Source organism: Nicotiana tabacum, chromosome 17 (assembly GCF_000715075.1).
Source record: "Nicotiana tabacum cultivar K326 chromosome 17, ASM71507v2, whole genome shotgun sequence".
In the NCBI taxonomy this organism is placed as follows: Eukaryota; Viridiplantae; Streptophyta; class Magnoliopsida; order Solanales; family Solanaceae; genus Nicotiana; species Nicotiana tabacum.
The window spans coordinates 120157527-120229615 of NC_134096.1; the positions used below are offsets into that span (position 1 = coordinate 120157527).

At 39.1% G+C, this 72089-nt stretch overlaps 2 protein-coding genes across 2 annotated transcripts; both read right to left on the bottom strand.

The window, feature by feature from the left end:
* Window positions 1-24156: 24156 nt before the first annotated feature.
* LOC142172077 (RPW8-like protein 2) lies at window positions 24157-24639 on the bottom strand. Its single transcript, XM_075235843.1, has one exon. It carries the CDS (start codon window positions 24637-24639, stop codon window positions 24157-24159), a length of 483 nt encoding a protein of 160 aa, XP_075091944.1.
* Window positions 24640-28428: 3789 nt separating this feature from the next.
* On the bottom strand, window positions 28429-29975 carry LOC107824997 (senescence-specific cysteine protease SAG39). The gene is made up of 2 exons (XM_016651825.2): window positions 29444-29975; window positions 28429-29190 (listed from the first exon to the last, which is right to left on the bottom strand). The coding sequence occupies exons 1-2, from the start codon at window positions 29880-29882 to the stop codon at window positions 28604-28606; spliced, it is 1026 nt and encodes a 341-aa protein (XP_016507311.1). The 5' UTR covers window positions 29883-29975; the 3' UTR covers window positions 28429-28603.
* Between the last annotated feature and the right edge of the window lie 42114 nt (window positions 29976-72089).

A 72089-nucleotide genomic window follows, 5' to 3' on the forward strand; every position in this document is an offset into this window, starting at 1 on the left:
CTGCCGACACCTCCGGGAAGAAGTGGCAACACTGTTAAAGAATGGTCACCTCAGAGAATTCTTGAGTGATCAAGCTAAAAACAACTATGGTCGGAACATGGGTGACATGGAAACCTTGAAAGCAGGAGAGGAACCTCCACGCCAAATGATCAACATGATCTTCGGAGGGAATGATATTAATGGAGTCACCTTTTCGGCAGCGAAGAAGATAAAAGTATCGATAACTCATAGTAAAAGGCTCCGGGAAGACGATATCACATTTACGGATGAAGATGCAGACGGATTACTGTTACCGCACAATGAGAGTACTGAAGAATTATCCCGGCAATGAAACTCCTCGCCAGATTCAGCCTCGCAAGCGTGACAACCCGGGGAGAAATTTTGCTGCTCACAAATGCTGAGGGAGTAATAAAGACAACTCTCTTCAAAGTGGTAGTGGAGACATGGGGTATAACATCATCTTAGGAAGACCGTGGTTGCACGAGATGAAAGTTGTGCCTTCAACATATCACCAATTGTTAAAATTTTCGACACCCGAGGGGATCAAACATATAAGGGGTGATCAACCGGCGGCAAGGGAGATGAATGTAATTTTGGTCTCCAGTAGCAAAGGAAAGTAACATGCGGCATAGCTATTACTGGAACCGGCACCTTCCCCCGAACTAGAGGAAGATAACTCGGGGACAGAAGAGTCGGAACAATACCAAGTACCGAGGTATTTTCAAGTACCAGAAGAGACGGTTGCGACAAAGTCCACGGCAGAAGAACTGGAGCATGTTGCGTTGTTTGAAGAATTCCTAGAAAGGAAATTCCATTTGGGAATAGGGATGCACCCTGAACATTGGTATGCTTTTATTGAATTCCTTAAAAATAACGCCGATTGTTTTGTATGGTCGCACGAGGATATAACAGGAATTCCGACGGAGATAGTCTTACACAAGATAAGCTTGGATCACAACATACCGCCGGTAAGGCACAAAAAGTGCCCTATTGCTAAAGCAAGGAATAAATTCGTCAAAGAAGAGGTAACCCGTTTACTTAAGATTGGTTCTATCCGAGAGGTAAGATATCCGGACTGGCTAGCAAATGTAGTAGTAATTTTTAAGAAAAATAATAAATTTTGCATGTGCATATATTATAAGGATATTAATAAGGCATGCCCGAAAGACTCATTCACATTGCCAAATATCGATCAAATGATTGATGCCACGGCCGGGCACGAGTTAATGAGTTTTCTCGATGCTTATTCTAGGTACACTCAAATCAAGATGAAACCAGAAGACCAGGAAAAGACTTTGTTTATAGCAAACTTTTGTACATATTGTTACAACGTAATGCCCTTCGGATGAAAAAACGTTGGAGCCACTTATCAACGGCTCATGAATAAGATGTTCAAAAAACAAATAGGAAAGACTATGGAAGTACATATAGACGATATGCTCGTTAAGTCTTTGAATGTAGGTGACTACCTGAAGCATCTGCAAGAAACATTTGACATCCTGAGGGGGCATAATATAAATCTTAACCCCGAGAAGTGTGCGTTCGGGGTCAGTTCGGGTAAATTCCTAGGATTCCTAGTCTCACAAAGGGGAATTAAGGTGAATTGCGATAAAATCAAGGCCATAGAAGACATCCCGGATCAATTTTGTAATGTAAAAGAAGCCTAGAAGCTCACTGATCTCGTCCAAGCCACACCTCTATATGAGGTTGTGAAACGGTCGGAGCAATAATAGTACCCAACAAGGAGTCAGGGTTGATTTTTCACAGGGAGCTATGAATGGGACTTAGGAGTATATATTCGAGTGAATGAGCTTGAATTATCTCGGATTACACTTCCACAAAAGTTGGTTTGTTTTTAAATCTATTTTAAACTAAGAATTAAAACTAGCAACTTATTTTTGTTTGTTTTTTAAATAGTAAAAAGGCCTAGGGCTATGACCTTTACCTAGGTGTTCACTTAATGGGTTGTAAGCCTTAAAGCTTATTTTCTTGGTCGGGGTATATTATAGCTATCAACACTCAAATACCCACTCAATACCTCTCGGTCAGAGAGTGATTTTGCCCAATTTGGCTTTCTCAAGTTCAAATGGGTATTGAACAAAACAGTTGATAATAAGGTCAAGTCGGGTTTTACTATATCTAGATTCAACCCTTTAATTGGGTTTATCAATCTCTCGAGTGACCCAATTCCTTTCTAGCCAAATTTTCCTAGACTAAGCATCTCTTTCTCAAGTAGAGGCCAAGTCAATTAGGCATGAAATAATGTTTGCAACCATTAAATCTTCAATTAAAAACAAGAACATGGCTAGATAATCAACACCCAATCATAAACAAGCAATAAATCAGACACCCATTAAGTTTACACACTAGGGTTAGGTCACAACCCTAGTAAAAATCTAACTACTCATGCTTAAATTAGAAGATAAAGAAGAAAAAATGATAATTAAACCCATATTAATTATTGAAAAGATAAAACTAATATTCAAAAAGCTCAAAATGGCTAAAATAACTAAAAGAAGCAAAGTAAACGGCTGCTGATGTCAAAAGGTACAAAAGTTAACCTAAAAAGGTGAAACTATTCTATTTATACAGTGCTAGAATTTTCGGACAAAATTGCCCTTCTCGGAGGTTCTTCGGCCGTACAATTCCATGTGTGGTCCGCACTCTGCTTCAGTCTTGACAGGATTTGAATCTGCGGCCGCACAATTCTGAACCGCGGCCGCATCTCTCATATGCTGCGGTCCGCACTTTTTTGGGTGCGGCCGCACAAGGCTCTTCTGCGGACCACACATTTTTGAGTGCGACCGCGTAGCTGACTTCTACGAACGCACAATAATTGTGCGGTCCGCACTTTCTTTGAGCTTGGAATGAGAACTCTCTGAACTTCTGATCTTGCTTAGCTTCTGCGGCCGCACATTTCATGTGCGGACCGCACTTTGCACTTGGACTCTGATAAACTTTCCTTCACAATTTGCATATGCGGTTTTTGTGCCTGATTTTGTCCTTGAGTTCAGATCACTCCTTCTTGAGTTGGATTTCATCTTAGTGGCTCATTTTCCAATTACTCATGCAATTAAGCATATTTCATCAGTTTTCGGTAATATAATTCAACGCTTTTGGATTAAAACAAAAGTAAAAAGGTTCTAATAAGTAGTCAAAATTCCCACTCATCAACTCCCCCAAACATAAGCTTTTGCTTGTCCTCAAGCAAATAAAGTAATTCCCACCTCCCCAAGTTAAGAGCTATTCCAGCCAATTAAAAATGCATCAATCACACCTCAATTAGGACCAATAATTACCCACACACTCATGAATTATTAACAAGGCAATGGATTGAGCTTTTAAGCATAAATAGTTCTAATGTGACACTTGAGCATCAAGAGTTGACTTAATTCATCAAGGAAGCTCGCTCTTTCATGTAGGTCATTATGGATCCCAATCTCCTCCTCTTCTACTATCCGTTTGCACCTCACTTAAGAATATAGCACTCAATTCAAAGTTTTGTGAAAGGTTCGCTCATCTCTCTCAAAAGAACGTCGCAAGTACGGCTTTAAGTACCATAGGCTTGACCCTCATGTAAATCATCACTAATATAAGCTCACTCGGCTTGAAATCTCGTAGGGCTTTTTGGGAATGTAATGAAGGCTTTTGGACTAAGGTTGGATATACTATGATAGAACGGGTTCATCTTTCTTAAGCACTCCATTTTCTCTTATCGGCTCATGCTTTGCCACTTTTTTAAGGCATTTTCTTTCCTGGGGGGGGGGGGTTTAGAGAGACTTACCATCACTCTTTCTTGGTCATTATATTCTATGTAATGAAGACTTTTGGACTAAGGTTGGATATACTATGATAGAACGGGTTCATCTTTCCTTAAGCGCTTCATTTTCTCTTATCATCAGCTCATGCTTTGCCACTTTTTTGAGGCATTTTCTTTCCCATGGGGGGGGGGGGTTATAGAGACTTAGCGTCACTCTTTCTTGGTCATGATATTCATTTCCTCCTTCTTTGTTTTCTCCATGCTTTGTATCATTACCATTCTTTGAAATCCCTTCAACTTTTCAACTTATCCACTTTCTTTTTGCATTTTTCTTTTTGTTCTTCTTTCTTTTTCTTGCCTTCCCTTTTCTTCACTTCTTTTTCTCTTTTTATGCCTTGATACCTTTTTCAAACTCCTTGTCTCTCCCCCAAACCTACTTGTTTAGCCAATTATTTTACAAGAGTATTAAGGAAAGCTTGGGTGCCAAGAGAGGGTCAAGACAGAACGGGCATAGGCTTGTAACATGGTGATCAAGTGAGAAAGGTTTTAGGCTAAAATGGGTTGACAATGAATTACAACATTGGTGGGTCATGGAAAATTTTCAAGTGGGTCAAGGAGAGCCTATAATCACTTCTCAAGCCAAGCAAAACTTAAAATTTCGCCTAGAAATACATTCGGGGCAAGTTCTAGACCATTTGCACGGGTACTTGGACTTGCAACAAAATCATCTCACCTCTCACGCAGCTGGATTGTTAAAAAGGATAGAGTTGAGGGCCCACAACGACCATATTCAAGATTGAAAATCATTATGGATAGCTAAACCACTCGATGATTGCCTATGCCAACGCAAGAGTCACAAGGTCACTAACTAGAGCTACTTCTTTCCAGAAAAAACTTATTTTTAACCATAAGCATGTAATTAAGTATGTTGGTACCAAGTGAAGCATGTTTGACTCTTTTATTCATTATTATTACTATTCTTACCTAAACACCAAAAACAGACTCAATCTCTTAAAGAAGGTTGTCACGCCATCCATCGTTAGGAAGAATCACCCGGTTCACACAAAAACTACCTTTGGAAAGAATCGTGGCATTAAGAAAACCAAAGGCTTATTGACTACTAAAAACATAAAAAAGAAGCTACAAAATTAACAAGAAGCTATTAGATTAAACAAAAAGCTATTGAATTAAACATTGACTAATAAGAAAACAAAATAAAGAAGCTACAAAGCATAAATGAATATACATAATGAGAGAGGAAAAGAGAAAATATATACATCAATAGAGAGAGAGAGAGAGAGAGAGAGAGAGAGAGAGAAGAATGTATACATAATGAAAAGAAAATAAAAGAAAAGAAAATGTTATCAGTTATTACAAACCAAATGTCAAATTATCCAAATATCAAATAGACTCCACCCCCCTGAATAAAAATAAGCATTGTTCCCAATGCTTAACAAAATAAGAATAAGGAAAGGTAAGAGTAAAGAGGACTCCCTGTGTGGCCTTAGACATCTCTGTGTCCATAGCAACGTCACCATCCTCAGCCTCCTCTAACTGCATCTCATCATCCTCCGCTCTGGGAGTAGCTGGGTTTGTGAACATCTGTCGCACCGCCTCAGCAGTGTCGACAGCAAGGTCTGGCTCCTCAGACTGGCCAGCTAATGCTGATGGTGCGGCTGGTTCTACTGTTGCTGTTGGATCTGTCCCCATCAGCAAAACAAATAGAAGGTCACCAGATGCTTCTATCTTGGTCACCTCTATCATCAGTCTGTTAACTGATTTCTTGGACGCTGGGATTTTTTCATTTTCTTTACCTGCTTCCCAAGCTCCTCAATCACTCCTCCATGTGCCACCAAGGTGTCCATAATGGTCTTCCGGTTCTCCAAAATCTTCTTCAATGTGTCCCCCACTATCGGAGGAAGCTGGGGTGCCGGGGGAGCTGTCTGTGCTGCAACACCATTGGATAAGTCAGACAGCTTTGCAGTAGCTATTTGCATCTAGTTGTTGAGGCTCGCCAGTATCTGGGAGACTCGCAACACAGAGAGTGGATGAGCAGGCATAGGCACCGGCCTTAGAGTAGAAGTGGAGGGAACTGATGTTGAAGGCCCTGAAGATGGAGGTGGAGGTATGGAATATGTACTGGTGGAAAACCATACTGCATCTGCAGCTTCCACCGAAGGCTCATCAGACTGGCCCACGGTAGTAGTCAGCTGACCCTTATTCTTCGGGTTCCTCGGGTCTTTCAGAGAATACCAAGTGAAGGGCTTCTTTGCCCGAACCTTTGTGTCAAAGCTCTTTGACTCCACTCCCGCATCCGTAAGGTACTCTGTGATAGTGTTGGGATACGGGTAGGAGTTGTCACTTTGCCTTCCAACCAGAGACATGTTGGCCGACATCATGGCACCCACATTGATTGGGTACCCAGCCATGATTGAAGCAACTAGTACTGCACGTGGGATTGGGAGATTGGTTTTATTTTGGCATGGGTCTAATCTGTTGCACACAAATGTCTGCCACCCTTTAGCCTCAAAATTGAGGGTGTTCCGATGAATAGGAACCCCTGATGTGATCCACGGTGGTGGTGGTCCCGGAGCTGCTAAGATCTCAGCTTTCTATGGGCGAGCTGCATCACCCAGTGTGAACTTCTTCAGATATTGCACCAGCTCTACATCTTCAAGCCTTAGGTATGTGTGCAGGGTGCTCTGGTCAAATTTCACCTTTAAGTTTCTCACTTTCATCACCTTGGTCCCCTTCTTTATATGCGCCACATTGGCGTAAAAGTCACTTTGAGTGAACCATGTCCATCATTTCCTCTCCCAGAATTATCTTGACACTACTGGGTTGTATCTATCTAAATCTTTCAATAAAAACTAACGCTTAAGAGTGAGCTATCTCTGTGGCCACCACTCTCGGAATCTGTTAAATGTAATCAGGCTAACGAACCTATCTTCCCAAACTTCTTTCATCTTCGACCTCTCAAGGCCGGCAACTCTGGTATCACCCCCTCGGCCATCATCCGGAATATCATCTTAATCAACTATTGTAGTTGATGCATTGGGGGCATGTGTAAATGAATGCTCTGAAGCCTAACTGTTCCCTTCCGACCCCTCAGAAGTACTCTCAGAAGAGGTAGGCTCATTTCTCAATTAGTATATGTCCTGAGGCAGTTGTGGTTGTGATTGCATAATAGGTTGTCTTTACACTGAGTCGCCCTCCGATGCTTCCCTAGACGGGGCATATGTACTTGATTCGGAGGGCTCCAGCTATCTACCTCGACATGTTGTTGCCTTCAACTGATCACTTTTTGGAGGGCTAGGGGTAATGTGATTTTGCCTCTACCTCTGGAAGGTTCACCCCTCCCTTTTGATGTATCACCACGACCACATGATATAACCATATTCTGCACAAAACGGCAATAAGAGTCAGTTCTAGTTCAAGTGCAGGTAAGCAGAAAATTTGCAGAACAAAACATGTTGCAGGGTGGGGAAGTACGGACCGCACATTTTTTAGCGCGGCCGCAGATGGACTTGTGCGGACCGCACAATGCACTTGGACTCTTATAAACTTTCCTTCACAATCTCCGGCCGCAGATGGAAATCTGCGGTCCGCACTTTGAGCTTTTGTGCTTGATTTTGTCCTTGAGTTCAGATCACTCATTCTTAAGTTAGATTTCATCTTAGTGGCTCATTTTCCAATTACTCCTGCAATTAAGCATATTTCATCAATTTTCGGGAATATAATTAAATGCTTTTGGATTAAAACGAAAGTAAAAAGGTGCTAATAAGTACTCAAAATCCCCACTCATCACTCACAGGGAGATTAGCAGCTTTGAGAAGGTTCATTTCCCGTTCAGCAAAAAAATGTCATCGCTTATTAGCATTACTCAAAAAGAAAAACAATTTAGAGTGGACACCGGAGTGTCAGCAAGCTTTGGAGGAGTTGAAGAAATATTTGTCAAGCCATCCGTTGCTCTCAAAACTGAAAGAAGGAGAAACATTGCTAGTCTAACTCGCGGTTTCAGAAGTTGCGGTAAGTGCAGTTTTAGTCCGAGAGGACGAAGGTACGCAATCTCCCATTTATTACGTTAGCAAAATTTTAACGGGGGCAGAAACTCGCTACGCACATCTGGAAAAGTTGGCCTTAGCTCTCGTAGTTGCCGCCCGGAAGCTGAGGCCCTACTTCCAATGCCAACCGATAGCTGTGGTGACTACTTTCCCTCTGAGAAATATCCTCCATAAACCCGAGCTCTCGGGTAGATTGGCCAAATAGGTCATTGAAATCAGTGAATTCGATATAGAGTATAAACCGAGGACTGCAATTAAGTGGCAAGTCTTGGCTGACTTCGTGGCCGATTTTAGTCCGGGACTATTGCCTCTGGCAGACAAGGAGGCAATAATGGTGTCAGAATCGACATCGGGAGTTTGGACCTTATTTACGGATGGAGCTTTAAATGTAAGAGGGTCCGGGCTCAGAATAGTCTTGATCACACCTTCGGGGGAAACCTTAAGGGTAGCCATAAGAACTATTCCTTTAACTAACAATGAAGTAGAGTACGAAGCTTTGATTGCAGGGCTCGAATTGGCCCAGAGACTTGACTCTGAAGTCATCGAAATCAATTGTGATTTGCAGTTGGTAGTGAATCAAGTCTACGGAATTTCTGACACCAAAGAAGAACATATGCAGCAATACGTGGTAAAAGTTCAGGCTTTATTGGCACGATTCCGAGAATGGTCAATTACTCATATCCCGAAGGAAGATAATGCGGAAGCAGATGCATTGGCAAATTTGGGCTCATCGACAGAAGTCTAAGGATCAAAATCAGGAACGGTAGCACAACTGATGAACTCAATCTTGGACACAGATGGTTACTATGAGGTGAATTCGACTAGTTTGGTCTGGAACTGGAGAAACAAAATAATCGATTATCTCAAGCATGGCAAGTTTACCGAAGACCCCAAAGCGTCAAGAGTGTTACGCACCAAAGATGCACGTTATAGCTTCAAAAAAGGCCAATTACACAGAAAATCCTTTCAAGGACCGTTAGCCCGGTGCTTAGGAGCGTCAGAAGCTAACTATGTCATGAGAGAAGTCCACGAAGGGATATGTGGCAACCACTCAGGTGAAGATTCTTTGGTGCTAAAATTAGTTCGGGCAGGATATTACTCGCCCCGTATGGAATGAGATGCCAAAGACTTCGTACGAAAATGTGATAAGTGCCAAGGCTACGCACCACTAGTACATCAACCGGCAGAACCCCTATATTCGGTTTTGTCCCTGTGGCTGTTCATGAAGTGGGGAATGGACATCGTCGGACCGTTACCACCGGCCCCTAGAAAGGTAAGGTTTCTTTTAATTTTGACTGACTATTTTTCTAAATGGGTGGAAGCAGGTCCTTATCAGAAGATCGAAGAACGCAAAGTGGTCGACTTCCTGTGGAAAAACATAATTTGCAGGTTTGGAATACCAAAAGAGGTTGCATGCAACAATGGGCTGCAGTTCATCGGCACAAAAGTTACAAAGTTCCTTGATGATTTGAAGATAAAGAGGATTACCTCTTCACCCTATCATCCGAGCGCAAATGGTCAAGCAGAGTCAACAAACAAAGTGATTATACAAAATCTAAAGAAAAGGTTGGAAGTCACAAAAGGCAACTGGCCTGAAGAATTACCTGGGGTTCTTTGGGCCTACCGAACAACGGCCAAGTCAAGCATGGGAGAAACCCTTTTTTCCCCTTGTGTACGGCGCAGAAGCTTTGATACCGGTGGAAGTAGGGGAACCAACCTTAAGGTATTTCCAGGCGAACGAAGAATCGAACAACGAGGCAATGCTAATCAGCTTGGATCTGCTCGAGAAATGCAGTGACTTGGCGTATGTCAGAATGGCGGCTCAAAAGCAGAGAATGGAGCGATATTATAATCAAAGAGATAACCTCCATTATTTAAAATTAAGAGACTTGGTCTTGAGGAAGGTAACTCAAAACACCCGGGAACTCAACGCGGGCAAGTTAGGCCTAACATGGGAAGGCCCTTACTGGGTTTCAGCTATCACTGGGAAAGGATCATACAAGTTGGAGAACCAGAACGAAGACAAGTTACCCAACAACTGGAACATGGCTCACCTAAAAAGATATTACTGCTGACGAACAACAGTCAACCGGAAAGTATGTGCTGCACTCATTTTCTCTTCGTTCAGTTTTTGTCCCAATTGGGTTTTTCTGGCAAGGTTTTTAATGAGGCAGGGACGGAAAGCATACTAAGAAGACAACAGTGATAAGACCTTTCATAAAAAGGAAAACAAACAAGTTTCCACTCGGGGACGATTAGATAATCTTTGCTTCGATAGCAAATTCCCACCAAGAAGTTAAGTTTGCTACCGAACGGAGGTTACCCGACCGTTCACGAGCAAAAATCTCTAGAGGATTGTAAGGTATTATTTCGCTCGATAGCATAGGTTCCTAAGGGGAAAGTCGATATGTTGTCGAGTAAAGGATTACCTAGTAATTCATTGATGGGATCTTCGAGGATACAAGACTTCCAGTGTTCCAATTCGCATTCGAACACTGGGGGGATGGTATGAGAATACGGAAACACCGAATGCCACGTCAATCGGGGAACAAAAATTCGGGAACAGAACATATCATCGGGACAGGGGACTGCGCAGCCAACCCTGTAGAAACAAGTTGTACAAGATAGCCACAAGTCATGGCAATTTGTTTTCTGCATAGCAAAATGCTTATGTACTTTTGAAAATAGAAGCAATTAAATGAAATGAAATCTTTTTATCTTGTTTCTTGTCTGAACGATGAGTTAATTTTGCCATTTGAAAGTTAAACAAGTACTTCAAATGTTAGTGCCGTAATGAATAGGAGACGTCCGTCTTCAAGAGCACCGTAAATATAAGAGGGCCCTCTCTTATAAAAACCCTCATGTTAAAGGGCTGGTTCCGGAAGAATCAAGCCATCGGGGAAAAATACACCCGAAGCCACATACGAAAAAGACACAAAAATAAAACTTGCGCAAATACTCATGAAAACCCTCACGAAAAAGGGATAATACTCGGAATCAAAATGCTTCGAAGAAAAAGCATCCGAGATTACACATAATAAAGCGCGAATAAAACAACATGCGCATAATACTTGAGCAAGTATGAAAGTTAAAGACTTGCATGAATATTCAAACGAAAGTAAGACTCAAACGATACTTGAGCAGAAAAAAATACTTTTACTTACAAGGATGCGTCAAAATGATAAAGGTAAAAAATAGAAAAAGAAAGAAAAATCTAAACTGCAGCGTCTCCGAAATCAGGAGGAAGAGAAGTATCCGCATCCCGGGGAGTAGTAGATGATTCCACTGATGGCTCAGTGTTTTCCCAGTTTAGTCTTCGGCATCATCGCCTTCCGATCCCTCTTCAATTTCCGAAAACTTGAAACCGGAATCAGAAGAACCTGGAGCATCAAACTGCGCCGGGAGTCCATTTTTTACAGCCAACTCAAGCTCTCGATCCTTAGTAATTTCGGCATCAATATCAATAATACCAGTCTTGGCCTCTTCCAAGGTTTTTATCCTCATGCTATACATGAAATAAGTTTTTTCAACAATGAGGGAAGCCGCTCGGCGCTTGAGTTCTTCTTTGAGTTGAGTAACTTCGGCGAAAACATTTTCCCGGCGACCTAGCAGATTTGAAACTGACGTCGAGCTCACGGACAGTTGAACTAAAGAGCCTATTATGCTTTATAATTTTCCTATATTTCTCTTCTAGCTGGGCATGTTTCGCCACCACAGCATCAAGCTCTTCACTTTTGGAGTTTAAGGCTGCCTCCAAGTTAATCACCCTTTCAGTGGAGGCAGCCTCACGATTATTTGCAGCAATAACGACATTCTAGACTTCTGCCCATTTAGCCTTGGCTTCATCAAATCTAACCCTTAGTGGCCCAATTTCTTAGCTAATAGTTATCACTTCTTGCTCGCTTTGCTGCAAACATGCCTCCAAAAAAGGGCCTCGGTAGCCTTGGTTTCCAGTTCCGAGAGGCAAAGAACAGTCTGGTCCCGTTCTGCCAAAAGCTGATTCCGTTCAGAAGTAAGTTCTTCCTTCTCACGAATCAGCCTTTGAAGGTCCTCAGAAGTAAGAAAATTGGCCTACAAAACAAGAAGAGGTAAAACTTAGAGTACATTTGTTCAAAAGTAGAAGAAATAACAGAAGAAGAAAGGAACGTACCGCTGCGGCGTTATGCATAGCATTGTTCAACAAACACTCTCTCGAGAGTGTATGAATCTTCTCCCAGTATTTTTCTGAAGATAAAGGCTTCAGATAGTTAGCAAGCTCCACCGGCCTCGAAAGCAAGTTGCACCCGGTAGAGATCGAAATGGTAATACTCCTCCTCCTTTGTGAATCTTCAGAAGGGGCAACATAATTTTGCCCCAAATTCCCATGAACTGGGGACTACCTTCTTTATGGTCAGGTGCGGCCGATGGAGATGATACTGCTGGTGGAAGAGTGGATGAAGATGGAAGTGATGTAGCAGTTGTTGGTATTGGAGAAGGTGGTGATGAAGCTGATGGGGTAGAAGAATGAGAAACAGTTGCGTCAAAAACAATACTGGATGTTGGGTGCTCGGCAACCGAAGACGGCAAGGACCCGGTACTCTACCTCGCAGTACCGGGCACAAAATTGGGGCCCGAGAATGAGAGTTGGCATTATCTACCAAATCAAATTCTCCCCAAAGTGCCGAGACATCATCCTCGGTTGGTATGACTATCTCTACAGGTTGAGCATCCTGTTGAGATGATAAGGATCGTTGCCTCCTATGAAGAGAAGCTCCATCATCACTAGCTTATTCATCATCATCAATCATCACAGTTTCTATGACCGGCCCGAAAAAATGACCAGTCACCATCGCCACTAGAGATGACTCGGGGGCATCAACATTTGCCCTCTTATTCTTTTCCTCGGCCGCAGAGGAACGTCTTCTACTTGGTTGCTTGTTCTCTAGCCGGGGACTCCGTGAAGAAATGTTTGCGCCCGAAGCAGGCCCGGAGATACCTGTTCGAGTAAGTGCCTCATGAAATAGCCTCGCTGCATCAGCAGGGTCAGCCAAAATATCCTCCTCGGGGAGATCAACTGAGCCCGCAGGTAGACCTAATTTCATGAACAAGTCAGAAGGGTTCAACCGAGTTCTTCGTATACAAAAATAGAAACAAGGTAAATTAAAGTTACCATGATTTTTGGCCTTCCACCCATATTTAAGGGACAACTCTTTCCACAAACGGGTTTTGGGCATTATGATGTCCAAGATCTTATGAACCCACTGGTCCAAGCCTTCTATCATCGGTGGGATCCATCGAGTCGCTATAACAAATGAAGGTTGAAGGATCAATACGAGCATGAAAGAATATTTAGTAGGAAAATGTTTATTAAAGGGAACTTACGAGAGCGGTTCCAAGCAACCGGAAAGGATGAATCCGTAGTTAGAATAATGTCATTGGTGGCAACTGCAACGAACCGTTCTATCCACCCACGGTCGTTGTCGTCATCCATGCTAGACAGTAAAGCATTGTGGCCACACTTGCAAAGGTTTATCATTCCCCCGCGGAAGATTTTGGGGGAACAAAGATTCATCATATGAGCTAGGGTTAGCTCTTCTTCAGTTTCTTGGCACAAACGCCGAAGGCAGGTGATCGTCCTCCACACTGAAGGAATTACCTGTGCCAAGCACACCTTGTAACGGAGGCAAAACTTTGCAATTATGGAATTAAGCTCTCCGCTCAAAGAAAACATACCCAAAGTAAAGGGATACATGAAGAACTATGTAAAACCTTCCTTGGAAAGGGTCACTCTCTCCGATAAATCAGGAGCAATAATATCTAACTCAGGGCAGCGGCAGTCCTCCTTCACAGAAGAAATACTGGAAGGGCGAACGGAAGAAGGGTATCTACTAACAACCCATGTACAAGGGTTAGCAGTACGAAATTTCTCTTCAAAATCCTTCAAAGTACTAAGCTTTCTTGGGATGATTGAATCCTCTGTTGGAAGAGCGGAATCCCCGATTTTGTTCTTGCCCTTTGGAAAACTAGCACGTTTTGAAGAAGAAGCCATTGGAATAGAAGGAAGGAAAATTTCTAGTTCGAAGAAGATCAGAGAAAAGTTGGGAAATAAAGATGCAAGTTAGAAGTTTCAGAAATTATGAAGTACATAAGAGGAGGATGATGCATATAACTAAAATTTTGGTGGCTAAATTCATGACCATGATTATCTCGATAATCGGCAAAAGGCGTGCTAAATCATGGGAAGACACGTGTTTGGGGCATTAAATACGGAGAGACAGACGTCTAATCAACCGTCAGTGGCCTTCAAAAGGAATTATAGTAATTTCTGCCAAAAGAGTATTTCTACCAACTTTCCGGTAACACAAAATTATGTCATCGGAAAGCAGGGAGACTATCTGTATAGGAAAAAATACGACATGACACGTGGCCGCTTAAAGGAAGGACACGTGGAACACAAGATGGAGATGGCCACCGAACATAGCTACTCCTCTTGTCACCGGAAGGAATAACAATCATAAAAGGAGTATTAAATGCTTTGGTCCGGTAACATTTAATACGGAATATTTTACAGCATTAAGGATGATGGCCCGTTACAAGGAATTTTGTATTTATGTCTAACGTTACATCTTCATCAATGGCCCTCATAATTGACATTAAAGAAGGGCATGATACTAGGACTTCCTTCCCTAGAGAGCTCAGTTATCATTGTAAGGAACATAAATTTTCTGGCTAACTTGCACTACATTTTATGCAACATTGTAGTACAATTTTACTTTCTCGCCTCTGATATTATCATTGTTGCGCCCAAAAACCCTGTTTCCGGACTCATTAGCTCCGTCGTTCTATCTACATTCTAAGGCTAAGTATTTTATATCTCATAAGTTATTTCATTACTTTTTGGATTAAATTATTTCACTTGTCTAGAAACCACGAACAAATTAAACTGTACCGTTTTTCGGGTAAACACAAGCTGATTGAAAAGTACAATAGATAGTATTGCTACTTTGATCTATTTAATCAATATAAATTCCTAAAGTTGTAGAGTTTTTTTGATTTTGAACTATATCTACCTGAACTATTGTTCTAGAATATTAACTCAATAATATTCATTTTAGAGACTTTGTATTCATCATTTTCATGAGCTCATTTTAATTTTATTTATATCTCAAACATATTAAATAAAAAATTTTATCTAATTTTCATAATCTTATACTTATTATCATAGGTTCACGCGCAACGCGCGTACTCTAATGTTGGTACTATATTAAAAGCACGAAAGCCTTTAGCAAAATGTCGTTCGTCTTTCTTACCCTTTAAAAATAAATTTTAAATTACACAAAATTATCATTTAATTATTCACTTAATATTTAGGATTTTGAAATAAATTAAAATTTTAGTTATTAAACTTTTTCTTATTTGAATTAGGTTAAAATCCTAATATTTAAGACTTAAAACTCATTTAGATGTTACGTTTGATAAAGTATCCTTACCATCTTCAGGTTACTTCTACTAAAATATAGGATGACCCAAACGATTCCATAAATAAGAAATAGGAGAAATAATTATATTAATCAAACAATAACAATGTAATGAAACTGAGTCATCATTAATCATTATTTTTTAATTTTAGTAACTAAATCCTCACTACAAGGTAACATTGTACCCTTTGAGGAAAAATAAATTGAGAAGACATAAGATTCAATTCTTCAATTTATGTTATTTTACAAATTTTTGAGAATCATAATAAAAGTATAGCTAATTCTATTTGTCTTCTCGAAAAAATTTGATAAAAATATTTTCAGAAAAACTCTTACAACTTCAAGAGTGATGTGTTCTTCGTGAAACTAAAAAGAAAATACAATAACTTGTGAAATTGAGATGATAAAATTATAAAACTAGAACAAAATTTAAGGTGAATATATTTGAATGATGATTGAGGACTTTATGAACATAGTTTTTTTTATTGTGGGAAAGCTAGTGGCCGCGTGTGAATTCTTTCAAAGCAAAGGGCGGCCTGATTCGACATTCTTGTTTACTCTGATCCGGTCGAGGTGGTTTTCGTTTACCAGCACGTAGGTTTTTTATTGAGTTCGTAATATAAGTAGAATATTTTTCAATTTCGAGAGCTTAACCTTTATTTTATAACTGAAATATATTTTTTATATAATATTTTTGTAATTCTTTTTAAAACATTATTCATTATATATATCTCTAATACATATAAACTATATATATATATATATATATATATATATATATATATATATATATATATATATATATATATATATATAATATGTTTACAATCAATGTATAATATATCTATACCGAAAAAGAAAACATCAAATCCTCTCGGCTATTTGTGTAAAGATTCCATATTTATATCTTTGATGGAAAACTGCTAAAAAAACGAATTACATGCCTGACTGAAATTTATTTATTTTATTTTATTTGTTTTCATTCGTTGATACTATTATCTGTTAAATTGTGAAATTCTTTGGATCAAAAGTTTTTCTATTCCTCTGACATTTGATTCATTGAACACAACTAATAAAGAACAACCTTTTTTTTTTTTTTGATGTAAATTTGTAACTGGAAGAATAAGTCTAAACCTTTGGAAACGTAAGTTTTCATTTCGAAACAGAGAATACGGGATTAATCTTTCTTTCCTTTCAACAATACTCGAGTAATCTATTAACTTAAACTTGACCGTGGACGTGTAGAAAATTCTGAAATGGAAACGGCAAACTTTTTATTTTTTGAACTATTCTATATCTGAAGTCCACTTACTCCGCTAATCTAAGATGACCATTATTAAGGAGAGATAACTTGCTTGCTCCAAAAAGTTTCTCGGGCCTATTGGTGAGTGACAAAAACGATTGAAGAATTAATTCAAAAGCCGTACACCTGATCTCTTAAACTAAAAATAACCGATAAATATATTATATATATGTATAATTCATATATAATATATAAATAACAGTGTATAATTAATATACAATCTACATATACCGACTAAAAAAATTAAACATTCAATCTGGGCCAGCTATTTATATGAGCCAAAAAAGTGGGCCTTTCATACCGAATCAACTATAAACATTCAGACTTACCTAAGTTTTTCTGATCTTCTTCGCCAAGCTTTACCAGGGATAAAATTTACAAAATAGCTGCTTTTTAGCTTTGTAATAGAAAAATAACCACTGTCATGGAGTTTAAAATTCCACGCGAAACTCCAGGACATGGTAAAGAATTTACCTTAGCCCTTTTTCTTTTCTTTTGTCAAAATACTTTTTTCTACCTTTGTCGCAAAAGTTCTTAAAAGAATTTTTCACTTAGAATTTACAAAATATAAATTCAAATTATAATCCATATATCTGAAAATAGTACTCCTATTTCAAAATTACGCGTGCGTACAATAATCGTGTCATGATCCAAAACCCGCTATAGATCGTGATGACGCCCAACGTCGTCGTGAGGTAAGCCAACGGTGAACTATCACATTAGTTGTTCATTCTATTACTTTTGAAATCATAAATTTTAATAAGGAAGGAATTTTACATTTTTAAATCTACGAGAACGTACAAAATTAGTAGTTTATAAAAGAAATGAAAGGCGATGATAATATACAGAACCGTAAGCATTAACTAGTATATCCCAAAATCCGGTATCACAAGTGTATCAGCATTTACTAAGGAGTACAATAATATAAAACATCTGTCTAAAATGTAAATAAGATAGGAAAAGGTGAATAGTACAATGGGGACTCTGTGGACTGCGATGCGTAGCCTGGAATGCAGCTCACATAAAGTCTCCTCAACAGTTGCGCCTACGCGCCAGGATGATCACCAAATGAACCTGTTAGATCCTGCACATTTAGTGCAGAAGTGCAGCATGAGTACGTAAATCAACGCGTACCCAGTAAGTATCTTGTCATGACCCAAAATCCTAACATGTCGTGATGGCGCCTATCTCGATACTAGGCAAGCTGACAACCTCAATAAACCATAATTTTTTTTAAGTTTGAAAATATAATATTTAAACACAATCCATAAATCTCGCAAATACCGATACAAACACTTTCAAAACCTGATGTCACTGAGTACATGAGCATCTATACATTACAAGTCAGGAAAATACGGTCTATAATAATCTGAGACCAAATACAATAAACAAAAGGATAGGGAAGGAGAGACAAGGTCTGCAAAACATGGCAGCTACCTCTGAATCTCCGGAAAATCGGCTGCGTGAAAGAATCAACACCCTCTGTGTCCGGGATCACCTGGATCTGCACATAAAGTGCAGGGTATAGTATGAGTATAACTAACTCAGTAAGTGATAATAATAAATAAGGAACTGAAAGTAGTGACGAGCTTCTCGGCTAAGTCCAAATACAGTACTTTCCAACATAAAAAAGTAGGTATGCTTTCAAGTTCAACATTTAAAACTCCACAGTAATTTTATAACAACTTCGAATGAAATAGAAGAGGATGTCTTTTAGAAATTTTCCAAAACAATGATATATGACGGCTGAAATGCAGCAGTAATGAAATCAGTGCATCCTCTCAGAGTAACAGTCACTCAGTCCTCCCATTCACTCCAGCCTTACAGTCACTCTTTCCTCATAGTTACTCATTCCTCCCAATCACTCAACACTCGGCACTCGGCACTCGACACTCGCACTCGCACTCAGTAGGTACCAGCGCTCACTGGGGGTGTGTACAGATTCCGGAGAGGCTCCTTCAGCCCAAGCTCTAAATCAAACCAATTATGGCATAAATCAATAAAATATGTTGCGACGTGCAACCCGATCCCGTAATATCCTCACAATTAGGTCCTCGGCCTCACTCAGTCATCAAACTTCTCCAGTCTCTCGGGCTCTCAGAAATCATGATAATCAGCCCAAAATGATAATATGATGTATTAATAAATAGCAACAGAGACTGAGATATGATATGAAATGAATAAACATGATTGAGTGTGAAATTACAATTTGAACATATTATTCAACCACATAAATGACCTCAGTGGGTACCAGTAATAACAGCATATGTCTAAGCATGATTTATAATACGAGTCTCAACTCAATCTTTCTCTAACACATAGAGAATGTACTGGTATCAACATGTTATACAACTATACAGTTCCATAGAATTTGACCAAGTCACAATTCCTACGGTGCATGCCCACACGCCCGTCACCTAGCATGCACGTCACCTCAAAACCAATCACATAACACATAATTCGGGGTTTTATACCCTTAGGACCAAATTTAGAACTGTTACTTACCTCAAACCGTGTAATTCTTTATTCTGCAATGTCTTTGCCTCGTGAATTGACCTCCATACGCCTCGAATCTAGCCACAAATAATTCGATTCAGTCAATAAAATTTATTGGAATTAATTCCATAAGAAAATATTAATTTTCCATCAAAATCCAAAATTTAGCTCAAAAATCGCCCGTGGGGCCCACGTCTCGGAACCAGAAAAAAGTTATAAAATCCGAAAGCCCATTCAATCACGAGTCTAACCATACCAATTTTACCAAAATCTGACCTCAACTCGACCTCCAAATCTTCAAATCTTATTTTCAAATCTTTAAGTTTAAATCCACGATTTACACCTCAAAAACATGTAATCTAGTCGGATTATTCGATGATAATTCAATATTATGGAGTAGAAATTATCACAAGTGATTTACCTCACGATTTTCCGTGAAAATCTCGCTCAAAATCGCCCAGCCCGAGCTTGAAATGCCCAAAAATGGCAAAAGCTCGGAACCCTCTGTTTTTGTAATGTCCAGGGGTTTCCGCTTCTGCAGGATTTTTATCTGCTTTTGCACAACCGCTTCAGCGGATTTTCTCCCGTTTCTGCACCAACTCTCTCTTCTGCGATCCCCCACGCGCAGTGCGAGTCTGCACATGCGAAATGCGTTCCGCATATGCGCTCCACAGTCTACCAGCCCAGCCTCCGCTTCTGCGCATCCCAGCTCGCACCTCCGAGCTCGCTTTTGCGAGTTTTCTGTATGCTTCTGCGGACCTTACGCACCTGCTATGCCCATTGCGCTTCTGCGTGCTCTCACTTGCGAGCCAAATTCCGCAGGTGCGATTGCACCAGAAGGCAGAAACTTCAGCTTTTCTTCTAAGTTCGAATTTGATCCGTTAACCACCCGAAACTCACCCGAGGCCCTCGGAACCTCAACCAAATATACTAATAAGTCCTAAAATATCATACGAACTTAGTCGAACCCTCAAATCACCTCAAATAATGCTAAAATCATGAATCATACCCCAATTCAAGACTAATGAACTTTGAAATTTCAAGTTTCCACAAACAACGCCAGAACCTCCTCAAACTTTGCACATAAGTCATACATGACATAACTAACCTATTAAATTTTTCAGAATCGAATTTCGACCCTAATATCAAAAAGTCAACCCCCGGTCAAACTTTTCAAAAATTCGACTTTCACCATTTCAAGCCTAATTCTACTACGGACCTCCAGATAATTTTTCGGACACGCTCCTATGTCCAAAATCACCATACGGAGATATTGAAATCATCAGAATTCGAACCCGAGGTCGTTTACACATAAGTCAATATCTGGTCAACTTTTCCAACTTAAGTTTTTAATTATGAGACTAAGTGTCTCATTTCACTCCGAAATCCTTCCGGACCCGAACCAACTAACTCGGTATATCATAAAATAACTGTAAAGCATAACTTGAGCAGTAAATGAGAAACGGGATTATAATACTCAAAATGACCGGCCGGGTCGTTACATATCTAACTTAACCCCGGAGAAGTACTGACGAGGGGTCGACATCAACACTTACTAATGGTCTAATAAATCAATATGGTAAATCATAAACAGATAATAAGCACAACAATAGTAGTGAGGTAAATCTGTAACTAACATAATCTTCCAAAAATTCTTTTAACGATATCAATCTCTCAATCTCGTATTCTATCTCAACAACTCAGAAATATCAAGTGCCAATATCAAGCGGATAAAGAAATATCATATAATGTGCCGGGCATCAGTGGAAGGATAATCTCATAAACATTCTGACTGCTAGCGATATAATGCACGATTATACTGAGGTCGTACGGCCCGATCCAGAATAATGTGTACACTGTCGAGGGTCGAGCAGCACGAATCATAGATGCATCTATTATACTGTCGAGGCGTTCGGCCCGCTCCACAAGAAAGGAAGAAACTTATCGCATTATGAGACACGTGACTATAATACAGTGCATGAGTATAAAGTGAATGCAACCTTTATCGTTTCTCAAATAACTTCCAATAACTCAAGGTGATAAGGCTCGGCCTAACATATATACATGTGTTTCTAAATCAATTTCAATTTACAAATTCGATTGATTAAGCCAACAGAATAAGTTCATATAATTCAAATACTATATGACAAAATCCTAAGTCTACCCGGACATAAATATACTTTAACTACATACAGACTCTCGTCACCTCGTGCGTATGTAGCACTCATAACTAATAGCACATAACAATCACGTCACCTAGGGATAGTTTTCCCCCTCACAAGGTAAGACGTGAGACTTACCTAAACGAAGCCGATATTCTAAAATAGCCTTCTCGCGTGAAATGACCTCCGGACGGCTCAAATCTAGCCAAATTAATTACATAACATCATTAAAATTTATCGAAAATAATTCCGGATAATAAAACGTTTCTCAAGGTGATAAGGCTCGACCTAACATATATACATGTGTCTCTAAATCAATTTCAATTTATAAATTTGATTAATTAAGCCAGCGGAATAAGTTCAAATAATTTAAATATTGCATGATAAAGTCCTTAGTCTACCAGGACATAAACATACTTTAACTACGTACGGACTCTCGTCACATCGTGCGTACGTAGCACCCACAACTAGTAGCACATAACACTCACGTCACCTAGGGGTAGTTTTGCACCTCACAAGGTTAGACATGAGACTTACCTAAACGAAGATGGTAATCCAAAATAGCCTTCTCACGTGAAATGACCTCCAAACGGCTCAAATCTAGCCAAATTAATTACATAACATCATTAAAATTTATCGAAAATAATTTCGGATAATAAAATGTCGACTTTGAATTTTACTTTAAAAGCTCAACACGAAAGTTAACCCAGGGCCCGCATCTCAGAACCCGATGAAAATTCATAAAATTCGAATACTCATTCCGATACGAGTTCAACCATACCAATTTTATCAAATTCCGATAACGAATCGACCTCCAAATCTTCATTTTTCATTTTTGAAAGATTTTGCCAAAAATCTCATTTTCTTCCGATTGATTCACTAATAATTGATGAATATAACCATGGAATCATGAAATATAATCACTTTCGGATATAGAACACTTACCCAAGTCAAAGTCGTGAAGAATTCAAAATCGCCCAAAAACCGAGCTCCAAAATCCAAAACGAAAATGAAAAAATGACCAAGTTCGATCCTTAAGTCTTCTGCCCAGGTTCGCATTCGCGGACAAAAATTTTGCATTTACGAATGAACATTAAACTCCAAAATAATTGTTCGCAATTGCGAATGAACAATGTTTGCAAATTGCGAATGAACAGTGTTCGCAATTGCGAATAAACAGTGCCTCACCAGAAACGAGAAAACCCAAACTTCTCCGAAATGATTCGAAACCACCCCGAAAATCATTCGGAACCTCCCGGACACAAACTATATATGAATTTCAATCATAAAATACGCTACGGACTTGCTCGCATACTCAAAACACTAAAAAGAGGTCGTCTTGATGCGATATTGACCATGGTCAAATTTCAAATTTCTTAACTTTACTACTCTCTCAACCAATGATCCAAAAAATACCCAAACCCCTCGGGACCCTGTCAAATCATACCAAAATATTTTAAAATATGATACAAACTTAGTCGAGGCCTCAAATCACATCAAACAACACTGAAACTACGAATCACGCCTCGAATCCAATTATGAGTTATGAAAATTCCAAATTCTATAATTTGCGCCAAAGCGTATCAAATCAATCCGGAATGACTTCAAGTTTTGCACACAAGTCATAAATAATATAATGGACACGTTCCAATTTTCGTAATCAAAATCCGAGCTCGATATCAATCAAGTCAACTTCCGGTCAAATTTATGAATATTTCAAAACTTCAACTTTCCAACTTTTCGCCAATTTGCGCCGAATTGTCCTACGAACATCCAAATCCAAATTCGGACATACGCCTAAGTCCGAAATCGCCATACAAAGCTATTGAAATCATAAAAATTCCATTCCGGAGTCGTTTGCTCAAAAGTCAAATCTTGGTCAACTCTCCCAACGTAAAGCTTTCGAATTTATTTCCTTCCGAAACAACTCCGTAACTTTTCGAAATTCAATTTCGACCACACGTACAAGTCATAAAGCATGAAGTGAAGCTACTTGAGGCCTCAAACTGCCGAACGACGCGCTAGAGCTCAAAATGACCGTCCGGATCGTTACAGTGTTTTCGAATATCAAGAGACTATAATATAAGGATTACAAGGGAATTTAATAAATGGAGGATCTACAGTTCTTTTCCTTTTTTTTTCTATGGGATACTGGTCGAATTTATTGTAGATAAATACAATAAACAAAATATTTGGTAAATAACGTCACCTCATTACTAAAATATAAAGATAGTTGTCTATCATCTATTATACGCTTTTACTTTTAAGTTTTGTTTGAACATGTCTTTCTCAAAATCAAAACGTTAGTTCGACAAAAACTATGCGTTTTTTAATTTAATGTTTCCACATTATTCATTATGATGACCCTGCGATTCCAAATTCCACAAAATGAAGAAAATTTTGGAATTGATCGAAATAAAAGAAAAGGTAGAGTACTTGCACAAATATGCTTCTCATAATTTTATTTAGACCAAAAAAAACATCGTCTCAGGAATATAAATAGCTATATGAATAACATTTCTTCACGCATTTACACAATCACTTTAATTTGAATGACTTAAAAAGCATACCAACTTTTGTACGTTATTACCAACTTAAACTCCACCAACTTATACCCGAAACTTTCTAGCAAGAAGCAAGCAGCTTTTAAATTTACATGACTAGATTGTAAGCATTTTTTTACATTATCAATTGATGAATCTGAAATCCCAGTTGTAAAAAAAAAATTGCATTATTTATGTATGACTACATCTTTTTTTATGATGTGTGAGATTGTATACGTGAAGCAAAAATCGTAGTTTGACATAAGTGAAAATTAATCTTCTGACAACCGTGAGTCGTGACCATGTAGAACAGTAGAAGAGTAGGATATATAACGAAACATGCTAGCTGGTGATGGCAGATAATATGCAGTTTATCTGGAAGAGATCTGTCGGCTTTTATCAAGCTTCATATTCTTCAAAATTGAGTAAATTTCGTCCAACTTCTCGCCTTCTTCTTTGAGTGCAACAAGTATTTGTTTCCGATCTCTGCATGTTTGTATTAAGCCATGAACCGAAAAGAACTTGAGGGTGGAGTTTTCAAGATCCGCCAATTTCCTAGAATAGTACCACCTTTTACACAGATTGTAACGTTTGATTTTCGAGCATTTACGAACAAGCTTCTCCCCTTCCTCCAATCGCTTCTTGAATATCTCAATCTCTGATTCTCTGCCTTCCAAGGCTTTGTTCAGTCTCTCTATATCCTCAAGCACAGGCTTAACTGACAGTAGGATCGAATTTAGTCGTCTAAAATTGGAATCGAAACAGACGGAAGTTTGGCCAGCTTGTGAGATTGATTCGGATAACATTCCGAATGCTTGTCCTAAAGCTGCACCTCCGATGAGATTCCCGGCCATTTATATATACTCTGAAAATTATGGCCAGTTGAAGACGTTAATTTTCTTTGTCAAGAGTCAGGTATAAACGTGTAGTCGTCGAAGTGATGATGTTCAAATGCTGAAGATGTTTCTCGGGCTGTTCTACGAGTTGATAAATTCTTGGGTTTCTATGAAGCTGCAGGGAGAAGAGAGAAGGGAAATAAGTTGGAAAGTTCTTGCTTGTTGGGTAGTTGACTTTCCTTAATTTGTATACGTGTTTTTCATTCTTTACCATATTCCTTAATGCTTCGTTGTTGTGTCGAATAGAGGTTGGTATTTGGCCATTTGTCTTGTTTGGTATAGTAAAATAGGAGTGGCGTGGAACTGGAAACAGGTAAATGTATTGATAATGTTAAACTTTTGTGATACTGACAATAATTGTAAGTTAAATCAATTGAAGAGAGTTTAATTTATATATATTGATATTTTTACAGTTCTTAATAGGTAATTAGAGAAATATTTTCCAGAAAATATTCTGATTTTTTTTTTTGCATCCTTTAAATAAAAAAATTTAAAATTTGAAAGTAAATGATGAACAGTTTTTTTTAAAAGTTTGTTTTAGAAATATAAACCACTTTAGTTTCAGTTTCCTTGCTTCTTCTGCATCTTTCTGCTTCCTTTTTTAGGAACCAAATATATTGCAATAAGTTGCTGCTGTCACAACTCACAACTACTAAACTTTTTGTGCCTTTTCATTTTTGGCCTATTTCCTTTTACTTGGGTAGTATTTATATAATTCAAAGAAGTCCAACTATTCAGAAATCGTCTTAAGAGGGAATACTAACAGACCCTCCAACCACATGAAGACGTAACGTAGCTAATTAATTTTTAAAGGAATATGTTGCCTTCACTTGTTCTTTTCCGTTCACTTTCATTTCTTATTGTTATCAACTTCGCAATAATTATAAGTCTTTGAGAGGAAAGAAAAGGCTAAGAGCATTTCCAAAGGAAATTCATAAATAAGAGCATGAAGGGGAAAAAAAAGAAAAGGCTAAGAACATTTCTAAGTATTTTTATCTATAAAAGTTGACTTGTAATACGCTTGATTTAGTTTGAAATTATTATGCAAATGCTATTTTTAAAACTTAAGGAAGTGAAGTTTGAATGTAATAGAACTCTGATCCCAGAGCATGTTATATTATGACTCTAAATAGATGCAGTGTGTTCTGACATGGAAAATTTTCTGTGGACAAGAGATATATTTGTTGGAGCAAGCTAAGAACAAAGAAAAAGGAGGAAAAACCATTCAGGTCAGGGGCGGATGCACATTTAATCAAGCGGTGTCACGCGACACCGCTTCGTTAATTTTTGTTACTAAATATATATATATTAATACGGTGAGGAAGCAAATAAGTTGGAAAAGATGACACTACTTAACATAAATTATTTCTTGGCGTATTGGTTATGTGTTTGATTTTGCTCTAAGAGATTAGAGGGTTAAACCTCAACTAATGCATTTTTTTTGTAAATATTTGAGAGAGCATATGTGGTTAAAATTTGTGATGAAGTAAAATTGAACTTAAGACCTTTTCTAACTTAAGAATCAACAAAATTATTAGACTAAGCTATTTTTTGTCTAAAATATGATATTTAAAATTATTATTCTCGTTCTTCTATAGTTTTCGACACCGTTTACAAATTATTTTGAGTATGCCCCTGATTCTGGTGCGCACATAACCACCGCAACGCGCTTAGGGGTCGTTTGGTAGGAGGTATTAGAAAAAATAATGCAAGCATTAGCTTTGTGCATTACTAATACCTTGTTTGGTACATTTTTTCAACCTATATATAACTAATACTTGCATTAGTTATACATCATACTTGGTATTAGCCTATGTATAAGTAATGCATAAAAAATCATGACATTAGTAATACCAAGGTTATTAATGCAATGCATTAGTATGGTTAAAGATAAAATTATCCTTAAAGTCCCTTAAAGCTAGAGAATATGGAGGGCATTTTTGTAAACAACTATTTTTCTTAAAAATTATGCAATGCATTATAATTTTTAATACACCACACCAAACAGTTTATAAAAAATAATATCTGCATAACTAATGCTTCCATTACTAACCCATGCATTACTAATCTCTGCATTACTAATACACTATATTCTATACTATTCTTATTCACCCTACCAAACGACCCCTTACAATATTGTGTTGCGGTACATTGTGGAGGGCTGGAGGCTCAGGTAAAGTTTCCATAGCGTCCTGATGGAGGCAACATGACGACTTTGAGTTGGGCGTATTTGGGTGAAGGGTTGTTGACGGTCTATACAAACTTGTTTTTAATTTTATGATCCTATATTTTTTTACACATAAGAGATCTTTCTTTTACACATAAGAGATTTTAAAAAGAACACTTTCTTAATTTCAACATTGTAAATGGTCATGAAGGCTCATTTTCTCGTTGTCGATTCATGTGAAGCCATACTCATTTTCTTATATTACACTTCTTACGTTCATTTTTACTTGTCCACTATGCTAAAAATAGATTTTTACTTCTACTTGTACATTTTAGCAAATCAAGAGAAAGATATTTTTTTTCAACAACCATACTTGGGGCACTGTATCAATTATTGAGACTATTTATCAGTATTAGGAGTTAGTCCCTTCATTCACTTTTACTCACTTTTACTTGTCACTTTTAGCATATCAAGAGAAGACAATTTTTTTTCCTGTTATACCCACAGTATTAATTACTCATTTCAAATTATTTTTTTAAATCCATTAAAAATATGCATAAATTAATATGGGTATCATGATAAATTATGTACATCATTTATTATTTCTTAAGGGGTGTGCAAAGGCCATAATGGACAAGTAAAAGTAAACGGAGGTAATATATGGTAAAATACATACTACAATTATTATTTCTTAAGAGGCGTAAAGTCAATTGTTGACGAGTAAAAGTGAATGGAGAGAATTATAATAATGCGTATATCTGTCCAAAATTACTTAAATATACATGTGCGTATTCTAGCACAAAGAATCTTATGATATGATGCAATGATTTCTAGGTGCATATGTGCAAATAAAGTTGGAATTTCAAATCCTATGTCGGCATTGCTATTTTTTCCTTTCGTTTTGTCCTTTTAAAAAAAAAAATTGTGCCCACCCATCGGAATTATGACCATGTATGAAATCTCAATTAAGTATTTGTTTTCTAATTTTTGTTTGATTTGATCTTTCAAAATTTCCAAGTTTTGACAGATTAAAATTCCTATTCTACTTTTATATAGTCAAATCAGAGGTCAATTTTAAAACTTGTAGGAGAAGAGGATGTATCATATAGTCGACGGTTTAGCTAATCCAAACAATTGCGACGCATAGTGTAGATATGATACTAAAATTAGAAGAAAAAAATGTATTTGAACATATAATTTCAAAAATATAATAAGATCATAGTAAAAACTCAAAAGTTTAACCTAAATAGTGAATTTTGGATTCATCTTTTCATATAATAGTGCATCAATCCTCTTAAAAATCTGAATTTGCCCGTACTAATTTGAGTCATAACAATTAGACTTTGCTCTAGAGTAACTCCTACCAGATTACGCGTATTTCCACTACGAAGTTGCAAATTAAATTAGTTTGACTGGCTTTAAGATGGGAAAGTGACCTAGTACTAATTTTGTGTCCTCTGGCCTCCAGGAACTAGATGTTTCAAGCTTCATATTTCATCCAACGTAACTTTCTAATTGAAGTTAGTCGTATTAAATGATAGTCCTGGAAGGGACACAAGATTATATACCATGAAATATTATTTCAGAACAAATAAAGATTATATTTTTTTAATAAAAGTTATCAAAATTCTTATTAATAAGTTGATGTCACAAGAAACAGGATACTCATTTAGAAGAAAACGAGAATGCAAGGTCCAACATACATAGTATGGTTGTGCCTGAGTATACGACACTTAGGGCTTAATTAAGCGTTAATTAAGCAGTAGGGAAAGAAGCCCGAGTAGCAAGGCCACAAACTCCACCATCTTCAATATCTCTAGCCATTCTCATAAATCCACCTTCACCCCATTTCTCTCCCCATGAATTCTTCACCAACCAATAGTTAATTCCATCCTCAGTACTTGTTCCATACCCTACCACTGTCACTGCATGACGCGAAGTCATCCCACATTTCCCATTGAAAATTCCACCGTTGTAAAAGCGAAATTCATCACTGCCGATAGTAATACCTGCAGAGACTGGCTGATTTGCCACTGCCTGTAACAGTGCTGATTCACTTGCATCCACACTTCTGTATCCTGATATTGTAACTACACTTGATTCTGCCTTTTGACTATCGCATGTCCCCGGGATTCCTGTGTATGGGTAATTTGATTCTGTTGTGAGACCTCCGTTTTCAGCTATGTATTCAAATGCTTCAGTCCTGATACCACCCCCACAACCATCGTTATTTGTGTTCTCGCAATCTAGAAGTTGTTGTTCAGATAGTGAAACCAAATCACCAGTTTTTATCTGGTTTATTCCTTCCACTGCTGCTACTGCAGAAAATGCCCAACATGACCCTGCAATATAATTTTTAATTTTCAAGTAATATGACTAGCTAGTAATTTATCAATTGATTTGGAGTTTAGGTTTTGTGGACCGACAAAGTGACACAGTGCATTGATTTTTTATATCATCAAATTAATCGAGTACTAGGTAACTCTTTACAACAATAATAACCGAAAAAATAGAGTAATAACATATCAACTACAGTATAAAAAGTAATTAATATGCACTTTGATTCGTTTTTTTTTTCTGTTGGGATCGACTTACCACATCTACCCTGGTCTTTGACGTCAGTAACAGCACCTTTCTCTCTCCAGTTCCAACTATCAGGAATGGTAATTTTACTTTCGTAGCTGAATGGTTGCAAATTTGATGTCTTTGGAATGAAAGATAGATTATTATATTTACCAACCATAGATTGGAACTCCTCGTTAGTAAGATCTGCAAATTTATTGAGGCCAAGCTGGTAAGAATGAGTTGCATCATTATTGAAAGAGTCGATAAAGTCGACATGTTCTTTAAATATGTTGAATCGCTTTGCCTTTTCAACATCATCTTTATACACACGTCCATGGTTGCTCATCCATTTTTCATGCCTTTCGAGCATGGAATACACCTGCAAGTCACGGGATGTGGCCTGGAACCCAAAAATTCCGACCACTAGCAAAATTGCAACAAGGCTTAACCTGCAAAATTTCAATGCCATTGTTAAAATCTGAAACTATGTTATACCAAAAGAAAAGATGAGGTATCAGAATTCCTGAAACTAAAACTTTATGAAAAGGCATTTATAGGAGTAAATGTGAATTATTTTCCACAATATGCGATAGGCGTTCCCACTATGATGTTGATCGAAGAATTGATGGAGCAAGCTAAGTTCTCATGCCATTTCATTTTCTGTACGGGTCCACCTATGTTTTTTCCAGCTTTTTGTGGCCTACGTATGCATGGATATACTAGTATGAAATAATAGGCGTTTAGACAAGTAGATTTTTCTTCCTTGACAGTAACTTGCTTCGAATTAATGGTAACACTTGCAAGTCAATAAAATAGTAATCAATCCTAGCTAAGAAAATTGCATATCAATACTATGTACTAATTCCGTTTTGTTTTGTCGAATATTATTGCAGATTTGCAGTTATATACATGCCTCTTATCTGTTTTCCAGCTCGAACATCAAACATTATCCATTAACTCACCCAAAAAAATAAATCTTCCCTTCAAAAGCCTTAACATGTTACATGAAAAATTATTAATTAGATCAAATCTGGCCATTTCCCAATGTTTTATGTTTCTTAATTAGTAGAGTTAGTTGGAAAAGGAAATTAATTAATAGGGTTTGCATACTAATCCCACACACTTACACTTCATATTAGATGGATCATAATTTTAATATCATCTTAATAATATATGAACATGGATTCTCAGTACCAAAGGAGTTATATGAAAGGAAGTATCACGCCAAGGTCAAAATAAGCTAAGTTGCAAACTCTTCGTCCTGCTAAGCTATCTCTTTCCTAATTTGCTTCCTGTTTCTGCTTATTACAGTTCCCCTAAGGACATGGAAATTAAAGGAACCACTATCCTTGACTACGAAGTGAGAATGTACTTAATTAAACCAATCTCCATTGTCGTTGTTCTAACATAACCATTACTTCTATTTAGAAGCAATATTGATCACACAATTTTATGGTCTTAATTTGATTATGCACAAAATTTAGTTAAGAAGGTAAAGAAAACTTTTGAATCCTGTGATTTAAAACAAAATGTCTGTATAACATACCAAAAATAAATTTTTAATCTCGTGATCATAAACATACAATTTCATTGCTATCAATATAAGGGCGGACCAAGATCTTAAACATGCCATTTCATATCTACCGGCGCCACTTCAATGTCCATTTTTTCCCATTCATTTCAACAATATACTGTAAAAACAGCTTGTTACTATAGTTTAAAATAAAGTTTAGTTTAATGTCAACAAAGTATATTTATGGACTCATTACAACACAAATTGCCTCTCAAAATATATTCATCTCATACTCTTACGAAAACAATGACCAATCAGTAAAAAGCATTCACGTCCATGACGGACTATCCATTTCTCATGCCTTTCCTGCATGGATAGCTCTTGTTGGTCACGGGACGTAACTTTGAAAGAACATAGATTAAGAATGGAAAAAAGGACAATACCAATTTTAAGGCAAAAATTGAAAGCCATCCTAATGATATAGGAACTATATCTTAAAGCCCGAAAGAGAGGTTGAGTGAATGATTAAGCATTCATCTTAACAGAGTTTATATAGGCGCAATATTGAGAATTTTTGTGTAAATATTTCCAATTTTGTTCCCACTTCGACACTGATACTAGACTGATTATCAAATGAACCTTCCCAAGTAAGCTATTGGCCACTCCAGACTCGACAGGATGCAGGTTCCTAATTTAAGGCACAAAGTTGTTAGCAATTTTTTTGTACAAGATTCTTTGTACCTGGTACCCTTCTTTTGTAAAGGTTCTAGTCTTTATACATTTTAAAAGCTTAGTCTTGGTGCAGTAGATCTTTTGCTAGTCAGCACATCTTACTGATCTATGGTTCTTCATTGGTTTTGTTTTATGTACTGGTAAGGTCGTATTTCTCGATGGCACTGTTGGGCTAAAACGGTCCAATCACACTCTTAACATTGTGTGATATTGTTCAATTTGGGTCAAGTCCGCACGGTTTTTTCTAAAAGACCTCACACCATTAAAGAGATTTATACATCTTATATGTAGGCTCCCAATCTTTTCAGCTACCAATGTGGGATTTTGTTTGCACACCCAACAATCGTCCCTTCGAACTAAGTTTCACGTGGCCCATCACCACGATCCACGGGTCTCCCCTTGAACTAAGTTCTACGTGACTCATTACCACGATCCATGGGTCAATTTTCGAGATTAACTGTGTGCTGCCCACATTGTTAGAGTATTATGGCAATCGAAGTCCGCAACTAGCTTCTTCTTGTGTGCGCGCCGGCCCGCACCATCACTTTGCTATCTCCATACTTGTCCCACCGAACCTGGGCTCTGATACTAGTTGTTAAGGTAGAAGATAGCCTAAAATAGGGAGGTTCAAGATAGGTTCATCTTGAGAGGTTTAGTTCTAGTCGCAACGTATTTGACGGTAATCATAATTTTTGTCTAAGAAATTTGACTGGAGTGCTACTCAAGTTGAGACAAACGTTGTGGTGGAGATTTGAAGATGCGAGCTGTTGAAGGTTATATGAAAAAGGCGGATCAAATTTATTTGTCAAAAAATTCAGGTCAAGGATGAGAATTGTTAGGTGTTGTCCTGATTTTCTTACCATATTTGGTTTTCATATCTCTTGAAGGAAAGGACAAAATATTTACTATAATTGAATTTTCTTTTTCTTTTTTAGAAGGAACATATAAATCTCCCATATTTGGCTAGTCCCTTTTCTTTGAGGAAAAGGTTTGGACTTCTAAAAATTGAGGATCCTTCCTTCTCATTCAATAGCATCCACAATGTAGCCATATGGGATTTGAGAGTCTTGTTTAGGGGGAGAACTTTTGGGGACAAGTGCTAGTTTGTCACTTGTGTTTGCCTACTTGTAAGGTTGTTTTACTCTCTTTTATTTAGTGGATTGCTCATCTCCGTCCGTGCACGTAGGTCAATTGACCGAACCACGTTAAATATTTGTGTCTCTTTTAGTATATTTCTCTTAGTTGTCTAACTTATCTTTGTTCAAGTTTTGTGTCACGACCCCAATTTCCCTCTGTAAGATGTCGTGATGGTACCTAGTCTCAATGACTAAGTAAGCCTAACATTCATGCAGAAATAACTGAAACAATAATTAAAGTCTCAAAACTCAAAAGTTAATATAAGGAAAATCTCCACAACTCAGTATGTATATAATTTCTCAAAATCCGACAAAATAAAAGTCACAAGCTCTATGAAGTGATACTAAATATCTCTATACATCATTGTCTGATAAAGGATAAGTGAATAAAATAAACTAGGTAGAGGGGGACTCCAAAGCCTGTGGACGCCGGCAGGTATACCTTGAAGTCTCCGAAAATCGGGCTCTCGCTAGTGCCTAGACTGGTAGGAGGTACCTCGATCTGCAAACAAAGATGTGCAAAAGTGTAGCATGAGTACACCATAACGGTACCCAGTAAGTGCCAAGCCTAACCTCGGTAGAGTAGTGACAAGGTCAGGTCAAGGCCCTACTGGAATAAATAAGAAACTGAACAAGTGTATAACAGTGAAATAATGACAACAATAGAAATGAGGCAATTAAAGAAGTACACCGAGAATAGCTACACTGAACTAAAGCAAATAATACTTTACAGAAGAAAACAAGGGATCTATAACAAGAAACAAAACAATAGAACACAAGTGATGAAATAGAAGTATCAGCAATAGTCACTACCGAGGTACCGCCTCGTAGTCTCAATCACAAATCAATTCAACATATTTTCTTATATTACCGCGGGAGCCTTGTATTTGATTTTAAAAATCATTTTCCCGAATTGCATCCTGCGTTTTATGAACCACTTTATCACACCACATGACTTCTAGTAGTTCCCCTACTAGTCACGCGTATCAAGCCCACCTTATCTCACCGCATGCGTTTCAACCCCAAAACCTTATACCACCGCATGCATATCAATATCACGACGTATCATAAATCGCACCTCAAGTGCCCAATAACATAACTTGCCAAAGAAACCAACAATAACAATATTTTCATAGTAAAGAGCCAATGGCTCAACCACAATGTACACAAGAGTCTCAACAATAATAACCGGAAGTGAATAACTCAACAGAATAGTATTTCACAACTTAACACTTTGTTTCAATGTGAATCACAGCCTTTATAACTCAATACCAATTTCAACAACAAGATATTACAAGAATAATAACTTCAAGCAAAGATTTCAACGGTTAAATAAAGAATATGGAATAAGGGAAACAAGAATTTCAACTAAACATGTAGAACAATTAGCAAGTAAGAGATAAGACAAGTAGAACATGTAAAAATAGACTAATGATGATGAATATAACATGTTAAGTAACTCAATTAAGGCATGAAAGTAATCTGCATAGCTAAAACCGATAAATTTTCATATTTAGCCTGTGTACACATTCGTCACCTTGCGTACACGGCTTCCACACATCACAATTATCACAAACAACACCAAATCCTAAGGGTAGTTCCCCCACACAAGGTTAAGCAAGACACTTACCTCAAAACACGCTAACTCAATCCACTAGTAGGCCTTTCCCTCGATTATCGAACTCCGAAAGGCTCGAATCTAGCCAAAATAACTTCATACCCTAAATATAAACTATAGGAAGCTAATTCAAATAATAAAGTTACGATCTTTGAAAAGAAATAAAAATTCAACTCAAAACGTCATCTTGGACCCGCGTCTCGAAACCCGACTAAATCTCCTTTCAAAACTCCAAAATTTAGTCTAGGAAGTTTTCACAAATTTTCCCCAAATTTCAAACTCAAATCCCTAATTAGATATTGAAAATAATAATAGATTCATAAAATATAGTCCAATACAGGTTAGAATCACTTACCTCAACAATCTCCTTGAAATACCCTCGAAAAATCGCCTCACACCGAGCTCTCTAGGTCTAAATTATGAAAAATGAGATGAACCCTCGTTTTTGAACTTTTATTCTGTTGCCTAGTGATTTTTTCTTCGCGAACGCGGAAAGTGCCTCGCGTTTGCCAAGCACAAATTATGCTACTGTCCAAATTCCTCTTACGCGAACGCGAGAACCCACTCGCGAATGCAATGACCAAACTATCCTAAGCTTCGCGAACGTGAAGCCTCATTCACGAACGCGTAGACCATACACATAAGGTCCCCCAGCCTGTCTCTCTCCTTCGCGAACGTGGATCCCTGCCCACGATCGCAGTGAAAAAACACACTAAACCTTTGCGAACGTGACGGGTAAATTTCCGGCAACCCCTGAAGACTATACGCGAACGCGGGACAACCTTCGCGAATGCGTAGAAGGAAACCGGACCTGTAGAAAACCAGTAGCTTCAGCAATCCTCAAGGTTTCGAAATGCGCCGTACATGTTTTGAATTACACCCGAGGCACCCGAGACCTCAAAATAATATACCAACAAGTCCTAAAACATCATACGAACATGATCGAAGCGTCAAATCACATCAAAAAACACTAGAACCACGAATCACGCATCGATTCAAGCCTAATGAACTATTCCAAAACAATTCCGATAACTTCAAATTTTGCAAACAAGTCATAAATGACATGATAGACATATTCCAACTTCCAGAATCGAAATCCGATCTCGATATCAATAAAGTCAACTCCTCGTCAAACTTTCTAATCTTCAAACCTTCAATTTTTTAACTTTTGCCAATTCACGCCGAAACGACCTACGGATCTCCAAATCGGCATATGGACACGCTTCTAAGTCCAAAATCACCATACGAAGCTGTTGGAACCGTCAAAACTCAATTTCAGAGTCGTCTACAGAAAAGTCAAACTACGGTCAACTTTATCAACTTAAGACTCCAACTTAGGGACTATGTGTCCCATTTCACTCTGAAACTCACCCGAAACCAAAACAAAATACCCCGGTGAGTCACATAATCATAATATAACATAGAGGAGGCAACAAATAGGAGATCATGGCTCAAATACTCAAAACGACCGGATGGGTCGTTACATCATCCCCCTCTTAAAATAAACGTTCGTCCTCGAATGAGTATAGAGACCTACCTGAAGTGGTGAAAGGATGAGGATAACAGCTACGCATATCATGCTCGGTCTCCCAAGTCGCCTCCTCGACTGGATGACCCCTCCACCGAACCTTCACTGAAGTAATGTTCTTTGACCTCAACTTTCGGACCTGCATGTCCAAAATGGCCACCGGCTCCTCAAAATAAGACAAATCCTTGTTCAATTGGACTGAGATGAAGTCTAACACATTAGAAGGATCACTGTGATACTTCCGGAGCATAGAAACATGGAATACTGGATGAACTGTAGCTAGACTAGGTGGCAGTGCAAACTTATAGGCCACCTCTCAAATCCTCTCAAGAATCTCAAAAGGTACGATATACCTAGGGCTTAACTAGACCTTCTTCCCGAACCTCATAACACCCTTCATGGGCGAAACGCGGAGCATGACCCGCTCCCCAACCATGAATACAACATCGTGAACCTTCCGATTCGCATAACTCTTCTGTCTAGATTGGGCTGTACGAAGTCGATCTTGAATCAATTTAACCATTTCCAAAGAATCCTGAACCAAGTCTATACCCAATAGCCTAGCATCACCAGGTTCGAACCAAGCCACCGGAGACCGACACCGTCTCCCATACAAGGCCTCATACGGAGCCATCTGAATGCTCGAATGGTAGCTGTTATTTTAGGCAAACTCCGCAAGCGGCAAGAACTGATCCCAAGAGCCCCCAAACTCCATCACACACGCACGGAGCATATCCTCCAATATCTGAATAGTGCGCTCGGATTGTCCATCCATCTGAGGGGGAAATGATGTACTCAACTCCACACGCATGCCTAACTTACGTTGCACGACCCTCCAGAACCTCAATGTAAACTGCTTACCCCGGTCAGAGATGATGGATACCGGCATGCCATTAAGTCTGACAATCTCGCGAATATAGACCTGAGCCAGTTGCTCTGAAGAATAAGTAGTCACCACTGGAATGAAATGAGCCGACTTGGTCAACCTATCCATAATCACCCATACTGCATCAAACTTCCTCTGAGTCTGTGGGAGTCCAACAACAAAATCCATAATAACCCGCTCCCATTTCCACTCTGGAATCTCTAGCCTCTGAAGCAATCTGCTTGGCAGTTGATGCTCATACTTCACATACTGGAAATTTAGGCACCGAGCTACATACTCTACTATGTCCTTATTCATTCTCCTCCACCAATAGTGTTGCCTCAAGTACTGATACATCTTGGCGGCACCTGGATGAATGGAGTACTGTGAACTGTGGGCCTTCTAAAGAATCAACTTACACAAACTATCAATATTGGGCACACATATCCTGCCCGGCATCTGTAACACACCGTCATCCTTAATTGTGATCTCCTTGGCATCGTCATGCTGAACCGTGTTCTTGAGGGCAAGCAGACGGGGGTCGTCATATTGGCGCTCCATGATACGATCATATAGAGAAGACCGAGAAACCACACAAGCCAAAACTCGACTCGGCTCTGAAACATCCAATCTAACAAACTTGTTGGCCAAGGCCTGAACATCCAATACTAATGGCCTCTCCGATATCGGTAGATATCCTAAACTGCCCAAGTTCTCCGCCTTGAGACTCAAGGCATCGGCCACCATATTGGACTTTCCAGAATGATATAGAATAGTGATATCATAGTACTTAAGCAACTCTAACCACCTCCGCTGCCGCAAGTTAAAATCCTTTTGTTTGAACAGATGCTGTAGACTCGGGTGATCGGTATAGACCTCACAAGGGACACCGTACAAATAGTGCCGCCAAATATTCAGGGCATGAATAATAGCTGCTAAATGTAGGTCGTGGACATGATAGTTCTTCTCATGCACCTTCAACTATCTAGACACATAGGCAATCACCCTACCGTCTTGTATCAACACCGCACCGAGGCCAACACGCGATGCATCACAGTACACAGTGTAAGACCCCAAACCCGTAGGCAACACCAACACCCCAAACCCGTAGTCAAAGTAGTCTTGGGCTTTTGAAATCTCTCCTCACACCCCTCAGTCCACCTGAACGGTGCACCCTTCTAGATGAATCTGGTCATAAGTTCAGTAATAGATGAGAAAACCTATACGAATCGGCGATAATACCCTGCCAAACCAAGAAAATTCCGGATATCAGTAGTTGAAGACGGTTTGGGCCAAGTCTGCATTGCTTCAATCTTCTTCATATTTACCTTGATCCCCTCACTCGACACTATATGACCCAAAAACGCCAATGAATCAAGCCAGAATTCACACTTTGAAAATTTTGCATACAACTTCTTTTCTCTTAAGGTCTGGAGCAGGGTCCTCATGTGCTGCTCATGTTCCTCCTGGCTCCGGGAGTACACTAAGATGCTGTCAATAAACACAATAACGAATGAGTCAAGATAGGGCTGGAATATACTGTTCATCAAGTGCATGAATGATGTTGGGGCGTTGGTCAGCCCAAATGACATCACAAGGAACTCGTAATGACCATACCGAGTCCTGAAGGAAGTTTTCAGGATATCTGGCTCCCGAATCTTCAACTGATGATAGCCTGACCGCAAATCAATCTTTGAGAACACTCTGGCACCCTGTAGCTTATCAAATAGGTCATCAACGTGTGGCAATGGATACATGTTCTTCATTGTAACCTTGATCAACTGCCAATAATCCATACACATGAGCATCGAACCATCCTTCTTCTTTACAAACAAGACTGGAGCACCCCAAGGTGAAACACTAGGCCGAATGAAACCCTTATCAAGCAATTCTTGCAACTGCTCTTTTAACTCCTTCAACTCTGTTGGGGTCATTCGATATGGTGGAATAGAAATGGGTTGAGTGGCCGGCAATATATCAATACCAAAATCGATATCCCTATCGGGCGGCATGCCCGGAAGATCCGCTGGAAACACATATGGATAGTCCCTCACTACTAGAACTGACTCCACGGTAGGAGTATCAATACTGACATCTCTCACAAAGGCTATATATGACTCACATCCCTTCCCAACCATCCGCTGTGCCTTAAGGAAAGACATCACCCTACAAGGAATATGATCCAAAGTACCCATCCACTCCAACCGTGGCAAACCTGGAATAGCCAACGTCACCGTCTTGACGTAACAATCAAGAATAGCATGATAGAGCGATAACTAGTCCATACCCAAGATAACATCAAAATCTACCATATTGAGTAACAATAGGTCGGCTCTGGTCTCAAAACCACCAAGAACAACTAAACACGACCGATACACACGGTTAACAATAATGGAATCTCCCATAGGCGTGGACACATAGACAGGAGAACTCAAAGAATCACAAGATATACCCAAATATGGAACAAAGTAAGATAATGCATAGGAATAAGTGGAGCATGGATCAAATAAGACTGATGCATCTCTATGACAAACCGGAACAATACCTGTGATAATTGAGTCGGATGCAACCGCCTGTGTTGTAGTAGGAAGAGCATAAAATCTGGCCTAGCCTCCCACTCTAGGGCGACCTCTACCCGCCCGACCTCCACCTCTAGCTGGCTGTGCTGGTGGAGTGGCAATTGGTGCGTTAACCACAACCTGAGAAGACTGAGGACCCTGTAGAATACGTGGGGCCTGAGTAGTCTATGGAGGTGCACCCCTCCTGAGTCTGGGGTAGTCCCTCACCATATGACGAGTGTCACCACACTCAAAATAAGCTCTCGAAGGACGTGGCTGCTAGAACTAGCTCGGGCCTGATCGGCTGGACTGACCGCTGAAAGTACCCCGTGCAGGTGGTGCACTAGATAGTGGCGGTGCATAATGGGCAACCTGAGGCCTAGAAGTGGCCGGAATACCGATGAAAGCTAGAAGTGCTGAATGAACAGGACAACTCGCATAGCCTCTACCATGACGGGCTGTAACTGGGGCACGGGCACTATCATATGTGCTAGAATCTCGAGGCCTTTTGGCCTCACTCTCCTCTCTCTCCCGGCCCCACATACCCTCCAATCTATTAGCGATCTCCACTACCTTCTGGTATGGGATGTCAATCTACAACTCTCGAGCCATACTAAATCTAATACCAGGGTTAAGCCCCTCCATAAATCGACGAACTCTCTCTCTAACAGTGGAAACTAATGTAGGTGCATGTCTGGACAAACTCGCTGAACATGACTGCATACTCTGATACGGTCATAGCACCCTGGTGCAACTGCTCAAACTATGCACGACATGCATCCCTAAGACTTTGGGGGAACAAACTCCCTCATGAACATCTCCGAGAACCAAGCCCAGGTGAGTGAAGCTGCCTCGGCCGGGCTACCGAACTCATACGCTCGCCACCACTGATAAGCCGCTCCCTTAAGCTGGAATGTAGTGAAAGCAACCCCACTCGAATCCACTATACCCATAGTACGGAGGATACTGTGGCACTCCTCAAGAAAACCCTGGGCATCCTATGAAGCCGAAACGCTGAAAGTAGGAGGGTGGTACTTCTTATACCTCTCGATCCTGAGTTGCTCCCCCTCAGAAGCTGCTGCCCCAACCTCGGGCTGAACTGGGTGATCGGCTACACTGGTATGCCCTCTGGGACCTGGTCAACCTAGACCCGCTGCTCTGGGGTACGGGCGGCGGGGGTCTGTACTCCTCCCCCGGCCTGAGATGTGACTTGAGCAAGTGGAATTAGCCCCGCCTGAGCTAAAGAACCGAACATGCTCAAAACCTGGCGAGTGTCTCCTGAAGTGCAGGGGTAGTAACAGGCATCTCAGGTCCCTGCTCTCCAATTAGAGCTATTGGTGGCTCCTCTGTAGCAGCTCGGGTAGGTGCTTTAGCTGCATAATGTGGCCGCTCTCTGCCTCTGCCCCGACCCCGGCCTCTTGCGACTCTAGCAGGGGCGCAAATATCTAATCATCAGATCCAGCAGTGCGTGTCCTCACCATCTGTGAGAGAATAGAAAGATAGGGATTTAGAATTTTGAAGTCAACAAATTTGCACGATAAGGAATCAAAGAAGAGAAGCTTTTCCTAACAGTTTCATAGCCTCCTGAAGATAAGTGTAGACGTCGTCTCCGTTACCGATCCGAGAGACTCTACTAAACTTGCTTGTGACTCATAACACCTATGAACCTAGAGCACCGATACCAACTTGTCAAGACCCCAATTTTCCTCCTTAGGATGTCGTGATGGCACCTAGTCTCTAATACTAGATAAACCTAACATTCATGCAGAAATAACCGAAACAATAATTAAAGTCTCAAAACTCAACAGCTAATATAAAGAAAATCTCCACAACTCAGTATGTATATAATTGCCCAAAAACCGACGAAATACAAGTCACAAGCTCTATGAAGTGATATTGAATATCTCTATACATCTGTGTCTAATAAAGGATAAGGGAATGAAATAAACTAGGTGGGTAGGGGGGGACTCCGAGGCCTGCGGACTCCGGTAGGTATGCCTTGAAGTCTCCGAAAACCGGGCTCTCACTAGTGCCTGGACTGGTAGAAGGTACCTGGATCTGCATAAAAAGATGTGCAGAAGCGTAGCATGAGCACACCACAACGGTACCCAATAAGTGCCAAGCCTAACCTCGGTAAAGTACTGACGAGGTCATGCCAAGGCTCTACTAGAATAAATAAGAAACTGAACAAGTGTACAACAATAGAAATGAGGCAATTAAAGAAGTACACCGAGAATAGCTACACTGAACTAAGGCAAATAATACTTTACAGAAGAAAACAAGGGATCTATAATAAGGAACAAAACAATAGAATACAAGTGATGAAATAGAAGTATTAACAAGAGTCACTACCGCGGTACTGCCTCGTAGTCTCAATCACAAATCAATTCAAAATATTATATCGCCGCGGGAGCCTTGTATTTGATTTTAAAAATTATTTTTCTGAATAGCATCCTGCGTTTTAGCCCACTTTATCACACCACATGACTTCTAGTAGTTCCCCTACTAGCCAAGCGTATCAAGCCCACCTTGTCTCACTGCATGCGTTTCAATCCCAAAACCTTATACCACCGCATGCGTATCAATATCACGACGTATCACCAATCGCACCTCAAGTGCCCACTTACATAACTTGCCAAAGGAACCAACAATAACAATATTTTCACAGTAAAGAGCCAATGGCTCAACCACAATATACACAAGAGTCTCAACAATAACAACCAGAAGTGAATAACTCAACAGAATAGTATTTCACAACTTAACACCTTGCTTCAATGTGAATCACGACCTTTATAACTCAATACCAATTTCAACAACAAGATATTACAAGAATAACAACTTCAAGCAAAGATTTCAACGGTTAAATGGAATAAGGGAAACAAGAACTTCAACTAAACATGTAGAACAATTAGCAAGTAAGAGATAAGACAAGTAGAACATGTAAAAATAGACTAATGATAATGAATATAACATGTTAAGATAACTCAATTAAGGTATGAAAGGAATCTACATAGCTAAAACCGGTAAATTTTCATATTTAGCCCGTGTACACACTCGTCACCTTGCGTACACGGCTTCCACACATCACAATTATCACAAACAATACCAAATCTTAAGGGTAGTTCCCCCCACACAAGGTTAGGCAAGACACTTACCTCAAAACACGCTAACTCAATCCACTAGTAGGCCTTTCCCTTGATTATCGAACTCCGAAAGGCTCGAATCTAGCCAAAACAACTTCATACCATAAATATAAACTATAGGAAGCTAATTCGAATAATAAAGTTACGATCTTTGAAAAGAGATAAAAATTCAACTCAAAAAGTCTATTCACGAATTACAAAACCTAACCAAAATTACAAAATCCGAATACTCATTTGATAACGAGTCCAACCATTCACGAATTACTCAAATTCGACCTGAAATCTCCTTTCAAAAATCCAAAATTTAGTCTAGGAAGTTTTCATAATTTTTTTTAAATTTCAAACTCAAATCCCTAATTAGACAATGAAAATAATAATAGATTCATGAAATATTGTCCAATATGGTTTAGAAACACTTACCTCAACAATCTCCTTGAAATATCCTCGAAATATCGCCTCACACTGAGATCTCAAGGTTCAAAATATGAAAAATGAGATGAACACTAGTTTTTGAAATTTTATTCTGCTGCCGAGTGATTTCTTCTTCGCGAACGCGGAAAGTGCCTCGCGTTTGCGAAGCACAAATTATGCTGCTGTCCAAATTCCTCTTACGCGAATGCAATAACCCACTCGCGAACGCAGTGACCAAACGATCCTAAACTTCGCGAACGTGAAGCCTCATTCGCGAATGTGTAAACCATACACGTGAGGTCCCCCAGCCTGTCTCTCTCCTTCGCGAACGCGGATCCCAGCCCATGATCGCAGTGCACAAACACACTAAACCTTCGCGAATGCGACGGGTAAATTTCCAGCAACCCCTGAAGACTCTACGCGAACGCGGGACAACCTTCGCTTATGCATAGAAGGAAACCAGACCTGTAGAAAACCAGTAGCTTCAGCAATCCTCAAGGTTTCAAAATGCGACGAACATGGTCTGAATTACACCCGAGGCTCCGGGGACCTCAACCAAACGTACCAATAACTCTTAAAACATCACAGGAACACGCTCGAAGTGTCAAATCACATCAAACAACACTAGAACCACGAATCGCACATCGATTCAAGCCTAATGAACTTATGAACTTTTGAATTTCAAAACTAATGTCGTTTTATACCAAAACAATTCCGATCGACTTCAATTTTTGCACACAAGTCATAAATGACGTGACAGACCTATTATAACTTTCGAAATCGGAATCCGACCCCGATATCAATAAAGTCAACTCACGGTCAAACTTTCCAATCTTCCAAACTTTTAATTTTCTAACTTTCGCCAATTCACGTTGAAGCGACATACGAACCTCCAAATCGACATCCGGACTCGTTCCTAAGTCCAAAATCACCATACAGAGCTATTGGAACCGTCAAAACTCTATTCTGGAATCGTCTACACAAAAGTCAAATTATGGTCAACTCTATCAACTTAAAACTCCAACTTAGGGACTATATGTCCCATTTGACTCCGAAACTCACCCGAAACCAAAATCAAACACCTCTACAAGTCACATAATCACAATATAACATAGAGGAGGCAACAAATAGGGGATCGGGGCTCAAATACTCAAAATGACCGACCGGATCATTATAATTTACTTTGCTAGCTTTCGCATGATACCTGATTTTTTCGATCCTAAGAGGCACTTATTAATGGGAGGTTTGGTTTTATGTCCCCCTTCTTTTATACTCCTTTTTTTTATATATTAATAAATAAGGTAGGGTCAATGTGAAACGTCACGTCACCATAGGAGGTGAAAGCCTGGCCGATGAATTAATAAAAAAAATATTAGACTAATTATCTATCATTTCCTTTCCCAGAAACTAACCCATTTTAACTTTCTAGGAGACTAGGACGACTTCAAGTCACAAAGCTTAAACAATGCAAAACAGGGTGTTGTTTCTTTCCTTTTTTCCCCATTCAAATAGAGCACGCGGTAGGGAAGTATTTGTATTACTTACGCTATTAATTTAAAATTCGTATAACTGATAATATAACATAGCTCAAACTATTTGTCGAGTTGCGCGTATCAGCTTATGCAAGTGCCATGCCAGTCCGTTTCATTCCAATTTCATTGTACATTCCCGAAGGGGCTGTCGATTTTGGCTCAAGCCCAAATGACCCGTCCAACCCGTTCAAGATTGGGCTGGTTATTGACACACACATTAATTGAACTCAACCATCTTGATTTATTCCATCTCAACTTATCTAAACGGTATACTCACTGAAAATGCTAATTAACTCCATATACCTTTAAAATATTTATTTTACTACCTTATATACCTACTTTATAAAAATTTATTACTTTTAAACTTTTAATATCATTATATGCCATTAAATAAATCCCACCTTTTAAGGAACTAAATTATCTCTCACTCCAACTTAATAAATCCCTTAAAACACTCCATCGTGACGTTTTAAGAAATTGAAATTATACATGTTCACCAAAAAGTCCAAACCCAGTAATTTCTCTATGAAGTCCTCCATAATTATTTTTCTTCTCTTTCATCTATGTAATCAAAAGAAAAATAAAATAAAATAAGATGAAAATGTTCTAATTAGGGATATAATATCTAAACTAAAATAAAATATTAGAATATGCTATTCAAACCAATACATCACAATATCCTAATGAAAAATACAATATTCAAATCAAACAACTATAATATTCTAATTTGAAATACAGTATTCAAATCGAACATAACACAATATTCTAATTTGGAATATAATATTCAAATTAAACATACAATAATATTCTAATTTTTAATATAGTATTCAAATCAAATATACCACACTATTCTAATTTGGAATACAATATTCAAACAAGATTTTTCAAATTAAAAAATTATAAAATATTTGGTTTGATATTGTATTCCAAATTAAAATATTATTTGAATATAGTATTCCAAATTAGAATATTATAGTATGTTCGGTTTGAATACTGTATTCCAAATTAGAATATTATAGTATGTTCGGTTTGAATACTGTATTCCAAATTAGAATATTATGGTATATTTAGTTTGAATGTTGTATTCCAAATTAGAATATTATAGTATTTGAAAAATATATTACAAATTAAAATATTATGGTATATTTAGTTTGAATAATATATTCTAAATTAGAATATTGTGATATACTTGGTTTAGATATTATACTTGTCATTAGAATATTGTGATATATTCGATTTCAATTGTATTCCAAATTAGAATATTGTGGTATGTTCATAATATATGGGAAGATTTGAAAGTATAGAGTATACAATATCACATGAAGTTCTGATGGAAAATAGGAATATTGTTTAATTAGGAGATATGTGAATCTCAAAATTCACTGAGTACACGTTTCAATAATTAAGGCTATATTTAAGGGATATTATCCTCTTATTAATAGTGATTGTTACACGCATAAGATTCTCTATCAAGATATGCGATGTAATTTCTTTATGGGTATGCAATGTAACTTTCATAATTAAGGCATAGTGAGTAAAGAGATTTATAAAGGGGTATACGGCGTTAAAACCCCTTTAAAGTTGGACTAATTTTTAGTCCAAATTGATTAATGAGTAACTTTACTAAAATATCTTAGAAATATTTTTTTTTGATTTGATATGTTATATATGACCATAACAAAAGAAATTTTTATTTATTTAGTAATTATACAATTCATAAGAAAACAACATATATTAAGTAAAACTTAATAAGAGTTGGGCGGGTTGGGCTAAGACCCAAATTTTAGTCTATCTTGATCCAACCTATCTTAGCCCAAGTTACTTTTGGACGGGTCATTTGATCCGCCTAATTATTGATTCAACCTATTTTGATCCGCCCAAATTCGATCCAACCCGCCCATTTGTAACCCCTAATAATTGATATGGTTAGAAGAAGTAATTAACTAGAGCCAATGAATTGAATGGCATTATATTCCAAACATTTGGGTCTACAAATTTGCGTAGGAATCTTCGTCGAGTATTGATCTGCCCACTATTATGAATTGATGGGAAAATAAAATCTTCTCGTCATTCCTCCAAAACTTTAATTATTGCATGAACATAAAAAATCTTTAACTCAACAAACACAGAATTAACTTTAAAACGTTTAATGATTATTAATAATCACATGGTGGTAGAACCATAATTACACAAGCTAATTATATTTATTATTTCATGTGATATTGGTGGCAATTGATAATCTCAATATAATGTAGCCTGAAATATTTTAGGTTTCTTTGAATTGTCACAAAAATTGCGTTCAGAATTAAGAGAATATAATGCTATTCAAATTTATTCTTCACCAACCAAAGTCCTCGTCCTGCTAAGCTATCTCTTTCCTGATTTGCTACCTATTTCTGCTTATTAGAGTTCCCCAAAGGGCAGGGAAATTAAAGGGACCACTATCCTTGACTATGCAGTGAGAATGTACGAGGTACTTAATTTAACCAATCTCCACTGTTGTACTCGTTGTCCTAACCAATCTCCATTGTCGTTGTTACGTATCCTTTACTTAGTTGGTTGGCTAACTAAACGAGGGGCGGGTATAGTTTGGGAAAACCCGAAATCTAAATTTTTGGATTTTTGTATTACGAATTGAATTTTGGATTTAATTTTTAAATGAATTTCGAATTGGATATTGGATTTGGTATTTCAAATTTTTGGATATTCGAAAATTCGAAATTCTTATACTTTATATTTAGTCCATTGTCCATATGTCAATAGTTCAATACCCTACCCATTAGATTTATTCAATATTAATTACTAAGTTACTGTGAGAATACTTTTTATTTTGACATGATTTTACTATTTCTACTTTTTATCTGCCGTATTAATGTCTCTATTTATTTTTTGATAATGATTCCATTACTTGAATACTTCATTTGGATTATTGCGGTGAGAATAAAAAATTTTTCAGGCAATTTAACAAGAGTATTTTATTTTTCTAAAAAGAAGAAACATCTCAACTTATAAGCTCAAAACCGAAAATCAAAAATATCCAAACCGAGCTTAAAAATCTGATCCAATCCGATAATATTCGGATTGGATTTGGATTGTCATTTTTTCAATCCGAAAACTGAAAATCCAAACCAAAATTTTCATATGCAATTCAAAGTGCCTGAATGCCCACCCCTGCCAAAACTTTCAGCTTGTTGATAATGGTACGTTTTCCCACCTTGTAATTCCCTCCCCTATTTTCTGCCTTCCCCTATCCTAGTGTTTTTTTTAAAAATAAACAAATAAAACATATCCGCATGGAGATTCAACATTTTCATTTAGAAGGGATGATCACACAATTTTATGGTCTTAATTTAACTAAACAAAAAATTTAATGAAGAAGGTAAATAAAACTTTTGAATCTTGTGATTTAAAATTAAATTTGTGTATAACATATTGACGTCATATTATGCACGTTTTTATGTATATATTATATTAAATAAATAAATACTTTATTTAAGGATATAACTTTTTCTTCAATATTTGTACAAACTATTAATAAATTCTACAGGAAAAGAAAAGAAAAGAAAAAGAGAAGAAAGAAGAGTATTCAAGCAGAGACAACAAAAAGGCCAAGGATGGCATCCCCAATCCAAGGATTGTTTTTAATTCAACGGACCTATTTTATTTCATTCCAACAGGGAGTACAAAAGACAGAGGAGTTGGCATCCTAAACACTCTGTTCTACAGAGGTGTAATGCGGCAACCAGTACATATGTTGACCTTCAGATATGATAACAAAAGAGGGTAGGGAATGATAATCTTCCCTATACTACAGAAAGGTAAATCAAGGTACATCAAAATTGTATTGTCTAAGCAGATGTCGATCCAATGTAAAGTCGTTCTTCTTTTGTTTCACCCTGAATGAAGGGAATTGGAGCTTATCTATATTAGCCTCCCCTCTGGCCTCCCTTGGGAGGTGTTGAAAGGTTGTATACCATGTTATGACGCTATAATTCAGAACACAATTAGATAAATTGTCCGCCACTTTGTTGCCTTCCCTGTAGCAGTGCTTTACCTTTGTCTCCTCAGATAGCTCTATCTTGCTTCTTATGTCCTGCACCTTATTTTGTAAACTCCAGGGTATATTAGCTATATTTGTTAACCACTGGACCAACATTAGAGAATCACTTTCTATTTCAAGTTTTTTTACGTTTTAATCAATGCACCATTCAATTCCAGCTTTTAATGCAAGAGTTTCTGCAGTGTTGTTAGTCACTATACCCAGGGGCATTGCATAGGCAATAATCATCTCCCTTTTTTCATTTCTGGCAATGCCACCACCACCACTAGGACCTGGATTACCTTTAGAGCATCCATTAGAGTTCAACTTCATCCAACCATTAGGGAGAGGATTCCATTTTATAGCAATGGAGAACCTTGTCAACAAGATCAAAGAAATGATTTTATCTCATAAAGGATGGAATTCTAGGGAATTGCTTATGAACGATTATGTTGATCTGTTGAGAGATGCTCAAGATGATTCTGTTTGAAGATATTCTCCCCCCTTCATATCTACTAGTACACCTTGCTTTCTAAATTTTCCAAATAATAATACCTGGAAGGATCTGGAGAATCATTTTATGAAGAGGATTTTGATAATTTTCTAACCACTATGTGATGACCATATGTTTGATGTTCCTCTGTTCCCTCCTAATTCCTAACATCTGATTAAAGAATTTTCAGACATCTTGTGCTATTCTGCCGTGAATAAACAAATGCTCCTCATCCTTCTGACTTGAATTGATATAGAAAGAACACTTCGAGGGAAGTTGAACTCCAAATCTACCCATATTGGCATCTACAGATATTTTATGCTTGAGTAATCTCCATAAGAAAAAGGATACTTTAAAAGGGCTCTTCTTGTGCCACATCATCTTATTTATCAAAGAAGTACCATTCTTTTCTCTTTGACTGTTCCATGCCGAGTTACAATTGAATCTCCCATCTATTGAAATAGTGCATACTGGCTGATCGTTTAGAGTGAAAGAACCAATGTTAACTCCCATGATTTGATGAATAATATGTAAAGGGAGTTGTTGACTGAGCTTTGAAATATTCCATTCTTCATTTTAATATATGTAGAAACATGAAATCTGATAGATCTTGATGCTTCTCCAAACCGAGCTAGAGCTCCAAAGCCAGTCGAGTTGTCCCACCAAAAATTGGAATTACCCTTATTTATTTTCTCGGTGTTTTGAGTTTGACCATGGTCAATATCAGGTCAAGATAACCATTTTTCAGTATTTTGAGTGCGCGATAAGGTCCGTAGCATATTTTATGATTGAAATTCATATACGGTTTGTGTCCGAGAGGTTCCAGATGAGTTTCAAAGTGATTTCAGATCATTTCGGAGAAGTTTGGGGTTTGCTGGTTTCTGGTGTGGCACTGTTCATTCGCAATTGTGAACAATGTTCATCCGCAATTGCGAACACCGTTTATTGCAATTGCGAACACTGTTCATTGGATTTTATTGTTCATTTGCAAATGCAAAATATTTGTCTGCAAATGCGAACCTGGATAGAAATTTAAGGATTGAAAATCTGTCATTTCTTCATTTTTGATTGGGATTTTTGGAGCTCGGGTTTTGGGCGATTTTAAGAATTTCTTCACGACATCAACTAGGGTAAGTGTTCTATATCCAAAAGTTATTATATTTCATAAATCCATGGTCATATTCATCGTGTAATTTGAGTGTTAATGGAAGAAATCAAGGTTTTTGCAAAACTTTTCAAGAACGAAAATTTAAGAATTGGAGATCGAGTTGTTATTGGAATTTGATAAAATTGGTATGGTTGAACTCGTATCGTAATGTGTGTTCTATTTTCATAAAAATTCTGTCGGGTTCCAAGAGGTGGGCCCCGCGTTGACTTTTGGTTGACTTTTTAATGTAAAATTTTAAGTTGATATTTTATTATCCAAAATTATTTCCGATGAATTTTAATGAAGTTATACAATTAATTTGGATAGATTTAAGTTGTCCGGAGGTCAATTCAAGCAAGAAGACTATTTTGGAATATCAGCCTAATATAAAAAAGGTAAGTATTTTGCCTAACTTTGTGTGGGGGAATTTTCCCTTAGGCATTGAGTCTTATGTGAAAATTGTATGATTAACAACCATCTACACGAGGTGATGAGTATCTACTCAGTTTATATGTGCAAATTATATCGGCTGAAATTCGTAGACACCCTTATGTATTAAATTGAAAAATTGTTGGAACTTAGTAAATTCTTGATTTGTCATGCCTCATTCCTTGTTCGTCGACTTTGTATTTTATATGATAATTTGGTGTGATTGCCACTTAGATTTTTATGTGAATTCCGTGTATTTATTGATTTGATATTTCTTGAAAATAATCACATTATTGATTTTTTATCTGTAAATAATTAATTAAATATTGACAAGAGTGGGTTGCTCTAGTGGTGAGCGCCCTCCACTTCCAACCAAGAGGTTGTGAGTTCGAGTCACTCCAAGAGCAAGGTGGGGAGTTCTTGGAGGGAGGGAGTTGAAGGTCTATCGGAAACAACCTCTCTACCCCAGGGTAGGGGTAAGGTCTACATACACACTACCCTCTCCAGACCCCACTAGTGGGATTATACAGGGTTATTTTTGTAAATAATTAATTAAATAAGTTTAAATTGAGGCGTTAATATATTTATCAGAAATTTGGATTAAAGACGAGGTTGTTCATGTAGAGTTACTTTTCCATCTTTGCTGTTGCTTTTGAGATTTTATATACATTGTGTGGAGCCTTGGTCTATTTTCTGTGAAATTAATTGATTTCCTTGTACCTTTGAAAAAGTTGTGGCCAACAGGCAAATTTGTAAATGCGAGTGATTATGTGGTGTTGTTGTGATAATTTTCTATATAAATTGTTGTGTGATTTGGGTTACTGTTATGCGGTGTATAAGAGTGGCATTCCATTATTGATATAATGTAGGCATAAGGGTGGCATTTCACTGTTGTATGTGTGTTGGGATATTGTCTGGGCAGAGTGATAAGGGAGGCTATTAAACAGAGCAATAAGAGAGGCTATTATAGGAGCGATAAGGGTGGCTATAGGAGCGATAAGGGTGGCTATTGATATTGTCACGACGGGAGATAAGGGTGGCTATTATTATGGAGTGATACGGGTGGCTATAGAAGAGATAAGGATGACTATTGTCAGGGATGATATGTGATGATGTGGGGTTATTGCGTTGGTAATTTTCATGTGATGTTGTGATTTTCCTTGTGTTTATTTTTTATCTTGTGCAACTTGTCTTGTTGTTTCGGTAAACCTCATAATAGTCTGATCTATGTTGAAATTGTGAGCCTGTGGCTATTGTCGGGTGGATTATGTTATATGGGATCGCATTGCACGCCACAACAAATATGATTAATGTTATATGGTATCGGGTTGCACGCCGTAACAAGTATGATTAATGTTATATGGGATCGGGTTGCATGCCGCAACAAATATGAAATTTGGACACGAGGTGCCAGGGAAATATGATGATCTTTTTTTTGGCACGTGACTTGTTCGTGCGGTTATGATAGAAATATGAACACGAGGTGCAGTGGAAATATGAAAGTGGGATGAGACTCGTGTTACGAAAATATGAAAGTGGGTTGAGACCCGTATTTTATGATTATGAAATGAGGTATCATAGCGTGACTTTTATTTGGAAGAATTATATTCGAAAGATATTTATTTAAAAGAAGTATATTCGAAAGATATTTATTTGAAAGAATTATATTCGAAAGATATTTATTTGAAAGAAGTATATTTGACAGATATTTATTAGAAAGAATTATATGTATACGATGTATATTTTGAAGGACTTGATTAATTGGTTGTACTTGTGTTTATTATTCATTTGAGCAATATTTATGGATGTTCTTGTTGCCTTGCTATTTATATCACTGGTTGATTTTTGTTGCTATCATTGGTAGTTGTTTTCCAGTACTATTGTATAATGTTATATTGCACAGGTTATTTGACTAGTGAGTGTCTTGATTGTACATCATCACTACTCCACCGAGGTTAGTCTTGATACTTACTGGGTATCGATTATGGTGTACTCATACTACACTTCTGCATATTTTTGTGCAGATCCAGGTATTGGAGATACAGACTCGGACAGAGTTAGAGCGTGATCGCAAGGATTCAAGATAGAGCTGCTTAGTCGTCGCAGTCCCTTGGAGTCTTTCCATTTTATTGTACTGTCAACTCTTATTTGAACAGTATTGTATATTCGATCCTTGAGATCGTTGCATGTATTCAGTTAGATTTCGAGACTCAGTATTTCCAGTATTGGGAAGTTGTTATGTTTGTTTTCGCTTTTGGTTTCGACACTTGTATTAAATCATATGAATTTAAACAAATGGCTTGAAATGAGATTGTAATCGGCTTATCTAATCTTAGAGACCAAGTGCCATCACGACGCCTTGAGGTAAAATTTTGGGTCGTGACAAGTTGGCATCAGAGCTCTAGGTTCATAGGTTCTATGAGTCACAAACGATTTTAGTAGAGTCTTGCTGATCAGCACAGACTTGTCTGTACTTATCTTCGAGAGGCTACAGAACTATTAGGAAATTTCCACTTCTTTCATTTCTGTCGTGCGAAATTTGTTGATTTTGGAGTTTGAGCCTTTGTATCTTTATTCTCTCATAGATGGTGAGGACATGTGCTACCATGTCAATGAAGCAGACACTAGTGCATTCTACTAGGGCCGCATGAGGTCAGTGCCGAGGTAGAGGTCGAGGTAGAGGCCGAGGAAGGGCACGTGCCGCAACTAGAGCACCTGGTAGAGCAGCAGTCGAGGAGCTGCCAGTAGCTCCAGTTGGGGGATAAGCACCAGAGATACCTGTTGTTACCCCCGGACTTCATGACACTTTAGCACAGTTCCTGAACATGTTTGGTATATTGACTCAGGCGAGATTGATCTCCGTTTCACCAAATATTTCACAGATTGGGGGAGGAGTTCAGACTCCTACCGCCTGTATTCAAGAGCAGCATGTTCATATTGGCCAGGCTCCGGGTATAATACCGGTACAACCTATTATTCCGGTTCAGCCTGAGGTTAGGCCAGGGGTATCAGAAGAAGAACAAAAGAGACTTGAAAGATTTAAAAGGTATAGTCCACCTACCTTTAGTGGCATAGCTACCAAGGATGCCCAGGGATTTCTAGAAATGTGTCCCCGTATTCTCCGCACCATGGGTATTGTAGAAGTGAGTGGCATTGCCTTTACTACATTTCAGTTGTCAGCGGCAACTTATCAGTGGTGGCAAGTTTATGAAGAAGGTAGACCAGCCGATGCAATGCCACCAACTTGAGCTTAATTTTCGGAGATGTTTTCGAAAGAGTTTGTTTCCTAGACTCTCCAGGATGCGTGGCGCACAGAGTTTGAATGGTTGCATCAGGGCACCATGACGGTGTCAGAGTATGCTATCAGGTTCAATGAGTTAGCCTGTCATGCACCTATCTTGGTTGCTACAGTTAGAGAGCGAGTCCCCAGATTCATCGAAGGGCTCGGTTATGATTTTAAAATATGTATGGCTTGAGAGTTGCAGACTAACATTCCATTTCAGCAAGTAGTAGAGATTGCCAGGATGTTAGAACGTGTTCAAAGTGAGAAAAATGAGTCTAAAGAGGCCAAAATGTCTCGGTACTCTAGAGGATTTAGTGGATTCTACTCTGCAGCTATGACTCATCATCACGGAGGCTCGGGCAATCGGTTAGACCATTTCGCAATTCAGAGTATTCGTAGTGCTCCAGTTAATACTTTTAGTGCACCACTGGCACGCGGTTCTTATAGTGGTTATTCTAGTTATCTGGCACAGACTCAGTACGAGCAGCTGCGACCGTAGAAGGGTTGTTATGAGTGTGGTGATACTAGGCACATCATGAGAGATTGTACTAGACTTGGGAGAGGTGGATTTTATCAGAACACTCAGGCTACAAGCTTTATTCCAGTTACTACCCCACATGCACAGCCAGTTAGGGGTGAAGGACAGGCGGGTAGAGGATGCCCAAGAGGGGAAGGCCCAGCCCGTTGATATAATTGCTATGGTATGGACGAGGCCACTAAACCAGATGGTGTCATTACAGGTACGATCCCGATTTGTTATAAAGGAATATTTTTCTTAGTTTGATTCAGTTCTGAGTATCGAGGCGAGTCCTTCTATTATACTCTACTTATGGGTGAGCTTTGTAATTCTGTAACCTACTTATGTGTTTTCCCCTGTTGGGAGATTTTTTTGCGATAGTCGTGTCCTTCATTTTGTTTTGTACACTATTGAGGGCTATGATTCCAAAAGTGAATTTCTATTACTCACTACAGTGGGGTTTGATGTAATTTTGGGATAATTGATTACAATTGTGAATTTAATGCCCTACCTGGATGGGGGTTCATTATGTGTTGTGAAATTATTTCACGGAATTAATTAAAAAGAAGAAAGAAAGGAAATGGAAAATTTCAGTTGGCACAATGTACAAAGTACTTGTGATTCAGAGTTGAGAATGGGATCCTCGCGGTTTATTGTGATTTGATATGTTTAACCTGGGCTACATGCTGCGGTGGAAGTTATAGAAGGATGAGATCCTTGTGATCAAATCTATGTGTTTTAAATTCTCTCTTTGTGAAATTTAATTCGTACTATATTACTAATAGAGAGTCATGACTGTTGGGCTTATTTGATAAATCTTGTATGTATTTTTCTGTGCATATTTAGCCATATTTGTGCTATAATTTTTAAGTTTTAGCCTACGAGATGTGTACCCATGTGGCGTTAAATGTGACTCGTTAATTCAGGTAAATAATTATGAGGTCTTCATGCCTCATGTCTCATTGTTAGTAAGGTGAAGGTTTGAAATGAGATTTTAGTCAACATGAGGTTAATTGACGATGCTTGAATTAATTATGAACAACTATTATGATAAGAGATGTGGTTATGGGCATACGTATGACGTGTGTGTAGGCACGAGTTGCTACATTCGGTTGAGACTAATACCATGTGTTGATGTGAAAATTAGGTCTTTTGAAAATGTTTGGAGTGTAAGAAATTGGTTTTAAAGTGTATAAATATGGATAAAAGAAATAATCTCAATTGAGATGGTGTTGTCGGACGGTGACGTAGAATCATCCACGAGTATGTGTGTAAGAATACACTCAATAATTTAATGTCCTCAGAATAATTCTTGGCACGTTCGAGGACGAACGTATGTTTAAGAGGGGTTCGTGTAACGACCCGACTTGTCGTTTTGAGAATTAACGTTCCGTTCAGTGAAATAAGGTCCCGAGAAACTTCGTAATATGTATTATGACTTGCATGTTCGGTCGAGTTTGGTTTTGGAAGATTCAGAATTAAATTGGAAGAACAATCCTTATTTTTGAAGCTTAAATAAAAATAGTTGACTAGAGTTAGAGTTTTGAGCAAACGACTCCGGAATGGGATTTTGATGATGTCAATAGCTTCGTATGGTGATTTCGGACTTAGGCGCATGTCCGGATTTGGATTTTAAAGTCCGTAGGACAATTTGACGCATTTTGGCAAAAGTTGAAAAATGAAAGATTTTTAGAAAGTTTGACCGGGAGTTGACTTTATTGATATCGGGGTCGAAATTCAATTTCGAAAATTGGAACAGCTCCATTATATCATTTATGACTTGTGTGCAAAATTTGAAGTCATTCCGGATTGATTTGATACGCTTCGGTGCAAATTATAGAATTTGGAAATTTCATAACTCATAATTCGATTAGAGGCACGATTCATAGTTTCGGTGTTGTTTGATGTAATTTGATGCCTCGACTAAGTTTGTATCATGTTTTGGGACTTTTTGGTATGATTTGACGGGGTCCCGAAGGGCTTGGGTGTATTTTTAGATTATTGGTTGAGAGACTAGTAAAGTTAAGAAATCTGGGAGTTTGACCATGGTCAATATCGGGTCAAGACAATCTCTTTTTTGTGTTATGAGTGCGGGACCAAGTCCGTCGCATGTTTTATGATTGAAATTCATATATGGTTTGTGTACGGGAGGTTCCGGATGAGTTTCAGATCATTTCGGAGAAGTTTGGATTTTGCTGATTTTCTGGTGTGGCACTGTTCATTTACAATTGCGAACACTGTTCATTCGCAATTGTGAACACTGTTCATCGCAATATTGCACTTTTGGTTCAATTTTTAATGTAAAATTTTAAGTCGATGTTTTATTATCCAGAATTGATTTCGATAAATTTTAATAAAGTTATACAATTAATTTGAATAGATTTAAGCTGTCCGGAGGTCAATTCAAGCAAGAAGGCTATTTTGGAATATCGGCCTAATTTCAAAAAGGTAAGTATTTTGTCTAAGCTTGTGTGGGGGAATTTTCCCTTAGGCATTGAGTCTTATGTGAAAATTATATGATTGAAAACCATGTACACGAGGTGACGAGTACGTACTTGGTTTATATGTGCAAATTATATCGGGTGAAATTCGTAGATACCCTTATGTATTAAATTGAAAAATTGTTGGAACTTAGTAAATCCTTGATTTAGCATACCTCATTCCTTGTTCGTCGAGTTTGTAATTTATATGATAATTCGGTGGGATTGCCACTTGGATTTTTATGTGAATTTCGTGTGTTTGCTGATTTGATATTTCTTGGAAATAATCACATTATGAATTTTTCATCTATAAATAATTAATTAAATAAGTTTAAATTGAGGCGTTAATATATTTATCAGAAATTTGGATTAAAGAATAGGTTGTTCTTGTAGAGTTATTTTTCCATCTTTGTTGTTGCTTTTGAGATTTTATATACATTGTGTGGAGCCTTGGGCTATTTGGTGTGAAATTAATTGATTTCGTTGTACCTTTGAAAAGGTTGTGGCCTACGGGCAAATTTGTAAATGCGAGTGATTATGTGGTATTGTTGTGATAATTTTATGTGTGAATTGTTGTGTGATTTGGGTTACTATTATGCGGTGTATAAGTGTGGCATTTCATTATTGATATAATGTAGGTATAAGGGTGGCATTTGTAATGACCCGGCCGGTCGTTTTGAGTGTATTAGCCCCAATCCCCTATTTACTACTTCCCCCATATCTTTCTGTTCTTATGAGACTTGCCGGGAGATTATGTTGTGGTTTCGGAGTGATTTGGGACACTTAGTCCCTAAAATGGAAGCTTAGGTCTTAGGATTTTGACCGTAGTCGAAATTGTGTGAAGACGACTCCGGAGTGGAGTTCTGTTAGCTCCGTTGGGTGATTTTGGACTTAGGGGCGTGTCCGGATTGTGTTTTGGAGGTCTGTAGCTGATTTAGGCTTGAATTGGCGAAAGTCAAATATTTGGAGATTTTGACCGGAAGTGGACTTTTTGATATCGGGGCCGGATTCCGGTTCCGGAAGTTGGAGTAGGTCCGTAATGTTGAATATGACTTGTGTGCAAAATTTGAGGTCAATCAGACGTGTTTTGATAGGTTTCAGCATCGGTTGTAGAAATTTGAAGTTTCAAGTTCGTTAAGTTTGGATTGGAGGGTGATTCGTGTTTTTGTTGTTGTTTGACGTGTTTTGAGGGCTCGACTAAGTTAGTATGGTGTTTGAGGACTTGTTGGTATTTTTGGTGAGGTCCCGGGGGCCTCGGGTTGATTTCGGGTAGCTAACGGATCATTTTGGACTTAGGAGAGATTGCAGATTTTTGGTGTTCTTCAGTTTTGGTTTCCTTCTTCGTGTTTGCGAGGGGAGTCTCGCATTCGCGAAGAGGAACTAGAGGAAGGCGAGATTTTGTGCTTCGCGTTCGTGATGGATGTCCCGCGTTCGTGAAGCACTGAGGTACTTGGTCTACGCGTTCGCTATGGAGGTCCCGCGTTCGTGTAGAAGTATTGGCCAACTGGGTCCCCAGGCCCTTTTTGCCTACGCGTTCGCGAAGTTGGTCCCGTGTTCGCGCAGGGTCGAGCTTAGTGGTCTTCACGTTCGCAACAAGGGCATCGTGTTCGCGATGAAGGATTTTGGACTGAAGCAATTTTTGTGCTTCGCAAACGCGAGGGTATGGCCGCGTTCGCGAAGAAGGGATGTCTGGGCAGTATTAAAGTTTCCAAAAACTAGGGTTAGCCATTTTTATCAAAACTTGAGATAGAGAGCTCGAATTTGGACGAGAGTTTGAGGGATTTTCAGAGGCATCGATTAGGTAATGATTCTTCACTTATTTTTGGTTATATCCCACTAATTTATCACTATTTTCATCTTTTAATTTCGGATTTGGGTGGAAATTTTGGTGAAAATGGGAAGAAGTTTTTCAACTAAGATTTTGGGTTTTGATTGAGATTTTGATATCAGATTTGGATAATTTTTGTACGAGTGAACTCGTGAGTGAATGGGTGTTCAGATTTTATGACTTTTACCCGATTCTGAGACGTGGGCTCGGAGAGGCTTTTTGGGGAGATTTTCTAATTTCTTGCTTTAGCTTTGATTTAATTAATTAGATTAGTTTCCTATAGTTGCATTTATGGTATGTAATTGATTTTGGCTAGATTTGGGCCATTCGGAGTCGGATAGGCATCGTTACCGATTGATTGAGCTTGGTTTGAGGTAAGTGGCTTGCCTAACCTTGTGTGTAGGAAATCCCCTTATGATTTGGTACTGTTGTGATATGTGAGCGCCGTGTACGTGAGGTGACGAGTACGTACACAGGCTATTTGTTGTAAAACCCGATTTATTTTACCGAGTAGTAACCTGTTTTTCCTTTAATTTGAGTTATATCGTTTAAATGAGTATTAGTCTGTTTTCATTCTTAATTGAGCTATTCCAATATGTGTAGTTATCCTGTTTAGTCTAATATCGCATGTCTACATGCTTTAACTGCTTATTTGAGCTCTGTGAAGCATGCCTAGTTGATTCCTGTTTTTCCTTATTCTTTATCAGTATAACTGTAGAAATCTTGCTGTTAACTGTGGTATTTATCGGTTTGAGCTGTGTGTTTACTTTTGAGACTACGAGGCGGTTCCTCAGGAGTTCTCCCTGTATATTTAATTTTGAGACTATGAGGCGGTACCTAGGGAGTTCTCCCTGCATATTTACTTTTGAGACTACGAGGCGGTTTCTTGGGAATTCTCCCTACACATTTACTTTTGAGACTACGAGGCAGTACCTCAGGAGTTTTTCTTGCATATTTACTTTTGAGATTATGAGGCGACACCTTAGGAGTTCTCCCTGTATATTTACTTCGGGACTACGAGACGGTATCTCGGGAGATCCCCTACTGTTTACCCATATGTTGTACTGCTATTTTAGCTGTGTTTTCCTTTTGTTAAATTCCAGTCTCTTAATATATTGTATATTCTCCTTCCTTATTTATTATATACCTGTGGGCCTGACCTGACCTCGTCACTACTCGACCGAGGTTAGGCTTGGCACTTACTGGGTACCATTGTGGTATACTCATGCTACTCTTCTGCACATGTTTTTATGTGCAGATCCGGGTACTTCTTATCAGCCCCGCTATTAGCTGAGAGTGCTTGCTGTTGTACAGAGATTTCAAGGTACATTTGCCACATCCTCAGACCTAGGAGTCCCCCTCAATTTTCCCCTATGTCAAACACTTCCTGCATTCCTTTTATTAGACTCTAGTGTATAGAGATGCTATTTTCCTTCTGTAGCTTGTGACTTACGATGTTCCGGGTTTTGGGAAGACTGTGTAATTATAGAGTATTGGTTTTTGTACATGCCGAGCGGCATTGTTACTAGTTATTTAGTTATCCACTGCTGTTAGTGCCCAAGTTTTACTTTCGCTTTGTTATTTTCCCTAAATTGTTAGGCTTACCTAGTCGGAGAGACTAGGCGCCGTCACAACATTATACGGAGGGAGTTTTGGTCGTGACAACATTTCACTGTTGTATGTGTGTTGGGATATTATCTGGCGGAGTGATAATTGAGGCTATTAAACTTAGCAATAAGAGAGGCTATTATAGGTGTGATAAGGGTGGTTATAGGAGCGATAAGGGTGGCTATTGATATTGTCAGGGCGGAGGGATAATGGTGGCTATTATTGTGGAGTGATACGGGTGGATATAGGAGAGATAAGGGTGGCTATTATCAGGGATGATATGTGATGATGTGAGGTTATTGCATTGGTAATTTTCATGTGATGTTGTGATTTTCCTTGTGTTTATTTTTATATCTTGTGCAACTTGTCTTGTTGTTTCGGTAAACCTGATAATAGTCTGATATATGTTGAAATTGTGAGCCTGTGGCTATTGCCGGACGGATTATGTTATATGGTATCGGGTTGCACACCGCAACAGATATGATTAATGTTATATGGGATCGGGTTGTACGCCGCAATGGGTATGATTAATGTTATATGGGATCGGGTTGCACGCCGCAACAGATATGAAATGTGGTACCAAATGCCGGGGAGATATGATAATTTTATTATTGGCACGTGAGTTGTCTGTGCGGTTATGATAGAAATATGGGCACGAGGTGTCGTGGAAATATAAAAGTGGTTGAGACCCATGTTTTATGATTATGAAATGAGGTGTCACAGAGTGACTTTTATTTGGAAAGAATTATATTTGAAAGAAGTATATTCGAAAGATATTTATTTGAAAGAATTATATTCGAAAGATATTTATTTGAAAGAAGTATATTTGACAGATATTTATTAGAAAGAATTATATGTAAAAGATGTATATTTTGAAGGACTTGATTAATTGGTTGTACTTGTGTTTATTATTCGTTTGAGCAATATTAATGATGTTCTTGTTGCCTTGCTATTTATATCACTGGTTGATTTTTGTTGCTATCATTGGTAGTTGTTTTCCAGTACTATTGTATAATGTTATATTGCACAGGTTATTTGACTAGTGAGTGTCTTGATTGTACATCATCACTACTCCACCGAGGTTAGTCTTGATACTTACTGGGTATCGATTATGGTGTACTCATACTACACTTCTGCATATTTTTGTGCAGATCCAGGTATTGGAGATACAGACTCGGACAGAGTTAGAGCGTGATCGCAAGGATTCAAGGTAGAGGTGCTTAGTCGTCGCAGTCCCTTGGAGTCTTTCCATTTTATTGTACTGTCAACTCTTATTTGAACAGTATTGTATATTCGATCCTTGAGATCGTTGCATGTATTCAGTTAGATTTCGAGACTCAGTATTTCCAGTCTTGGGAAGTTGTTATGTTTGTTTTCGCTTTTGGTTTCGACACTTGTATTAAATCATATGAATTAAAAAAAATGTCTTGAAATGAGATTGTAATCGGCTTACCTAGTCTTAGAGACTAAGTGCCACCAGGACGCCTGAGGTGGAATTTTGGGTCGTGACAGTTCATATCTAGTTTGACTACGACATTGCCTCTCTTAGTAGGTTTTATTATTTCATGTATAATCTCCTGAGCCAACAAAACATTTTTCCCAATAGCTCAGCCTTTTTTGAAGCCACTTTGATTGTGTGAGATAATCTTAGGAAGCAACCTGGACAATCGATCATTCATCTCCTTTGAGACCATCTTCTGAGTGACATTACTAAGACTAATAGGTCTGAAATCCGAGAATGCTTGAGGAGAGTCTATTTTAGGTATGAGAACCATACAAGTACTGGTAAAAATTCTAGGCATTTGATCCCCATTAACACTACTCTAACTAGTTTTACCATATCCTCTCCAATAATACTCCAAGTTCGCTGGAAGAATAAGCTGTTAAAACCATCAAGGCCAGAAGTATGCGTAGCCTTGCATTCATTCCCGTTGGTGAAACGCCTTTCGCAGTTGATGTTCAGACCTTAGCTAATCAGTTCGTGAGGTTATATGTTTCGGAGCCCAGTCGGGTTCTAGCCTGTATGATTTCACGGTCTTCCTTATATGACCGCATCAGAGAGCGCCAGTATGATGATCCCAATTTGCTTGTCCTGAAGGACACAGTTTAGTACGAAGATGCCAAAGATGTTACGATTGGAGATGATGGGATGTTGATGATGCATGGTCGGATTTGTGTGCCAAATGTAGATGGGTTGCGTGAATTGATTCTTGAAGAAGCCCACAGTTCGAGGTATTCCATTCATCCGGGTACCGCAAAGATGTATCAGGACTTGAGACAGCACTATTGGTGGAGAAATATTAAGAAAGATATAGTAGGGTTTGTAGCTCGGTGTTTAAATTGTCTACAAGAGAAATACGAGTATCAAAGACCGGGCGGATTGCTTCAGAAACATGAAATTCCGGAATGGAAGTGGGAGCGTATTACCATGGACTTCGTAGTTGGACTCCCACGGACTTTGAGGAAGTTTGATGTTGTTTGGGTGATTGTAGACCGGTTGACCAAGTCCGCGCATTTTATTCTAGTTGGTACTACTTATTCTTCGGAGTGGTTGGCCGATATTTATATCCGCGAGATTGTTCGCCTTCACGGTGTGCCAGTGTCCATCATTTCGGATTGGGGCACGTACTTTACATCATAGTTTTGGAGAGCAGTGCAGCGAAGTTAGGCACGCAGGTTCAATTGAGTACAACATTTCACTCTCAGACGGACGGACAGTCCGAGCGCACTATTCAAATATTGGAGGATATGCTACGCGCTTTGTGTCATTGATTTTGGGGGTTCTTGAGATCAGTTTCTTCCACTTGCAGAGTTTGCTTACAATAATAGCTAGCAATTGAGCATTCAGATGGCTTCGTATGAGGCTTTATATGGGAGACGGTATCAGTCTCCGGCGGGTTAGTTTGAGCCGGGTGAGGGTAGGCTATTGGGTACTGATATAGTTCAGGATGCTTTGGAAAAGGTTAAATTGATTCAGGAATGACTTTGCACGGTGTAGTCTAGACAGAAGAGTTATGCCGACCGGAAGTTTTGCGATGTTGCTTACATGGTAGGAGAGAAGGTATTACTCAGAGTTTTGCCTATGAAGGGTGTTTTGAGGTTTGGGAATAAGGGAAAGTTAAATCCTAGGTATATTGGGCCTTTTGAAATACTTAAGAAGATTGGAGATGTAGCTTGTGAACTCGCATTGCCACCTAATCTATCGGGTGTTCATCCAGTGTTTCATGTATTTATGCTCCGGAAGTATGTCGGAGATCCGTCTCATGTTTTGGATTTCAGCACAGTGCAATTGGATGGTAATTTGACTTATGATATGGACCTGGTGGCCTTTTTAGACCGATGGGTTTGAAAGTTGAGATCAAAGAACATAGCTTCAGTGAAAGTATAATGGAGAGACCAGCCAGTCGGAGAAGCTACTTGGGAGATAGAGCGGGAGATGCGGAGCAAATATCCACACCTATTTGAGGCTCCAGGTATGATTCCAAACCCGTTCGAGGACGGACATTTGTTTATGAGGGGGAGAATGTAACGACTCGGCCTGTCATTTTGAGTATTACAACCCTCTTCTCCCATTTACTACTCAATTTGTGCTTTACTGTTATTATATGAGATTCCAAAGATGTTACTATTGGAGATGATGGGATGCTGAGGATGCAGGATCAGATTTGTGTGCCAAATGTAGATGGGCTGCGTGAATTGATTCTTGAAGAAGCCCATATTTCGTGGTATTCCATTCATCCGGGTACCACAAAGATGTATCATGACTTGAGACAACACTATTGGTGGAGAAAAATGAAGAAAGATATAGTTGGGTTTGTAGCTCAGTGTATAAATTGTCAACAGGTGAAATACAAGCATCAAAGACCTGGTGGATTGCTTCGAAAACTTGAAATTCTGGAATGGAAGTGGAAGCGTATTACCGTGGACTTCGTAGTTGGACTCCCAAAGACTTTGAGGAAGTTTGATGCTGTTTGTGTGATTGTAGATCTGTTGACCAAGTCCGCGCATTTTATTCCGGTTGGTACTACTTATTCTTCGGAGCGGTTGGTCGATATTTATATTTGCGGGATTGTTCGGCTTCACGGTGTGCCAATGTCCATCATTTTGGATCGGGGCACACAATTAACATTATAGTTTTGGAGAGCAGTGCAATGAGAGTTAGGCAAGCAAGTTCAATTGAGTATAACATTTCACCCTCAAATGGACGGACAGTCCGAGCGCACTATTCAGATATTGGAGGATGTGCTACGCACTTGTGTCATTGATTTTGGGGGTCCTTGGGATCAGTTTCTTCCACTTGCAGAGTTTGCTTACAATAACAGCTACCAATCGAGCATTCAGATGGCTCCGTATGAGGCTTTATATGGGATACGGTGTCGGTCTCTAGTGGGTTGGTTTGAGCCGGGTGAGGCAAGGCTATTGTGTACTGATTTAGTTTAGAATTCTTTGGAAAAGGTAAATTGATTCAGGAACGACTTCGCCCGGCAGAGTCTAGACAGAAGATTTATGCCAACCGGAAGGTTCGCGATGTTGCTTACATGGTAGGAAAAAAAGGTATTACTCCAAGTTTCGCCTACGAAGGGTGTTATGAGGTTTGGGAAGAAGCACAAGTTGAGTCCTAGCTATATTGGGCAATTTGAAATACTTAAGAAGATTGGAGAGATAGCTTATGAACTTGAATTGCCACCTAATCTATCGGGTGTTCATCCATTATTTCATGTATTTATGCTCCAAAAGTATGTCAGAGATGCGTCTCATGTTTTGAATTTCATCACAGTGCAATTGGATGGTAATTTGACTTATGATATGGAGCCGGTGGCCATTTTAGACTAGCATGTTTGAAAGTTGAGATCAAAGAACATAACTTTAGTGAAAGTACAGTGGAGAGGCCAACCAGTCGGAGAAGCTACTTGGGAGACTGAGCGGGAGATACGGAGCAAATACTCGCACCTATTTGAGGCTCAAGGTATGATTCTAAACCTGTTCGAGGACGAACGTTTGTTTAAGAGGGGGAGAATGTAACGACCCGGCCGGTCGTTTTGAGTATTACATCCCTGTTCCCCCATTTACTACTCAATTTGTGCTTTATAATTGTTATATGACTTGCCGGGGTATGTGGTTGAGATCCCGGGGGCCTCGGGTGAGTTTCAGATGGTTTACAGATCAAAATTTGGACTCAAACAACTGTTGGAATTTTCTGATGCCTGTATCTGGTTTCCTTCATCACGTTCGCGAGGGGAGTCTCGCATTCACAAAGAGGAAATTTGGACAGGCCCATTTTGTGCTTCGCATTTGCGATCGTGGGCACCCATTTGCGAAGGGTCGAGGGGCAAAGTTACGCATTCGCGACCGAGGGCACGCGTTCGTGAAGGGTCGAGAGGCAAAGTTATGCATCCGCGACCGAGGGCACGCGTTCGCGAAGGGTCGAGGGGAAAAGCTACGCATTCACGATCGAGGCTTTGCGTTCTCGGAAGGGAAAGTCGGACTGGGAGAAATTTGGTCTTCGCGTTCGCGAGACCGGGCTCGCGTTCGCGAAGGAGGAAACCCGGGCAGCACAATTTTGTTCTTTGCGAACGCGAGGAAGCTTCCACGTTCACGAAGAAGAAACGTCTGGACAGAAACTTCAAGTTCTGAAAATGGGACTTCGTTCCATTTTCCATTTTTGACAAATTGGAGCTCGGGAAGTGGCAATTTTCGAGATAGTTTCAAGAAAAATAGCGGGGTAAGTGTTCTTAACTCATTATTGGTTAAATTACCCGAATCCATGGTTGTTTTTAACATTTTATTGGTGAATTGAGTTGGAAAATTTAGAAAACCCTCTTGGTTTAATTTGAAGATTTGAGGGTCGAGTTGATGTATGGTAAAATTGGTATGGTTGGACTCGTGGTTGAATGGGCGTTCATATTTCAGATTTTGTTGGAATATTAGTATTTTCATATGGAATTAATTCTAATAATTTGTATTGACTGAATCGAATTAATTATGACTAGATTCGAGGCGTTCAGAGGCTGATTCGTGAGGCAAGGGTATAGCGGAGTAAAGAATTACATGGTTTGAGATAAGTAACACTTCTAAACTTGGTTCTGAGGGTATGAATATCTGAATTTTGTGTTATATCAATTGTTGGAGGTGACGCACATGATAGGTGACGAGCGTATGGGCATGCACCATAGAAATTGTGACTTGAATAAATCCTTTGAAGTTGTAAAATTAAAGAAGCATGTTATTATTCGTATATTCTTCACATGTTAGGAAATTGAGCTGATACTTGTATTAAAGATCATGATTTGGCTACGTGCCGATATTTTAGGACCCACAGGGTCGTGTTGTTGTTGAATTTAATTGCTTTAAAAATGTATATTTCATAATCAGTCATGTTCATAAATGTGAGGATATTTATGGATCGGGGCTGCCCGCCCGTAGCAGGCCATATCGACTTTATATATATTATTATATGTATCGGGGCTGCCTGCCTGCAGCAGGCCATATTGGCTTTATCATTATATGGATCGGGGCTGCCCGCCTGCAGCAGACCATATTGGCTTTATATCATGCTTGGGCTGAAGGTGCCCCTCCGGAGTCTGCACCCCCCATAGTGAGCGTAAATGATTTATATTCGGGATAGACTTCCCAGGGCATGGACTTGCCTTACTTATTTATATTTGTTATGAATTTCCCTGGACATGGATCTTGTACGAATCATTTACATTTGGGGATAAATTACCCCAGGGCTGGATTGGCATTATACGGTACTGAGTAACTGACTATCAGTCGATGCATAAATATATACACGGGATGGAACATCCTTAAGCTGGATTGGCCATAAACAGTACCGAGTGACCGAGTGATTAGTGATCGTGAGTACACGAGGTTTTCCACTGAGATGTCATATTCCGCATATCATGCAGTATTGATCTATCTTACTTGTACTCAGTTTAACTGTCGAACATGAAAGCATGCCTATATTTCTGTACCGTTATTCTATACTGGACTAAACATGTGGAGCTCGTCACTACTTTCAGTCCAAAGGTTAGTCTTGTTACTTATTGAGTTGGTTGTACTCATACTAAACTCTGCACCTCGTGTGCAGATCCGGGTGCTTCCGGACACGGTGACTGTTAGACCTCAGTGTGTTACCTGTTGGAGACTATCAAGGTAGCTGCTTGGCGTCCGCTGACCTTGTCTCTCTTCCTTTTAGTTATTGTATTGTTCTATATTTTCAGACAGAGTTTTTATCACTCAGACTTGGTATTCATTTAGATGCTCACGTATATCAGTGACACCGGGTTTTGGGAGTGTATTTATTTATGTATTTGTGAGATTTTTCCACTGGATTTAAATATTATGTTTTTAAACTTGAAAGAAATTGTTGTTTATTGAGATTGTCGGCTTGCCTAGTAATGAGATAGGCGCCATCATGACAAGTTAGAATTTTGGGTCGTGACAAGATGGTATGAGAGACTAGGTTACATAGGTCTCACGAGTCATGAGCTGGTTTAGTAGAGTCTTGTGGATCGGTGAGGAGTCGTCTGTACTTACCTTCAAGAGGCTGCCGAACCCTTAAGAAAATTTCACTTTCTTGTAATTTATCGTGTGTATTTTTTGATTCCGGGAAATAAATTTATGTTATTCTATTCTCTCACATATGGTGAGGACACGTACTACCGGATCGGACGGTCAGCCACCAGTTAGGGCCGCGAGAGGTCGGGGCTGTGGTAGAGGCCGGGGCCGAGGTAGAGGTCAAGGTGTAGCTCGTATAGTAGTTGGAGTAGCACCTGTAGCACCACTAGTTGCTCTAGCTCAGGAGCGGATTCCTGATATAGCTGAGCCGACAGGACCAGCTCAGGCACCAGCTGTGCCTATTGTGATTCTAGGCCTTCAGGGGGCTTTAGCCCAGATTTTGACTGTTTGCACTGGCCTTGCTCAGTTGGTTTCGGCTCAGGCCGCACCAACCACTTCTCAGGACGGGGAAGGTATGCATACCCCTATCTCCCATACTTCAGAGTAGGTAGTGTAGGGACTTTAGACATCGGGAGCACTACCAGTCCAACCGGTTGCAGCTGCTCAGGCCCAGATGGGTCCTATTATGAATGACGAGGAGAAGAAAATATTAGAGAGGTTTGGGAGACTCCATCCTCCAACTTTCACTGGAACTGAGTCAGAGGATGCTCAGGATTTCTTGGACAAATGCCAGCGGATGCTTCATACAAGGGGTATTCTAGAGACCAGTGGGGTCTCATTTACTATTTTTTCAGCTGACCGGGGCAGCCTTCAGATGGTGGGAAACTTATAAGAGTAGCAGACCAGTTGGTGCAGCACCACTTTCATGGCATGAGTTCTCCATATTATTTCTGGAGAAGCTTGTGCCACAGACCCATAGAGAGGAACTGCACAGGCAGTTCGAATATTTATGTTAGAAGGACTTGTTCGTGACTCAGTATGAGATGCGGTTTTCGAAATTGGCTCGTCATGCAGTTTGGTTGGTTCTGACTGAGAGAGAAAAGATCAGGAGGTTCATTAATGGCCTCAAACAATAGTTCTGTTTTGTTATGACTCTGGGGAATATAGCAGGTGCTAGATTCGACGAGGTAGTTGACTGTGCTCGATGACTAGAGAAAGGTCTGTACTCTGGAGTGTGAGGAGAGGGAGGCCAAAAGGTCTCGTGGTATGGGTAATTCCAGCGGTGTTCCTTCTGGAGGACAACCCTATCACAATAGGGGTTATCCTTATATGCCCGCTCAAATGTCTTATTCAGCCCATCATGGCACATCAGCTAGCCATGTTTCATACGGTGCTCAACAGAGTCTGTCTTCTCTTGGTGCAGTTCCAACTCAGAGTTCATCTCGTGCACTATCAGTTCAGGGTTCATCTGTACCAGGTTCTTCTGGTAGTAATTTTGCCTCAGAATTAGCCACCATTTTTCGAGAAGGATTGCTATGAGTGTGGAGAGTTGGGTAATCTGAGAAAATATTATCCCCGCCTTACGCGAGGTCCAGTTCAATAGAGAAGTTAGGCTACGACTCTTGCACCAGTTTCTCTACCACCCGCACTACCAGATCGGGGTGGGCCCCAGTCAGCTAGGGGTCGCCCAAGAGGGGGAGGTCGATCAGGTGGCGGTCAAGCCCACTTTTATGCTTTTCCTGCCAGGCCAGATGTCGTTACTTCTGAAGCAGTGATCATAGGTATTGTCTCAGTGTGCCATAGGGAAGCTTCTATATTATTTGACCCCGGATCCACATATTTGTATGTTTCATCATATTTTGTACGTTATTTGAATATGCCCCGTGAGTCCTTAGTTTTACCTGTTCATGTATCTACGCCGGTGAGCGATACGATTATTGTGGACCGTGTGTATCGGTCGTGTGTGGTAACCTTTGGGGTACTGGAGACTAGAGTTGATATTTTATTACTTAGTATGGTCGATTTCGAAGTCATCTTGGGTTTGGATTGGTTGTCTCCATGTCATGCTATTCTAGACTGTCATGCAAAAACCATGACATTGGAGATACCGAGATTGCAGAAAGTCGAGTGGAGGGGTTCTCCAGATTATGTTTCCAGTAGTGTAATTTCTTACTTGAAGTCTCAACGTATGGTTGGGAAGGGGTGTTTGTCATATTTGTCCTCTGTGAGAGATGTTGAGGCAAATACTCCTACTATTGATTCAGTATCGATAGTATGGGATTTTTCAGATGTATTTCCCGCAGACCTGCCGGGTATGCCACCTGATAGGGATATTGATTTTGGTATTTACTTGGTTCCGGGCACTCAGCCCATTTCTATTCATCCGTATCGTATGACACTAGCTGAATTGAAAGAATTAAAAGAGCAACCTCAAGAACTTCTTGAAAAGGGGTTTATTATGCCTAGTGTGTCACCTTGGGGTGCACCGGTTCTGTTTGTGAAAAGGAAAGATGGTACTATGCGGATGTGCATCGACTACAGGCAGTTGAACAAAGTTACAATCAAGAATAAATATCCTTTGTCATGTATTGATGATTTATTTGACCAGCTTCAGGTAGTGAGGGTATTCTCCAGAATTTATTTGAGATTCGGGTACCACCAGTTGAAAATTCGGGATTCAGATATTCTAAAGATGGCATTCAGGACCCGTTATGGTCACTATGAATTTCTCGTGATGTCTTTTGGGCTGACCAACGCCCCAACAACATTTATGCACTTGATGAATAGTGTATTCCAGCCATATCTTGACTCATTTATCGTAGTATTTATTGATGATATCCTGGTGTACTCACGTAATCAGGAGGAGCATGCACGACACTTGAGTATTGTTCTACAGAGGCTGAGAGAGGAGAAACTTTATGCCAAATTCTCTAAATGTGAGTTTTAGCTTAGCTTGGTGACATTCTTGGGACACATAGTGTCCAATGAAGGAATTAAGTTGGATCCGAAGAAAATAGAGGCAGTTAAGAGTTGGCACATGCCATCTTCAGCTACTGAGATTTGAAGTTTTCTTGGCTTGGCTGGTTATTATTGTCGCTTTTTGAAGGGATTCTCGTCTATTGCATCACCCTTGACTAAATTGACCCAAAAAGGTGCTCTGTTCAGGTGGTCGGATGAGTGTGAAGAGAGCTTTCAGAAGCTCAAGACTTCCTTGACCACAGCTCCAGTTCTAGTTTTGCCTTCAGCTTCAGGATCTTATACAGTGTATTGTGATGCTTCTCGGATTGGTATTGGGTGTGTCTTAATGCAGGAGGGTAGAGTGATTGCTTATGCTTCGCGCCAGTTGAAGCCACATGAAAATAACTACCCTGTCCATGATTTAGAATTGGTAGCCATTATTCATGCATTAAATATTTAGAGGCACTATCTCTATGGTGTGTCTTGTGAGGTATTTACAGATCATCGGAGTCTTCAGCACTTAGTCAAATAGAAGGATCTAAATTTGAGGCAGCGGAGATGGTTGGAGCTACTAAAGGACTATGATATCATTATTCTATATCATCTCGGGAAGGCCAATATGGTGGTCGATGCCTTAAGTAGAAAGACGATAAGTATGGATAGCCTTGCATTCATTCTTGTTGGTGAAAGGCCTTTTTGCAGTTGATGTTCAGACCTTGGCTGATCAGTTCGTGAGGTTAGATGTTTCGGAGCCCCGTCGGGTTCCAGACTGTGTGATTTCACGATCTTCCTTATATGACCTCATCAAATAGCGCCAGTATGATGAACCCCACTTGTTTGTCCTGAAGGACACAGTTCAGCACGGAGATGCCAAAGATGTTACTATTGGAGATGATGGGATGCAGAGGATGCAGGGTCGGATTTGTGTCACAAATGTAAATGGGATGCGTGAATTGATTCTTGAAAATGCCCATAGTTCGTGGTATTCCATTCATCTGGGTACCGCAAAGATGTATCAGGACTTGAGACAACACTATTGGTGAAGAAAAATGAAGAAAGATATAGTTGGATTTGTAGCTCGGTGTTTAAATTGTCAACAAGAGAAATACGAGCATCAGAGATCGGGCAGATTGCTTCAGAAACTTGAAATTCCGGAATGGAAGTGGGAGCGTATTACCATGGACTTCGTAGTTGGACTCCCACGGACTTTGAGGAAGTTTGATGTTGTTTGGGTGATTGTAGACCGGTTGACCAAGTCTGCGTATTTTATTCCAGTTGGTACTACTTATTCCTCAGAGCGGTTGGCCGATATGTATATCCGAGAAATTGTTCGCCTTCACGGTGTGCCAGTGTCCATCATTTCGGATCGGGGCACACAGTTTACATCATAGTTTTGGAGAGCAGTGTAGCGAGAGTTAGGCACGCAAGTTCAATTGAGTACATCATTTCACCCTCAG

What these genes read in the sequence shown, in the direction of transcription:
- LOC107824997 (XM_016651825.2), bottom strand. Translation starts at nt 29,882, where the DNA reads ATGGCATTGAAATTTTGCAGGTTAAGCCTTGTTGCAATTTTGCTAGTG. An exon ending in CAAAGACCAGGGTAGATGTG is followed by an intron (nt 29,191 to 29,443) that starts GTAAGTCGATCC and finishes ATTATATTGCAG; the next exon opens with GGTCATGTTGGGCATTTTCT.
- LOC142172077 (XM_075235843.1), bottom strand. Translation starts at nt 24,639, where the DNA reads ATGGCCGGGAATCTCATCGGAGGTGCAGCTTTAGGACAAGCATTCGGA.